The 72,089-nt window shown below is 36.7% G+C and overlaps 1 non-coding gene and 1 pseudogene across 1 annotated transcript; both read left to right on the top strand.

Moving 5' to 3' along the window:
• The first annotated feature begins 16,825 nt into the window (after positions 1–16,825).
• On the top strand, positions 16,826–27,703 carry LOC110341853 (annotated as a pseudogene).
• LOC121139178 lies at positions 18,928–19,091 on the top strand. The gene has a single exon (XR_005876023.1). It is a non-coding gene; the product is annotated as a U1 spliceosomal RNA (small nuclear RNA).
• Positions 27,704–72,089: the final 44,386 nt, after the last annotated feature.

Genomic DNA, 72,089 nt, shown 5'->3' with positions numbered 1-72,089 from the left:
GAGTTTATATCATTATACCAAGATTTGAATGTAGAATAGAATGTAGTTGAATAGTATCTTTTAAGCCTGGCATATAATTTCACATGTGCTAACCAATAAATTATTGTAACATAATTTGTATAGGCTAATTAAATATATGTATCTAGGTTATCAAGTTAGAGTGTTCACACATATTAACAACAGTATGGAACAGAATTGTTATAATTATGCACCTTGTAAAAATGCATTGCTTAGATTTTTCATTTCAGTTTTTAGTTAGTATTTAATAGTAATAATAATAATAGTAGCAGTCATGTGATTAAAATACCATGATAATGAAAACAAATCCTTTGGCAAAAGAAGTTAAATTATCATAATTAAATAAGGAGTGAATTGTAGTTGGAGGTTTCTTGTCCAGCTGCCAGTACCCAAATAACCACTAAGGCTTAATAATAATAATAATTGCTTAGCAAATGGTTCATACATATTACTAACTCACTCTCACAATTAAATTAACCCATTTCTATTATTGTATATTTTACAACAAGGCTCATAGCTTATTGCTCTGTATCTTGCTTCCCTTCCACCCACATCTCTCTGACACTGCCTTCTTTCTTTCCACATCCTTGTTTGGATTTCCCCCTGCCTGTCTTTTTTCTCTCTGGCCATTGGTAAAAACAGCTTTCTTCATCAACCAACAAATGCAACACCTACTCACAGTATACAGAAGGACATCACTCATCTATGAAAGAAAAATGTAAAACAGCCTAATAAACATAGATGGGACTCAGATTTTAAAGCATATATAAAAATTATAGACTTCCAAAGTTCAATGAGTTAAAAATCACTCATGCATAATTCTATAATAAGTCATAACCATATGGAGTACTAAAATTATTAAAACCTAAGGGGAAATTTTTACTTTATTTTTGAGTCGAATTTTGAGTATATATCATATAATTGTTTTAAGAGGAAGGTTTTTTGTTTATATATATACATTTAATTTTTTTATTTTTAATTGTAAATTTAAATAAAAAACAATGTTGCTTCACATGTCAGTTCCAGGGCCCTCTCCTTTTCCCTCCTCTCCTCCTGTGCCCTCCCACCAATTCTCTCAATATCCTCTCATTTCCCCAGGGAGGGTGAGGGCCTCCATGAAGGTGTCCATAGTCTTTCATTTTATCCAGGGCAGGGCCTAGACCCTCCCCCAGGAGTCCAGGGTGAGAGTGTATCTATCATTGTTGCATGGAAGCCCACAGCCCATTTGTTTATCTGGGATAAATACTGATCTACTACCCAAGCCTCAATAGATTACCTAGGCCTCCTTACTGACACCCACATTCAGGGGGTCTTGATCAGTCCCATGCTGGATTCTCAGCCATCAATCTGGGATTCAAGAGCTAAATCTTGTCAGGTCAGCTGTTTCTGGGAGTTAAACTAGCCAAGTCTTAACCCCTTTGGTCATCAGTCCTCCTTCTCTATCACTGGAATTCTTGAGTTCTGCTTAGTGCTTAGCCATGGGGGTCTGCCTCTACTTCCATCAGCCACTGAATGAAGGTTCTGTTTCTCAGACTCTCTGGCCATGGGATTGTAGGCTGGCACTCCCCAGATCTATGTCTAAAATCCATATGTGAGAGAGTACATGCCATGTTTCTCTTTTTGTGACGGGGTTACCACATTCAAGATGGTTTCTTTTAGTGCCATCCATTTGCCTGCAAATTTCAGGATTCCATTGTTTTTTTCTGCTGAATAGTACTCTATCTACTCTTCGGTTGAGGGGCATCTAGGTGGCTTCCAAGTTCTGGCTATTACAAATAATGCTGCTATGAACATAGTGGAACAGACATCCTTGTATGAATGCGCATCCTTTGGATATATGCCTAAGAGTAGAGTTGCTGGGTCTTGTGGTAAGCTTCGGTTGAGGGGCATCTAGGTGGCTTCCAAGTTCTGGCTATTACAAATAATGCTGTTATGAACAGTGGAACAGACATCCTTGTATGAATGCGCATCCTTTGGATATATGCCTAAGAGTGGAGTTGCTGGGTCTTGTGGTAAGTTTATTCCCATGTTTCAGAGGAATCTCCATACTGATTTCCAAAGTGGCTGTACAAGTTGGCACTCTCACTATTAGTGGAGGAGTGTTCCTCTTTCACCACAACCTCTCCAGCATAAATTTTCATGGGTGTTTTTGATTTTATCCATTCTGACAGGACTGAGATGGTATCTCAGAGTTGTTTTGATTTGCATTTCTTGGATGGCTAAGGATGTTGAGCACTTTCTCAAGTGCCTCTCAGCCATTTTACACTTCTCTATTGAGAATTCTCTCTTTTTTAATCGGATCCTTTGGTGTTTTGGAGACTTACTTCTTGAGTTCTTTGTAAATTTTGGAGATCAGCCCACTGTCAGACATAGGGTTAGTGAATATCTTTTTCCATTCTTTGGGCTGCCTTTTTGTCTTGCTGTGTCCTTTGCCTTACAGAAGCTTCTCAGTTTCAGGAGGTCCCATTTGTACTTGTTGATCTCACTGTCTGTGCTGGTGGTGTTAATTTCAGGAATCTGTCTCCTGTACCAATTCGTTCAAGGGTACCACCCACATTCTCTTCTAAGAGGTTCAGTGTAGCTGGATTTATGTTGAGGTCTTTGATCTATTTGGACTTAAGTGTTGTGCATGGCAATAGACATGGATCTATTCGCATTCTTCTACATGCCAGGATATAGTTATGTCAGAACCATTTGTAAAGATCCTTTCTGTTTTCCATTGTATATTTTAGCTTCTTTGTCAGAGATCAGATGTTCATACATGTATGGGTTAATATCAGGGTGTTCAATTCAATTCCATTGGTCTATCTGTCTATTTTTGTGCCAATACCAAACAGTTTTGAGGACTACCGCTCTATAATAGAGCTTGAGGTCAGGGATGGTGACGCTTCCAGATATTGCTTTGTTGAGGAACGTTGTTTTGCCTATCCTGTGTCTTTTGTTTTTCCATACAAAATTGATTATTGTTCTTTCAAGGTCTGTGAAGAATTGTGCTGGTATTTTAATGGGGATTGCTTTGAATCTGTAGATTGCTTTTGGCAGGATTGCCATTTTTACTACATTGATCCTACCTATCCAAGAGCATGAGAGATCTTTCCATTTTCTGAGGGCTTCTTTAATTTCTTTCTTTAAAGACTCAAAGTTCTTGTGATACAGGTCTTTCACTTGTTTGGTTAGCATTACCCCAAAGTATTTTATATTGTTTGTGGCAAATGTAAAGGGTGATATTTCTCTGATTTCTTTCTCAGCCCTTTTATCATCTGTATATAGTAGTTTCTTGAGTTGATTTTGTAGCCTGCCACTTTGCTGAAGGTGTTAATCATCTGTAATAGTTCCCTGGTAGAGTTCTTTGGGTCATATCATCTGCAAATCATGAAAGTTTGACCTCTTCCTTTCCAATTTGTACCCCCTTGATCTCCTTTTGTTGTCATATGGCTCTGGCTAGAACTTCAATTACAATATTGAAAAGTTATGGAGACAGTGGACAGCCTTGTCTTGTTGCTGATTTTAGGGGAATTGCATTGAGTTTCTGTCCATTTAGTTTGATGTTGGCTGTTGGTTTGGTCTATATAGCTTTTATTATGTTTAGGTAGGAAGAGGAAGTTTTTAAATGGCATGTTTTTCACATTTCTCAACCTCTTATGTTGTAAAACGTCAACTTACAACTTATTTTATGGAAAATTATCATGGGGTTCCTGTGACTAACAGTGCAGTCAGCCAATGGTCTATATGTATTTTTTAACTTCAGTTAACTGGACAGTGTGGGAGAAGCCAGATCTCTCAACAGAAGAGACTCAACAGCACAGAGAACCTTTCAGAGAAACATGAAAGAAAAATAGTTCCTTTCATATGAAAAGATTTTTTCAGAACCTTAAGAATATGAACGTAATGAAGCTAATTTAAATTCATCTTGACTGGATGTCCAAGAGAGCTATTTGACTCTCACGGTGTTTAAATTTACAGTACGGCAATAGTATGTATCTGAAAATTAAAGGAACAATCTTTCCAAAATAGAGTAGTATGTTTACCATTTATTATATTAAAGACCTACCATAACACCATGCTTTTAGGATATAAACTACTTGAAGAAGAATGAAAACAGTGTTTTGTCAAAAATCCTTGTTTATATATTCTGATGAGGCTCAGAATATATTTACAACAAAATTTGCAAATATGATGCAAATACTGAAAGGAAAGATGCCTCAAAATTTTGAAATTTCTCTTCTGAATTCCATAGACATCACAACATGACTACTGTTGTCATTTGAAACATTCCAGAGTCTTCTGTCATGTATAGCTAATACTGTCATATGAAACGTAAAAATACCGACTATTTCAGAAACTGAAAGTATGTAGTTGTAAATTATTTTATCTATATTAAATTTTATGCATTTAACATGCCTCCTAAGAGATTCTTAAACAAATATAAAATCTTGTAGAATTTGCATATTCTATATTTAGATTTTATGTATCTTCTCTCTTTTGTTATGTTTTCAGTAATATCTCTTTAATAATGAATGTTAATAACGTTCAAACTCAAAAAACGATTAGTTTGATGATGCTAATTTGACCAGAAATATTAGAGTTCTTTGCACTGTGACTTCAGAATCTGATATTTTAGCATCTTAATTTTATTGTTCTTTGAATATATGAAACATAGTATGCTTTCCCATGCAGAATTGAAGACATATAAAACCAGTGCTTAGAAAAGGACTACTCCAATCCTTAGTCTTTTTACCTCATGATTGTATTCTAAATATACTCTAAGAACTTTGGATTATGGGTGAGAGGTATTTTAATCAGAAATGATTAATTTGCCTTCATTTTATATTTACATAATTTTAACATTTATTTTATTTTTGAAATTATAATTACACCATTTCCCCCTACTTTTTCTTTTCTTGCAACCTCCCTTTGTTCTCCTTAAATTTTATAGCCTCTCAGTAGACATGCCATGGTGGGCAAGGGAAAGACTATAAGGTTTTAACCCTATACAAAGAACTATAGGCAACTAAGGGATACTAAGGGCAAGAGAAATTGTGCTTCTAGGAGAACAGCACACCACCTGGTTATCCAATACCAAATGGTCAACCTGAAATAATACAGACAACCAACATTTTACATAATAAACAGGTTACATTTAGGCATGTATATATCTATATAAATATGTATATATGCATGTAACAATAACTAATGACTTAATTTTTAAAGGACACACAAAGATAAAGCCTTTATAGGGACAGTGATTGTGAGCCAAGAGAGTGTTCTAGTTACTATGAGAAGTACCCAGAAACGTCTTATCTTCCAGGGATTACCTAGTTACACGGCATAGTAGGTGGTAAATGAGCTAATAAAGTAAGTAATATAATTCTATGCTGGAGTCCAAGTGTCAAGTGTTAAAATAATATTTAACATCAAGATTGTGGTGATTTATATAAATAGTTGGCAGGAAGAAAATACATTATGTTATAATAGAAAATAATAGCAAAATAATCACAATATTTATATCATCTAGGTATTACGAAATTTTACATATGTTATTTGGAAAATAGAAGATTCATATATGAGACATGTTGGAAAGCAAAACTAGTGAAAAATGAGCTTGGTTTTCTGTTGCCTGAGCTTTAGAAGATGACAATTTTCATGAATATAATTAAACTCTAAAATTAACCTGTTCTCTAAGCTTAATTTCTAGTTGAATAGTGACTGATTTCCTCAGGGGGGGATGTAATAATGTTTGCTTTTTATGCCACGATTTTGTCCTTCTTTCTTCAGTCTGGCCACAGAACAACATGCCTGTGTTTTCCAGAACATTTTACATCTGTGCCCACCAGCACTGTCCTCTTCTTCTCCTACTCCCTTGTCTCACCTCCCCATCCCCCCACATCTACTCTCTCCTCCTCCTGTTTTGTTTTTCATAAAAAGGCAGGCCTCCCATAAAATATCATCCAGCCATGGTATATTAAGTTTCAGTGAGACTTGACAGCCAGGACTCCAAGGAAGGATAGCCAAGAGTCCGAGGATAGAATCAAATATGACTTGCAATTAAAAAAAAGGCAAATTATAATCATAGATTGGTACCTAGACCAACTGTCCTCAGAGAGACCTCAGCCAGCAACATATGGAAACACATACAAAGACCCACAGTCAAACATTAGGGCTGACCTCAGGTAATCTTCTGAAGTAGGGGAATAAATATTATATGTCCAAGGCAGGTCAAAGATACCATAACAAAACCACATTGTCAACTAACCTGGGATCACAGGGGCTCACAGAGACAGACCTGACAACCAGGGAGACTGCACAGGACTGACCTAGGCTGTGCATATATGTTACCTTTGTGTAACTTGGTCTTCTTGTGGAACTCCTAACAGTGGGAGCAGGGGCTATCTCTGACTCTTTTGCCTGTTTTGAAACCCTTTCCTCTTGGCAGATTGCCTTGGCCAGTCATAATAGAAGAAAAGGTGCCCAGTCTCCCTGCAACTTGATATAGAAAAAAGGATGTTTCTTCATTGTCTTGATAGTGATTTCCCCATGCCCTTAGGTCAAGGTATGTGGCATCTTCAGTCAGAGTGTATTACTATGTAGTTGTGCTGGATTACCAATAGCAATGGTACAAGCTTGTGTTCTTTTGAAGACTTCGAGGGACTCACTGACCAATACTTGTAGAGAGGTATCCCATCCTTGAAAATGCAATTTTTTTGTCTATTATTCTGTGTTATCCACTCATGCATTTAAAGAGATTGTTGAAAATATTCTACTAACTAGTGGGCTTGTTTGATGTTCTTTCATGATCTTTACCTACTTAACTTATTCCTTATCCCTTCTCTCCCACATCCACACCTCCATCCCAATATAAATCTTTGACCCCCCAGTAACTCTGACCTCCTTTTTTTCATTTTATATTTTACAATTATTATTTACACCATGTCAAAATCATTTATGATCTCTGGCATATTTAAACTCAAATTAAAGTTTTAAAATCCTTTCAAAAGTTAGCACAGAGAAAAAATATGACTCGTTTATACACTGGTGAACTGCAAAAAAAATGAATATTTTAGAGATGTTATTTTCAGAGGTTCCTTAATCATCATCTACTATAAAATAAAAGTTCCATATGAAAGCCAGCATTTCCTCCTCAGTGGAAGAGTTCATAAGTGTTAATGGCGTCATTTTAGTAAATTTCTTCAGTGATGATTAAGTGGAACGCAAAGCTGGAACTTTCTACACATATCATGAAATGTCTTTCAGTCACAAAAGGCCTTGTTAAAAGACTGAGACTTCTAATTTAAAAAAAGTCATTTCTAGTCATTCTTAATAAAGCATCAAAATCCAAGTAAATCTTATGGCTCCCTCCCATTGTTTGAAAACATATATACTTATAAGGAATGCGTAATTTCACTAGTAGATGTTTGTTTGATTAATATTAATTATGCTGAAGCAAAACTAATCATTGTCTACTATAGATCTACAACTTGAGTCTCCCTGCTTGGTTATTGGAAGATTTTTGCTTTTATTTTATATTGTGTCACATCTGTCATTTATTGACTGGATCTCTGATGAAGCTCTTTAGCCGCCATCATCAAGTGCTCCAATTTATTGGAGCAGCAGTGAGGACCCTGAAGTCACATGTTGATTACTCATCCTTGTTCATTTGCAACACATTTTCATGGGCCTCAGTTCTATACTAATCTGAAGCAGTAAAAATGACTATAAACACTTTAGCAGACCCACTAATAAAATTCTAGGACTGCACTCCATTAATTATTCTCAATGATGATAATAATCGTTGTGCTTAATCAGTTTTATGCTTTCTAACCACTTTATTATGCAAGGTTTTCACGTTCATGAAATGAACATTGGAAAACAGTTCAAAGATAAGGGAGCATGCTACTGAAAAACTATTATTTTCATGACATAATTTAAGTACTTTAGTTTTCATTCATGCCTGTCATGTTCTCATCTCTGGTGGAGAAAGAATGAGTAAAGTTTATCAAAGATCGCCATGTGTTATTGCACACCTACACAGACGCACACCTCCTATTTCATCTCTGCTTAACTCGGCTTTGTTATTACACCATCTTCTTTATTACTATTTCCAACTTTCCTCTGAAATAATTTCCTGCTACCTAGAAAGTATCCTTTTAATTTCCTTTCAGAAGTGCCTCCTGATGGGGGATATTATTTTACCTCCCTGCCAGTGCCATTTTCATCTGTACTTGTCAGACACCATCACTGCTAACAAACTCTCGGCAACAGAAACCTTTTCAGCTGATGAAAAGTGCCATGTCATCGTATCCACCAACTGTCTGTCACAGGGAAGAGAGGCTCCAACATGTGATCTCAGCCACATTTGCTTAACTGACTGTTCGCTTGTCATGGCTTTGATCGGTTTTATTAATTCTCTCTGCCTGTTTGGTCTTAAAATTTAATTTTATGTCATATTAATATTTTTACTAGAAAAGCAGCTCACTGGGCTTTTAAAACACATTTTGTGTTTCGTGTTTTTTTTCAAAAGTCCTGTTGTGACTTTTGAGAGGAGTTTAAAGACAGTCAGCTTCATGCTTCTGTAAGAAAAAAGTCTTTTCCTTTCTTATTACTACAAGGATCGGGGTTGGAGAGATCCCTGGTATTTAGTTTGTCTCACACTGCTAGGAATGTGAGAGAAGCTTTGAGTTTCTATACAGCATGGGAAAATATTGGAGTTAACATGAGAATACCGTGATTAATTTTCTCGTACAGTTTAATTTCAACATGTGTGACTATTTTTGTAGGGTAGTTTGAATGTCTTCCACCCTTCTGAATTTTATTTTCCTTTAAAATCGCAAAATGCAACTCAACCTCATAGCAGCACCTAAGCAGAAAAACATCCGATGAGCAGCCCTTTGGGAAGGACAGAGAAGGGACCTCTGGGTGTTAACAATCAGGAATTTCAGAAAGAAGTCACATGTAGTTTTATCTTTCTCAATCTACATGGTCCATTTAATTTATACTATAAAGTAAGAGATATATGATTTACCTTTTATTAGGAGACAGCATGGTTACTGATACATTTTATTTATGAACATTTAACATATAGCACTGTTAGAAAGTGAACATACAACTTTTCAACATTATCCATATGCTTAAATCAATAAAGATTATTTTGAAATTATAATGTAATGATCTATATATGCCTCTACTCATGATAAAAATATTGATGGATTTATACATGGAATTTAAAAGAGACACTCTCACTGGGTCTGGTAGACCAGGACTGAAGTCACACCCTGAAGAGTCTACAGGAGGAAATGAAGTTTGAGCCCTACTGGGCTATGTAGCAAAGTCTAAGCCGTCATGAACTGCAGAATGAAATAGTGAAGTAAAGGGAGTTTGGAGAAAGAAGGCAGAGTGAACAGAGGGTCAAGAAGGACTATGAAATGTCCTGTGAATAATGAATGAGTACGGATGTATGTATGTTTGTGTGTGCTGGCACTGTTAGAACAACCCTGCAATTTCAGACACTCAACAGGCATTTATAGAAGGATGAAAACTTCAAGGCCAGTCCAGACAATATAGGGAGACTTTCCCTCAAAAATAAATACATGAAAAGAGAACTTGGGCTACGTTGCATGGGGAAGGTTCTTCCATGCATGTCCCAGTCACTAGATCCAACCCACAGCACTGAAAACAAACGGCTATTAATCCAAACTTTTGTTTGAACAAAGTTTGCTGTCTCACCAGCGAAGGGCACTTGTTCTTGCAAAGGACCCGAGTTCAATTCCCAGCATCCAAATCATGGGAATAATGCTTCACAATCATTTCTAATTCCAGTTCCAGGGTATCAAATGCTCTCTTCTGACTTCCTCAAGCACTAGGCACTAATATGGGCATATGTATATATGCAGACAAAACACTCATACACACAAAATATAAATATAGAATATTTAATATAAATCATTCAGTCATTCAAAACATTTTAATAACCCTCATATCTATTATGAAATTCTTTCATTTTTTTAAAAGAAAATCAGGGGCTATATTTGTCTGATTACCAAGACCTGTAACATAATTACTAGTAAGTCCCATGCTACCATTCAAGGGACTTTGATAGTTAAACATTCTGTCCATCATCATCTTCTATTTCTATAACCACATATTAATTTTCATATACCCAGAATATAGATCACTGTAATTTGTTTCAGAACACTATAAGTGAAACAATAAGCTGTATTTTTAAATTTCCAAAGAAAATGACATATGGTGGAAGGCATCATTTGCTCATCAAGAATTGCTGAGATTCGTGTTTTGGATGGCTTTGGAGCTCCCTGCTTGCTGTTAAAAGAAGTTGCAAAATTTTCAGTGATTTTTGCAACCAGTGGAAGTGGGAAAAGGCCTTAGTACATGTGGTGAGCTTTTCGTATATTAAAACATACCTGATCATATGCATTCTTCTACGACTTAGATGAAGAAGACTCATTAGGTGAAGGCTCTTGCAGCTAAGCCTGATGCATAATAACTAAAGCTACCAGGTAACCTAAGCCAGGAACTTCACCCAACTGCTCTCTTCTTTTACTATATAGAAAAGGGGGAGATGTTGGGGACTGCTAGAACCTTGAACAAAATGGAGTCTGTCAACCGTTTCTTGGCCTTCTGACTACGTGACTACTAGCACACATGCCCTTGAGACAAAGGAAAAGGCTAACCATAAAAGTTAAATTTACACAGGGCAGCCCACCCGCCTAGCCAGGGGGAAATACCCTTACAGAGCAATTGTCTTTGTTAACAAAATTATAGTGTTCTGCTGTACACTTCCTATCCTTCCCTAATTCTTGCACCTGACTTACACTGACAAGCATTTGTGGAATGTAACTAATGACTGATGGAAAATTACAGCTTTGTCTTTACCGTATTTGGTGTATATTTGAATTGAGACTTGATTGACATGCTTGTACCACCCCCTGAGGTCCTTCCTCTATAAATTCCAGCACGCCCCCAAAAATAAAGGCTCTTGATCAGCAAAAAAAAAAAAAAAAAAAAAAAAACTAAAGCTACATGCTGGAAGGAAAGAATTATTTCTACAAGTTGTTTTCTGACCATTCATACGCCATTGTTACACACACACACACACACACACACTAATACTAATTTAAAAATAATATAATCCTGTCTGCTTTCTGAAAAACTTCATGTTTTCTTAGAGATTAACCATTTAAGCAGCTTCTTGGATGCAGCAGGATTAGAAAATATCTTGCTGCTCTTTATGGGATTCGTCTCACTGTTATATAGCCAAAGAATTTCAGTAACTAAGTCTACATATACTTTGGTGTTAAAACAAAAGCTCTGAATGAGTTAGCTTTAGGAGAAACTGAATCAGGAGTGTGGCTCCGGAATTAGTGAAAAACCAGAACCCAGAAAGCCCCATCGAGGCAGTGTGAGCAGAGGGTTCTTATAGGACAAACACAAAGGAAAGAAACCTGATATGCCTTCATTAGGCATCTGCCTTATCGGAGCATGGTATGCGCTCTTGCTGCTTGTCATTGGCTGAAACCTGAGGTGTGTGATTTCTGACATTTTCTATTTGTTGCCAAGATTATAATCTCAAATTTAGTTGAGGTTTATTTAATGTTAAGGTACACTTCTGTTACATATGGGAACTCAGTTCAATTCTCTAGCTTATTATACTTTCACATTAGGAAACCTAGAATGAATTAAGATGGTTTTAGCAGGTAGAAATTGATAGAAGAGGATATAATAAAATGCTCCTTACATCATTTTTTCTTTTGTTTTGCTTTTCTTGTTTGTTGGTGTTTTGTTTGTTTTGTTTTGTTTTTTAATGTATGAAAACATAGACATCACTGTGTCTATATAGTACTCTGGCAACATATACTTCCTATCTGCCAAGGATCAAAGACTCCAAGTAAATGTTTTCCAAGTCACTTTCTTAAAACTCTTTTCAAGCCAGGTGGTGGTGCTGCATGCTTTTAATCCCAGCACTTGGGAGGCAGAGGTAGGCAGATCTCTGTGAATTTGAGGCCAACCTGGTCTACAACGCTACATAGAAAAACCCTGTCTTGAAAAAAAAAACAAAACAAACCCCAAAACTCTTGAGCAAAAGCACCAGTGATTTTCCTTCAGTTTTCCAAGAGCCACTTCTAAAAAATAATTGACTCTTAAATTTAATTTTGTTTATATAGACATTATCAATTTTATATGTAACAATATTTTCAACATCACTACCCAATAAATCCAAGAAAATCAACAATTGCTATCATTGGTAATATTTCATACACTGTCACTAAAATGTATATGAAGCAAAATAAAGAAGCCTCCATAAGAACATACAATATGATTACCTGTGCTGGCAGATACTAGAGTAAATGGAAATGTGAGAATTGGGCTTTAGAAGGCGGATTAAAGGGAAAAATCTGTATGTAGCCCTTAGAATTTATTGGGCCAGGTCTACAGTATATAAAATAATAAGAATCTTTATCCAATAGTGGAATAAAGGATAGATGCTTTTGCAATTTTATAACAATATACCATGAGTGTTCTGCTAAGTCATTGGATTTTTGTCTGAGAAAGTGCAAAATAGTGCCTTCAGGGGAAAATGTTTTAAAATTTATCTCTATAAAACCAGAGTCTAAAAGCCACATAGCCATCTTTCAGAACTGTATCCATCCAGTAAAAAACAGATAAGGCAGCATCATAGCTGAGAAGGCTGCAAAAGAAAGCACCGAGTTACATTTGTGCAAAAAGAAACTTAATTTCCAAATCCATTTTCCCAAAAGATGCTATGGGCAACCAGCAGTGACATCAATAGGAAACAGTCCGTCTCGTGCACCAGCTATGTACAGCTCAGGAAGATTGACATCTTAGGTGCCCTCTGCCATAAAATTTAGATGCTAAATTGATACTTTCAGAGAAATTTGAGAGAAATGCCCTGGGGGGAAAAGCTCACATTTCTAATGCATATTAGAATGAAGCCATTTGTTAGTTAAATGCAATTAAATCCATATTAGAAAGAATATCTCCTTTTTCATTTAAATAAAAATACCTTAGAACAAAGGTAGTCTTTATTTTCTATTCTTCTGTATTAAATGTCTTATATGTAGAAAGCATGAATTCAATACTTTGTGATTTCTATAGGTACACAGGAGGTACCACTCTGCCTCAGGCTTTTCCAGCTACAGCACAGCTGTCAATCATGTCAGATCATCTGGTTCTTAGCGGGTTTTCAGTTAGTCTTGATTCAACATTTCCCATTTCTTTTCTAAAAGGTTTGGTACTGTGGTGGCTTTAATAAAAATATACCACAATGACTCATGTTTAAATGCTTAGTCACAAGGGAGTGACACTATTTGAAAGGATCAGTAGATTTGGCCTCGTTGGAAGAATTGTGTCTCTGGGAGATTGGCTTTGAAGTTTCAAATCACAAGCCTGGTTCATTGTCCCTCATTTTCTCTTCCTGCTGCCTGTAGATCTGAATGCCATCAGGGTCCCCAACATGAGGATAAAGGACTAAACCCCTGAAACTATAAACAACCCCCAATTAAATGCTTTATTTTTATACAAGTTTCCATGGTCATGGTGTTTCTTCACAGGAAAAGAACACACTCATAAGACAGTTATCATTTTGGGGTTTTTTAATATTTATTTTATTTTTGGAGATGAGAATATACTATCATCATTTTCCCTCTACATCCCCTCCATATATGCTACCTACTCTCATCAAATCCATCACCTCTTTCTTCATTCATTGATGTTTCATCCATTTCTTGTGGAAACATAACCCAGATTGTAGATGATACCTTTACCAATTCAATACCCAAAGCATGATCTAAATTTTTGATTGAGATGTTGCATTATGGTGCATCAAAGAATCACCATACTGGGTAGACAGAGGCAGGAAGATAATTTCCAGGCCAGTTTGGTTACACAACATGTCCTTGTCTCAAAATAAATTAACTAAATTAAATGGTAGCTTTAATCAAGCTTCTGTTCAAATAGTAACTCTCAATTAGAGACTTCTCTTCTTTGAAGTATATACTGGCATATTTTGATGCCCCTCCTTAATTTTGGAGGAAAATTTGGAGGACACTTTGTACTAAAAAGGTAGTTTTAATAGAGTTTGACTTCTATTTAAACCTATGTGTGGTTAATATCTGTATGTGCTCACTTGATTCATTAATGTGTTGAGAATTTTTGCATTTATGCTGAAAGATGACAGACTTTATAACTCTTGTTCTTGTAATGTCTGACTTTGGAATTAGAGTGCTAACCTCATATTTCAGTTTAGAAGCCTTCATTCTTTGTCTGTTTGTGAGTCATATTTGTTATATTTCTTTCAAAAACAAACTTTGTGTACAGCACCGTGACACAGGTCTGTAGGAATCAGCATCTGGGTGGCTAAAGCTCTGGGCTGAGCTCACGAGAGACATCTCAATATTGAGATAAATAAACGAAATTTAGAAACAAAGTCATCTGCATTTTTGTGCATTTAATAAAGAATTATAACACAGACATATATTTGATAGCTATGTGACTACTCAGAGTATCTGTTTCTTCCTGAATGCAACATAATAATTTTTGTCCCTCATGATATTTATTTACTTGATTTTTATAAATTATGGGTACAGATATTTTCAGTATTCAACTTTTAATCATTTAATTGTTGTAGACTCAGTTAGGGCTACCTCCAATTAGTGTCTAATATAATAATTCACTTTATTTTTATGGTAGGGTCTCAGTGCTATAATAGTTTCATTAATTTCACAAGTCAGCTTTGGTTTCTTTCATTCGATACTTTGTGCATAGTTTAAAAACTAAACAATATATCAATGATTTCATGCAGTTAGCTCCTTTCTGTTATGTCACTGAATAACAATTTTGCATCTAATTTGAAATTATTTGTTCCATAAATATTGCCATCTGTATTATTTGCCAAATGCTGATGTTCTCATTTAAAGAACGTGAGATAAACCTAACATTACCCCTAAAAGGGATATTTAAAATAAGTTTGCATCATTGGTTGAATAGTCTGGCAACATGATGGCCTTGAGATATTCCAGTTCCCAAGATATAACTGAGGGCATTTTTATTCCCTGGAGACTTTATTATTTCCAATAACCAGACTCTTGAGTGGTATTACCATCTCAGAGCACTGTTTATATGTGACATACATTTCACTCTCAGAGCAAAGCCTTACAAAGGTTTGTTGGATGCTCCCTAGTGGATTTGGAAGTATAATGAGCAAATCAGAATATTTCTTTCAAATTTATCTTCAATTTGTTAAATTAGCCTCAAAAAGAAAAGCAAGGATAAAGGCCCAAATAGAGATGTGAAAGTGTAAATATGGGTTCATTTCTGTTAAATTAGCTTCACAAAGAAAAGCAAGTAATAAGGACCAAATAGAGATGCAAAAGTGTAAAACTACTTCAACTGCAGTATTTAGAAGCTTAGTGGTACTTTGGGACACTTTAAGAGTAATCCAAAATTATGTGCTCTAGAAACTATTTTACACTCTGAGTATGAGATTATAGAATTTTCTCTCTTCTAAAATATTCAGAATAACTTTCAATAACTGAAAAATATTTTCACTTTCAATTATTAACAAACTATGAAGTCATATCATCTTAAACTTATTCTTCTAGAGATTGGCCTCCAGCTCCATGACGTGCAAATTAATTACTTTGATCAAGGCTGTCCTAATTACCATGAAAGGCCATGCCAATTGTGAGTAAATAATTGAAAGGGACAAAGTCTTTGATTTGCAAAAAGTTATACTCTAAAAGTATCAAGGCCAAATATGAAACATTTCTACAGACGCTATTGGTCAAGGGAGGCCCCTAAGCCCCCAAAAGAGTACAAGTTCTTTCCATTTCTCTTGACTGCCCAACAGAATTAGATGAAAACCCCGCATTACTGAAGATGTCATACAGCTTTGTTGTAAGAAAGAAACCTAGAACTGAGATGGAAACTTCTTCTCACATGTCTACTTTCACAGTGTCAGAAGATGCTGTATAGGCTGTTAGTGAAGAAAAGGCACTGGTGGTTTGACCTAGAAACAAACACTGGAACTATAATACCAACCTACCATGCATGGCGTGCCCACTGCTGTAACAGTGACACATTGTTAATGGGCCAACAGCCTCTCTGTGATTGTTTTCCAGGTCAGCTCTTCAGCAGGAATTTTGACATTAGTACTACAACTAATCAAGAACCCATGCCTGAGGAGGTTATAAGCCCTAGCATGGAGCTTAATATTTTCATTTAACTAAATTGACACAGTGTTAAACTGTCTTTCAGAAACCTGGTTTAAGCCCATAGACATACTACTATAGGATTTAATTAGTGAAGCTTGTCTATAATGAATAATAGTGTTCCAAAGAGTCTTAGCTACTCAAAGTATAAGGAAAATGGATTATTGACCATTCAGCTCTAAACATAAAATGTATAACACACATTCTAAGACTCAGGCAATTAAATGAAATAAAAGGCAGAAAGAATATAGGAACTAGACTATAGGCAGAAAAGCAGCAGAATGCTATCTTATGAGTATGACACAGCTATCACAGTTGTGAATTCACAAACACTTCAGGTGGTTACACTAGGCTTATATAAGACTGGAATTAACAGACATAGATAGAGCATGACTCATGGAACCCTATCCATATTTGCTGAACTATCGGTAATAAAAGATTTTACAGAAGGTTGAGTCAGTATCTGAAGAATCTACCAGCCTCCATTGGATAATTCCATGTCCGTGGCCACATAGAAAGTTCTGGTAAACTGCAGTGTATCCCAAAACAAAGCAAATGGCACAGACATGGGCAAGAGTTTTTCACAAAGAGAAAGGCTGACAGAATTCCGGGATATACAAATGAGTGGAGGGTGAGAGATTAGAATGCATTACATACACTTGCATTTAGTTATTTTTAATCTTTTTTCCTTTTAACATATACTTTACATAATAAGTGGGTCAGCATTCTTGGGGTTTAATGCTGCGTTCACACCCCTGGGTTCTTCTGTTGCATAGCATCATTACAAGCATTCAAGACATGCAAAACTGCCACCCTTTCTACATACTTTTGGCCTTCCATCCTCATGTATTATTCAACCCTATATTAGAATCCGCTAACATTTTTCTCATAAATAAAGTTGGCTACTCTTTTTGAACTTCCAGTACATATAATTACCCTACGTAGACAATTGACTTCTAAATCTTTGGTCTTTCACCCAATTTCACGTAGTGCTCTACTTTCATGTTATACCATAGATGTTATCACCAGTATCTACATTTCCTTCAGCAAGTTTTCTATATGAAAATCCTTCAGAAGGAACCCTGTCCCATTTACTGTATTAATCATATTTATACATTTGAGATCCTTGATTTCTTTTGAAAGTCACAAATTATGAAATCTATTTCTCATCTATTATATATTTACCTATCATCTATCTCTATCTATAATATATATCTATCATGCCCCTCCACATCTAATCCACAAGAAATAATAGATATTTTATCTCATAAATATATTCCAAGCCTTTAAAATTTAGACAATGAAAAAAGGAAAATCTATGATTGTCATCTAATTAAAAAAACATAGCTGAATCAATAAGTTAAAACATTTCTACCAATTTCTTTACATTTCTGTTGCTTATACTTTCTCCCAGGGTTAATACTCTTTAATATTCTTCCTACTTACAAGAATATCCTAAAATTTTTGTCCTTTCATAAAATACATGCATATAACTGCATATTTTATTTTCATATTATTCATTACCTTACTTAAAATGTAACCTTCTAAATAGAACCTTTTACTGTAACCTTATAAATGGAATTAACACAGAGATTTCTTTTTAATTTGTAGCTGGAATTAGTTTGTGGATTGGATTTGATGTATACTTAAAGCATAGTACAACTGTTGAGAAATCAAAATAATTGAATGAAATTTACAAATATCACATATTACACAAGGATTTTACAGAGACAAGAAAAATCAAAGGTTTCAAATATTTTTAAAATATTCATGACTTTCAAATGATTTCTTAGTGATTAGTAGGATGAATATAATTGCATCACATATTTAAGCTAAAATTTTTTTCAGCTTAGAGTTATATACCTGGTGTCTTTGTCTTTCAAATAGTAAATAAAAATAAGTATACATCTGTAAAATATTATTGGAAAGGTCAGTATAGAAACATGAACTAAAACCACTAAAAAAATCACAAAAATAATGACAATTGTTCCAGAAAAATCATAAAATTACAAGATAAAATGAAAATGGTTAGAAGTATAAATAAATGCATACTCACTGAATAAAACAGTGATAATAGAATTGCATGGAATAAAAATTTGCTATGTGTTAGTTTCCTAGGGCAACATAATAAATTAACATAAGGAAATTTTTATTATTTCTTGCCCTAAATTAATTAAAACAATGATGCACCATATACGAGGGTTACCAAATTTAAATATTCAAAAATTTATAATAATTGGATAGGAAATAAAACTAATATAATTGTACTAAGATAGCACAAGGAAATTATTATAATCTCTATAGTAAACGATGCAAATGAAAAGATAATTAGTCAGTTAACAAAGGGAAAATGAAATAATAAAAAGGCTTTTGTAGTGAATTAAAGTGTTTATTAAAAATCTTGGCTATAGTTCAGATGGTAGAATGCTTTCCTAGCATGTATGAATCTCCGAGTTTGATCTGTAACAGAGCATAAACCTGGAGAGGTGGATCAATTCTATGATCCCTGTATTGGGGAAGCAGAGATAGGAATTATGGAAACTCAAGGCCGTATCAGCTATATCTAGAGTTAGTGGATAACCTGGGATGCATGAAAATTTACCTCAAACAGGCAAGCGAATAAAAATAACACAAAGAAGCTTATGAAGGAACCAAAAAATGCATTGGGATACTTAACTGGCCAGGGAGGTACCATGATCACAAAGGTAGTTTTCCCAGGACAAGGCCTATTCATTGCACTCTGGATATAATGCCCCCTGTTATTTCCCCAAATATGGGAAACTCGATTATATAATTTGTGGCAGTGGAGAAGTGCTATGAAACTACCTTTGAATATTAAAATGAAAAACTTTTGAAAAGACTGGAGTAAAATTTAAAACTAGCTAAAAGAAGAGAAATGAGTCTTTCAGTCTTGAATGTTTAATTAAACATCAATTCACGTGTCTGTATGTATGCATTTGTGGTCACATGTTATGGTCGTTTGAATAGGAATGGCCCCTATAGACCCATGTGCTTAGATGCTTGGGCCTTCTGGAGTGGCACTATTAGGAGGTATGGCCTTGTGGGAGTAGGGAAGGCCTCGGAGGATGTGTGGTCTTATGTGCTCAAGCTATGCTTAGTGTGGCACACAGCCACATTTTGCTGGATGCTGATCAAAATGTAGAACTCTCAGTTCCTTCTCTAGCACTACGTCTGCCTGCATGCCACCATGCTTTTCACCATGACCATAACGGACTGCACCTCTGAAACTGTAAGCCAGTCCCAACTAAATGTTTTTCTCTATAAGAGTTACTGTGAAGGTGCAGTGAAACCGTGGAGCTCTAGAGGCTGGATCTTGCAGAACTAAAGTAAGAGTGCCTTAAATAAAACAAGATATTGTTAATAGGCTTGAGGCCTGTCTTGAAGAACATGCTGAAGAGGACGAAAATGAAGACGATGTATACTGAGGAAACTACCTGTTAAAGAGAAGAAACTACTGAAAAAGCTGTTGATGTGGGATAGAAAGGGAGGAGGTGGGAAAAATTTTGTCTGGAATACCTCACACCAAGAGAACGCATGAGAAACCTGAACAAGTCAATGTGCCTATAAGCTTGAAGAGTAGGAAGTCAGCTTGGGCAACTAGGACTGGAATTTCTTTAGTTTCAACCAAAGGTTTATCATCTGACCCCAAGTCTATCGTTAACCTTGATAAACTAAAGAAAAGAGCACAGAGATTTGGTTTGAATGTCTTTTCCATCTCTAGAAAGTCTGAGGATAATGAGAAGCTGAAGACACGGAAGGAGAGACTTAGCGTTCTGACAAGTTTAACTTCAACAGGAGCTACAGAGGATGCAGAGGCAAAAAGGGGGAAAAGAGTCAGAGCACTTGGGGACTGCATAATGAAAAGTTCATTCCTTCAACCCCACAGTGCTTTGCATTTCTCAAAGTCCTCTTGGTTTTTACACACACACACACACACACACACACACACACACACACACCTCTACACATCCAGACAAACAAACAATAGACACACAGACACAGAGATACAGACACACACACACATATACACACTCCTCTACACACCCAGACATACACACAATACACACACACACACACACACACACACACACACACACACACACACACACACAGTCATGTGTCTCACAGTGAGGAGGCATGTACTTTATGTACATACTTGAATTCCAGCAGAAGTTTAATTTAACTGCTTCTCGGCATTTAAGCTTGTTATATTTTTGTTTTTAACTATTTTGTTTATTAGGAAGAAAAGAAAAAAGAGGAGTTGCCATAGTCATGGTGCCTCTTCATAGGAATAAAACCATAAGTAAGACACATGTGTGGTACAGAGCACATGTGAAGGTCACATGACACTCACAGGAAAGACTTTTCATTATAATGTGGATTTTGAGGACAGAGTTCATGTCGTCAGGCCTGTCTTCTTAACCCTCTGAGCCATCTTACTAGTCCAGTGTAACAATTTTAATACCTGGGTTTGGCAGAAGCTACCAGAGAATAAACATCAATTAGTAGGAAGAGAAATACTTCATAAGAATAAAAGTTAACCTTTCCAAATCTTTTAGTCCTATATCTGTGTATGTTTGTGTGCACCATACTCTTCTTTAAAATGAAGTCTAAATTCCAATTGAGTTACTACTACATAATAGCTAACCTACAGAAATATTTTCCTAGATATTATTTATGTATCTATAGTATATGCCCATGAAAATAAAAAGAGCAGGTAAGCAAATTATTTATTGTATTTCCTTTTAAATCATTTATGTTTATTTGTGTGTATATGTATGTGGTGCCCATATGTGATGTGTGATTATGTTTATTTGTAGTGTGTGTGTGTGTGGGATATATGTTTGTATGTGTATGTATGTGTGTGTGTACATGTGTGGTGTGTATGCATGTGTGATATGTGTATGTATGTATGTGGTGTGTGTGGTATATGTTTGTATGTGTATGTATGTGTGTGTACATGTGTGGTGTGTATGCCTGTGTGATATGTGTTGGTGTGTGTGTATGTATGAATGTGGTGTGTGTGTGTGTGTGTGCATTTACCTGTATGTGTGTGTACCCCATGTGTAGTGCTTACAGAAGTCAGAGGAGAGCATAGGAAGCCCTGGGACTGTAATTCAGTTAGTTGAGACTTAATGCTGGGAACCAAACCTTGGTCTTCTGCAAGAGCAGCAAGTGTTCTTAACCACGAAGCACTCTCTGCATTCCCTTTACTTGTTATATTTAATCTGCCTGCCTCTCTATCTAGTCAATAATCCTTAAAGCAATATTGATCCTAATGAATGTTAGCAATTTTTGTGTATCACTAAGCCAATGTTATTATTTCATAATTCCTTTGGCCATGCTTATTTAACATTTGTTAACTGTAGTCCTTTGGATGATGCATTTTATGGGTACACAAGTATGTGGAGAAACATTACCCAAATGTATAATCTCACAATTTTGTACAAGCAATACATTTGTCTCATTTTAAACTGGAACCCATTATTCTTTTTCATCTCCTGTATTAACAACAATTCCTCAGCTTCATCGAGTAAAATGATTTCTATGATGTATCGGTTCTCAGTTTCTAGGGCTATAATAGATTATCACAAACTCAGTGTTTAACAGAAATTCAGTGTCTTTTCATTATACGGGTCAGACTTTGGAGGTGAATTTATCAGCAGGATCACCCTCTACACATTATAGGGGGAGGCTACCCAGTGTCTTGCCACGTCCAGGGGCTCTATCTTTCTGTAGCTTACAACAGCATCGTGCCAATCCCCAATGTCCTGCTTTTCAATCCTAAGAAAAAAATTTCTTATCTACCCGTTACTTTAACAAACACAACAGAATTTGATTCAGCGCCTGGGATAATTAAAGCCAGAATGGATACTGAAAGATTTAATCTTGAGATTCTCCCAGAAATATATCTTTAAGCCTCCAAGTAAGTTCACAGACTGAGGTTCTTGGTAAACCTGAGTTGGGCAGAGTCACTGTTCGGTATTCTCTCTGTCTCTCTTTCTCTCTTTCTGTCTCTCTGTCTCTGTGTGTGTGTGTGTGTGTCTCTCTCTCTCTGTCTGTCTGCCTCTCTCTCTCATCAATTTCTTTTCTGTCTCACATTTTATAATCTGTACATTGTGATAATTTCTTAAAGTTAAGATAACATAAATAGTCAGATTCTATACCACAGAGAAATCTTAGGTTAAATAGTATTTAGAGCACTCCAGTTCCTCAATTTAACTCTGACTCTGTTTTCATTGAAAAAAAGTTATTACCATCAACAAATCCTATCATAGAGGAGTTAAGAATAAAATAGTATGTCAGTATGCAAACCACATGCCTCATAAGTGTATATCACCTTGATGTTGCCCTCTGGGGAGCGAGAATTTTATTGTAAGATTGTGAAATCAGTAATAAGATAGTAAGCCTACTAATATTGTCCTGATATACTACCCATTTGTTGTCCAATACAATGTAACTCATTCAATATGCATTGTACTGATTCGTACCCCCGTATTATCAAGTGTGTGATTTGCTCTTTGAATTCAGTTAGGCAAACAATTTATGTCTAGCCATCCTGCAGTATGTGGATATTAAGCTTCGATGATTCATTCTGATAATGCAGATATAGACTATAAAACCTGTCTCACAATGGCATTGTCAACTCTCCTTTACTGTTTTACTTTATATTATTGAATTATGATAAATTATATTATGATAAACTTAATTATGATAAATTTAATTGATCATGATAAATGAAAGTATAAATTTTATGAATTCTTCATGACCTGAAAAAATTATATATTATCTGCTGTATTACAAAAGACAGTAGCATGTTAGTCTAGAAAAATCACAAACTGTGCCTTGTTTCAAACGACTATGTTACTGATTAATCCTACAACTGTTCCAGTCCAGAACAGCTAATTGCAGTTTTTGCCTTATGAGGAAGAAATCAGGGTGTAGTTTTCCTTACTTTCAGAATTTCACATTTATAGAATAAAAACATATGAACTCTACAGTACTATCAAAATTCTCTGTCTCTCACCTATAGAGAACAAAGTGTTCTCACACTTTAGAGCATTGTCGAATACCTGGATACAATTTCTAAAAGCTTGGCAACGTGGGCCCTTCAGATAGCTAAGCTAAGTTAGTGTCCATAAGATAGGAAACACATCTCTCCACATTCAGAGCAGTGACATTATGATGAATCTCATTTCCTGATTCCTTAACACAACAGACAGCGAGAAATGCACGCAAATTTCTGACTCTGGGAATGTCATTGCCCAGCACCTTGACTGTCTCCTTTCAATCTCTGACAGGTTTATGCTTTTATTTGCAACCAAGACTTTTCTAAGAAACGTGCTCCACAGCCTTAATATAACTGTTTTCAAACACTTTCTCAACACCAAGAAAAAAATATGATAAGTTTTTCAAGAAATAGTAAGAATTCCTTCCATCAACAATTCTCTTTTAATTGATTAGATGTATTACTTCACAATTCCGTACATGTGTACCAAAGTCTGCTTATCCTTACTACCCCCTTTTAATCTCCCACATCTCTGATAGCCCTGCATCCTTCCTGCTGGTCCCTTTCTCACATTCACACCTTTTTGTTTTCTTTTGTGACCCTTTGATTCTAACCAAGGTCACCTATGTGGTCATCTGTTTGCACTCTCCTCTGTATACCTTAAACCTATCCTTTGGTATATACCTGGAGTGAATGACTAATCTTACCTCAGAATCTATCAACTGCTGATAGTTCAGCAAGGAGGTATGGGTGCACATGAACTTCTCCCCAGTCCATGAGTGTGTGTGGACTTTTCCAGATTTCAGCATGGTAAGTACAGCTAATCACTAATGGGATTGTGTTTGCTGTGGCTGTGTCATGCCCTGAAGCTCACATTTCTCATTACTGCTCCCTATCTGCTGGCTCTTGCATTCTTTCTGCTATCTCTACTGAAGCATTTCCTGAACCTTAAAGGGAGTGTTATCAATGTCCTTTTCAGGAAGAGTGCTAAGTCACCATTATAAACATCCCCAGTGGCCACTAGTCTCTATAGTCAGGGCTAATCATAGGAGAAATTCCTCTAAGGACAAGAGTAGCATTTGTCTATGGCACAAAGACAAATATTTGTATTGCAGTTTGGTTCCATGTGATTGTAGCTAAACCACAGTAGTGAGATACCCTCTAGGGACTATGATCTACTAGCCATGTGTTCTCCTATCGTTATTAACTTGTGTGTGTGTGTGTGTGTGTGTGTGTGTGTGTGTGTGTGTGTGTAGTATCCATAGAGGTCAGAAGAGGGTGCTGGATTACCTGGAGCTACAGTTACAGGAGTTGGTGGGCTAACCAGTATGGGTACTGAGCACCACTTTGGGTCCTCTAAAACCACAGCAAGTCTTTGTAACTGCTGAGCAGTCCCTTACGCCACCAAACGTATGTAGTTTAAAAATAGAACTAAAGACCTAACTACCACAGTCTTGTGCTGAATAATCAAACTTTTACCCATTATTCTTACTCATAATGCTCTCAAGAATTCAGTCTACAGGGTTATATTTCTAACAGTTATCCAGCTCTTAAGAGCTACTTCCCTACTAACACTAGAATATGATTAGAACCACTTTAATTTGTATGTTGAATTTGTAAAATGGGATGGGAAATTTCTTATTCCCTATTTTTATAAGAATCAAAAACGCACAAAGTATTAAATTGATATATTATCAGGATTTTTGAAATATTTTTCTAATTTCATTTACATTCCAACCACAGGTCTCCCTCCCACCCCTCCTCCCACCCCTCCTCCCACCCCTCTTTTTCTTCCCCCTAGTCCACACCTCATCCACTCCTCCAAAATGATAAGGCCTCCCATGGAGATTCAACAAATCCTGGCATGTCAAGTTGAGTCAGGACCAAGTCCCTCCCCCCTGCATTAAGGCTGATCACTGCATCTCACCATCGGGAATAGACTCCTGCAAGCTAGCTCATGCACCAGAGACAGACCCTAGTCCTACTGCCAAGGGTCCCTCAGATAGAGCAAGTTATACAATTGTCTCCCACACGCAGAAGGCCTCGTTTAGTTTCATGGAGGCTCTACAGCTGTTGGTGAAGAGTTCATGACTTTCCATGAGCTTGGTTCATTTGTTTCTATAGATTTCCCCATTTTGAGAATAATTTACTTTCCTTTTGACTGACATTTATGGGGATTTTTTAGGTCAACTTTATCCAAGAAATTTCTAAGTTCATTATTATGTTTCTCTCTTTGTTTATCTTGCTATTATTTTGAAACTATAGTGTGTGAGTGAGTTCTTGCCTGATATTTTTTATTTCAATTTCCTATATCCCCATTAGTTCTAAAAATTAAATTCCTGTCCTGGAATGCACAAAAACTGGGTATAAATTTTGCTTCTCTCAGATGTATAATCTTGCTGACCTGGGGTCTTTAAGAAAGACTTAGGATGAACAAACTTGATAAACATTATATTTTGGTTATTTTGTGGTTGTCCTCAATTATGTGGATGGTGGCTAGGTAAGAGGGTGAGAGGGTGGTGGAGTGTATACGTACATGTAGAAGACAGAGAACAACTTGCAGAAGCAGATTCTCTCATTCTACCACATGGGACTAAGAGATTAAATTTAGCCTGGCAGGCTGCATAATAAGCATATTTACTTGCTGAGTCAGCTCTCTGGCCCAATGAGAACACATTTTAGTGATGTTAAAACCCGTGTTTCCCTTGCTTTTGCCACATCTATATAGCTAATAATAGTAGTCAGGATCTTTATGGATAACAGCAGTAGACATTTAATATATGTTGATTAGGAATGGATCCTTTAAATGCATACATACATACATACATACATACATACATACATATCCACATATTTCCTAACCTTCCACTATGTTTGATAGAGGGTGTCTTCTCTTTCATCAGGCTAGTTTTCCAATGACTTTCAAAGGACTCTCCTCTGCCTGCCTCCTTTCATGCTATAAGAACTTTAGGTGCAGACTTAAGCTACTGCATGAGGTTTTATGTGGGTTCTGTCAATCCAAACCAGGTCCTCACAAATCCAAAGCAAGCATTTTGCCAACTAAGCCACTTCCCCTGCATTTACTTATTTATATTCACTAAATGTTACTTCAAAATTATGCTATTTTTAAATAGTTTACAAATTCACCCTAGCTCATGCAGTTTTATTACAGATGAAGACATAAATTCTGAACGACTGTGTTTGGATCAAGGAATTGTGACTACAGACCAATTATAGTTTAACATATTTTTACTATGTAATTAAAATAATATTAGAGAACACAGTGTTTCTACCACTCAGCTGTGCCTTAATAGTAATATGAAATTGTCTACGGTTCCTTTCACATACAGGATTAGGGAGCAGAGGTTTGGAGAACTGAGATCCAAAGACGCAAAAGACTACATGTTTAACAGAGGTGACACCTTCTGTACTAGTTATTTGAAGAGAAACTATCTAAGATTTTTGAAGAAAAACATTTGCCTGTGTTTGGGGTGGGTGTGAGTAGGTGTGCAAATGCATGAGTACAGGTGACTTCAGATGCCAGAGGTGTCAGACATCCACAGAGCAAGAATTCCAGGCGGTTGTGAACTGCCTGATATGGATGCTGGTTTTCAGATTTGGGTCCTTTGCAAGGAAAATATGAGCCCTTTACTGCTGAGCTCTCTATCCGATCATTAAGGGATTATTTTAGAAACATTACACCCCCAAAGAATACTGATAAAATAAAATGAAAAAGTTTATGGCATTTAGTTAGGTTGAAATATATTAGCATTTTTCTCAGATAAACATTTGTTTCTTTAGCTACCTGTTTTGAGCTGTATAAGAAGTTTCAGAATTTGCTGGCTAACTAACACAAGAGAATATTTAACTTTTTCAGTGTTTCAGAGACTCACTATTTTAATTTAATTTCAATGATTATAATTACTGGTGAAAATGACTTATTTCTGTGTAAATAGAAACTCCAGGTGAAAATCTGGCAGCACTGTGCAGAAAATATGCTATAAAATTATTTGAACTGTAAAGACATTACTGCAACATTTAAAATGTTAAAATAAGTTACAATTATACTGAAAACACAAGAAAGGCAAAATAACTGTGTGAAACATAGTAAGGGCAAATGTAAATAAACTACAAAGAAAATAGCATTTATTTTTGTTAACTTTCGTTTTGGTTTTCATGATAAAATCAATCAGTTTTTTACTTCTACTAATTAATTAGTTAATTTATTAATTTATTGCCAGCCTGATCAGTTTCTCCTCCAAACCTCCTCCCCTCCCAGTGCCTCTCCTCAGCTTCCCCTCTTCCATTCCTCCTTTTTCTTCAGAAAGTGCAGGCTTCCCATTTATATCAGTCAGCCATGATGTGTCAAGTTGCAGTGAAACAAGGCACCTCATCTCCTATTAAGGCTGGATAAGGCAAGCCAATAGGAGGAAGGGTCCCAAAAGAAGATAGCAGATTCAAAGACATCCCCTGCTCCTAATGTTAGGAGTCCCTTAAGAAGAAAAGCTACACATCTTGCAGAGAGCCTAGGTAAGTCCCATGCAAGCTCTCTGGTTGAGAATTTAGTCTCTGTGAGTCGCACAATTTAGTTGATTCTGTGGGATTTTTTGTGAGGTGCTTGGCCTCTCTAGGACCCCACAGTTCTTCCTCTGTCTCTTCCACAGGATTCCCTTAGCTCTGGCTAATGTTTGGCTGTGGGTCTCTATCTGTTTCCATCACTAGCTGGATGAAGTTTCTCTGATGACAATTTGGCTAGACAGCAATCTATGAAAAGAGCAAAATGTCATTAGGAATCATTGCATTGACTCGTTTTGTTTTGTCAGTCATGTTTGGCTCGATCCTGGGTCTTAAGGATGCCCAGTATCTAGGTCCTGGCTCTCCAGGCTGTGTTGGGGTGGGCTCCCTTCTCCCATTGTGTGGGTCTCAAGCTGGACCAATCATTGATTGACCACTCTCATAATTTCTGTGCCACCTTTATCCCAGCATATCTTGTAGGAAGAGAAAGTTCCAGGTCAAAGGTTATGTGACTGAACTGGGTTTCCAATCCCTTCAATGGAAGTCTTTCCTGGTTATGAGAGATGCCCGGTTCAGGCTTCATATCTCCCATTGCTAGGAGCCTTAGTAGGGTCACCCTTACAGATTCATAGGAGTGTCCATTGAGCTAGGTTTATAGTTCACAAGGATCTGCTTAGTTCTTTGGGAATGAGAACAGAGAGTGAGGATTGACCACAGCACTTTGTCTACTACAGAGCTAGGGATGGGACTGGAGATTGAATATGGAGGAGAGGAGGAAGTGAAGATCTGAACCTCACCTTCCTGACTTGCTCACCATCTTGGTTCTCTGGAAGTCTTGACTGGAGTGGGAGACTGTGATAAAATGGAGTGTATAACGTTTAGAATAATTTCTATTATTCATATACTAAAAGTTTCAGAGTGAAAGCAGATATGTTATTCAAGTATAAGCCAACAGATGTCCAATTAAACAACTTACTTTTATTTCAGGGAAAGCTGAAAAGTTTTTTCAGGAAGGTTTATTTTGCTGTTCCTATGGAATAATTGCATTATGTTTTTATCATTTCCTACTGGTTACTATTGAATAAAAATAGCATATATTATTAGAGGTTACCAAGTTATATATATTGATGAAAAGTTTATAACTTTATTAATAACATGGAATCTTCAAAGACATATTTAGATAATTTCATATAAGTTTTTTGAGACATTCATCATTCGTATTTCATATATTTAATTTGAATTTATTAACAATACACCAAAGTGATGGTACATAATTTTTAGTAAATTAGTTCTTGGAGAGGTATTTAGAATCTAATACATACATTTTTTTTTAGAGACAGAGTTTCTCTGTATTGTTTTGGAGGCTATCCTACAATCACTCTGTAGACCAGGATGGCCTCAAACTCACAGAGATCTGCCTGCCTCTGCCTCCCGAGCGCTGGGATTAAAGGCATATGCCACCAATGCCCGGCTAGTACATATATCTTATATTCAACATTTAATCTAATTTTTCCAATACTTACTATGCCAGAAATAGAAAATGACTCTTCAATTGTTCCCTTCTCCAAACTGACCCATGGGTACTCCATTTGTTCTATGAGTTACAATACAACAACATAATTGTTTATATCAATTCAAATCCATAAAATACTTTATTCAGAAAGTTATGCATTTAGTTACTTCTTATAATTACTAATTTGGGTAGGAAACTTTCCATGTTTGTTTGCAATATCCTTTTAGCTGGCCATTTTTTACATTTGTCATGGTCTAATACCCATTTAGCACTTCTTTTTGTTATTTAGCTGTAGCATTATAATTACTGTTTTTAGTCTAGCAAACATTATATGCTTGTCTTGTAATGTGCTTGCCACAACCATGAAACCAGGTGTCTCCTAAAGTCTTGATTCCTTTACTTGAAGTACAATCTTTAACACCAATATCTTGATTGAAGGCATGGTTATGGCTTAGTAGCTGAACATCTGTCTGGCATGTAGAAAGACCTAGTCAATACCCACCATACAAGCTCACGCACACACATACACACACACACACACACACACACACACACACAAAGAGCTAGTACCTGTGTTAAGTGTACATCAATACTGTTATGTCCCTGTTCTTTTAAGAAAGACAAAACTTCCTAACAGTTAGAATTTCCTTTCTTCTAAGCTATAGATTTCTATTTATTCATATAAGCAGTTCATGCCCAAAACATGAATGCAAACTATACCCTTCAGGATGACAAAAGCTAAAAGAATATTTTATGAGAAAAATACTCCTAACCAGTATATCACAATGGTTCATGGTGGCTATATTTCAGTTGGTGGATTAATGGGTCAGCATGTTAAAGAGCAAATAATTAGTAAAGCAAAATCATGAGTTTGCTATACTTTAAGTTACCTGTGTAGATACCATGTCAGTTGAAAGTGAACACAAGTGTGCACATCCCATAATACATTGTATCCTTTCCCTATATCCTCACACTAGATTGCTGCTCTCCCTCTGAAAGTAAGTCAAGGGTGAAAATGCACCATGTTATTTTCCTGCTTCCCATCAGTGGGCTAGCATAACAAATGCTCTCAATTTCCAATTTTCAGTATTTTGCTTTCCCCAAATAATTAAACACATATACTAAATTGAATATCTAGCAAGAGAATACAAAGTATTCCATGATCTATACTAAGTTTGCTATTCTAGGGGGCAGGTATTTATTTTATTGCAAATATTTCATACATTGAAGTGAACTGAGATTATTTTTGTGAAAGATGGCTGGTGTTAACTCCCAACAAGCATGTAACAGGGTGGTTCTTTCATCTCTTGTAAGTATAGAGTAGTTTCAGAATCTGATTTTGAATGTGAAAAAAACATGGAAAAGAAAGTAACTAAACACAGTCTTATTTCCTACATTGTTTTCTTATACTCTTTCTTTTATAAATTCCTCTCTTTCTTTTGTACTTTTCTTGGTGTGAAATTTTTTTGAAACCTGGGAAAAACTTGTTTTCCTTGCTATCTTTACAGTAATCCTGCAGCAATTGGCCTCAGTGACATGAGACTGGTACATTGGTGACAAATTCCATGCTGTATCTTCAAAGTGAACCAATTGCTAAGAGTTGATGATACCAATTTTTATGAGAGATATTTCTCATAATTTAGTGAAAATCTCTCAACTTGAGAATTTTTCTGCTGCTTATTATGATAAATTTCTCATTTTCAAAATGTATATAAAAGATGGGGTTCCCCAATGGTTTCTGTGAAGCTATCTTGGAAGTCTAAAACCAAGTAGAATCTTTAGAAAAAAAGAATCCTCTAATCAATTAGTACTTTATAACTGGGGACATGCTCTTATCATACACCATATGCATAACTGTTATGCATTTTCTCATGTTTGTTTAGTTGATAATTTTTAATGAAGTATTTTGATCCTATTCAGTCCCACCCCCCTCTCTCTCTCTCTCTTTCTCTCTCTCTCTCTCTCACACACACACACACACACACACACAGCCAACTTCAACCAAGTCAACATCCAACCCTGTGACTTTTAAAAACTGGAAATAGGTACAGTTTGTGCTTGTAGCTTGGATGTGTGGCTTTCCTCCAGAGCATGGAGTGTGTGTGTGTGTGTGTCTGTCTGTCTGTCTGTCTGTCTGTCTGTCTGTCTGTGTGTTTATGTGTGTGTGTGTGTGTGTCTGTGTTTCTTATTTTTCAAAGTGTATATTTGCAGGAGTCTGGTTGGTAAAGAGAAAAGGTAGAAACTCAAACTTTCACCCATGTTTCCTCTCAGGGGTTAAGTTGAGAGCAGGAGCCATGGAAGGAAGAGGAAGATGAGGCAGCATCACAACACAGGTAGCCCCAGCCCTGATGAGAGATTTCAAAAAAAGAGAGGGTTGAGGAATTGTTTGTCATCAGCAGGAAACTTTCTGACTTGGCTGAGATGGGGAGAGCAACATAACATATACCTATGTGAGGTCATACGCATGCCTACTCTGAAACTGTCAGTAAAGTCTAAGGAGGAAAAGTTGTTACTCTTTGCTGACTAATGTATTGAATATGCCTTCTACGACAGCTGGAAAACTTGGGTTCCAACCGCACATGCAGGTGTGTGTGTGTGTGTGTGTGTGTGTGTGTGTGTGTGTGTGTGTGCCTGTGCATGGGTGCATGGGTGCACAAGCATCTTTACACATGTGTCTATGTGACATTTTCAATTAGATTTCATTTAGGTTGACACCCACTTTCTGTTCTCATCTCTCAGATCCTTTTTTTACCATGCTATATTGTTCCAACCTATTTTCTCCCTTCTGCTTTACTTTTTTTTTGTGTTTCTTATCACCTTGCCTTAAACTTGTTTTTTCTAGTCTGATTGCCTCTTTCTAGTTTCTTTACCCGCATGTATCCCCATGTAAATATTGAAGTTTAATGATTTACAAGTTATGAGAGAGAGCATGAAATATTTGTCTTTGTGAGCCATTCCTAAAGTATTCATAGTCTCACTCTTTTTTTTACACTTTTTTATTATATATTTAAAATAGAAACAAGCTTGCTTCCCATGTCAGTCCCAGTTCCCTCTCTCTCCCCTCCACGCCCCCTCCTCCCACCAGCCCCCCCCCCAGTTCCCTACCCAATCCCCACTCCATTCCCCAGGGAGGGGGAAGCCCCTTCATGGGGGATCTCTAGACTCCTCCATTCCAGGGAGGGCCCGGCCCTTTACAGAGTGTCGAGACTGAGAGAGCATCCCTCATTGTGGGACGGGTACCCAAAGCCCATTTGTGTGCTAGGGATTAATACTGATCTACTACCCAAAGCTCCATAGATTGCCTGGGTCTTATGTTGAATAAAATTCTATTCATGTATATGTTTCACATTGTCATTATCCATTCTTGTATCATCCATGCTGATCCCATTTAATGGCTATTGTTACTAGAGAAGAAATGGATGTGAATGAGCAAGGATCTCTATGTCAGGATGTTGAGTCCTTTGCTATGTTCGATAATGCCAAACGTTGGACCATATGATAGTTATTACTTTTAGTTTTCTTGAGAAGCCTATGCACTGATTTATATAGTGGCTGCACTATTTTTACCTCTGATAAATAGGATCAGTATCTGTTCCCATATTCTAGCCAGCATTTGTTCTCATTTGCATAAAACCTTTGTTTTGTGTTTTGGTTTTCGAGCAATCTATGCTATAAATTTTTCTAGGAAATGGAAAGATAGTGATTTTATCAGTGGATTTTTTTAGGGATCTCAAACTAAAATTTCCTATTAACAGGAACATTTCATCATTTGACACATATGTTTTTCATCCTGTATGGTTTGGTCTTTGTTGTTGTTATTGTTATTTCCTTATAAAGTGAGTTAGTGTGTAGTCACTGTAGAAAATGTAATGGATCAAATTTGAGTGCTATCCCTCCCTAGCTGGAGGATATCAATCAAAATGTTAATCTATTTAAGCCTGCACTATACATGAACTCTAAGTAGGCTGGCAAAATTGAATATCAAGTAAGGCAGAACAGGCCTGAAGTCCTGCATAGACACATACATAAATAACTAGGACAGATTTGGAGTTGAGATTTGATCTTATAACAAACGCATCACTCCAGCCTCCATTACAAAACTACACATTTCCAATAAAATATCTGCCCAAAGAATTTTTACAGCGTAATGATTAAATGATATTTGTAGAGTATATATTATACAGTAAGGGATTTTACTGTTCTTTGTCTCTACTTGGTCTTAGTAGATAGATTCTATGCCTTTGGTTGCAGTGTCTTCTTTTATTCATGGTGGTCCTTTCAACCATGAATGATTCTATGTTAATGATGTAATACAGCTAGAAACAGAAAACCTTAAAACACCATCAAGGAGAGTAGTGTTACGACATCAGAGCTATGTGGTATCAGCTAAGTGACTCCTTGAAGACAGAGGAAGGAAGAAGAGTATGGGCCCAGTAGTATGAACAGAATCACCATCAATCATGCATATATAATTAACCATCAGTAGCAATTCTATATAGTGGAGCTTCCAAGTTAGTGAAGTTCTCAATGTGTGAGAGGGCTTTGGGAGTATGATTCATACTGATCCAAGTACAAACTGAAAAGTAGACCTATGTTTGCTGAGTGTATTAACCATTCATGTGGGTGTCTTCCCTAGACTTGCCCTGATTCCTCTAAGTCTTTCAGATTAAAACCACCTTCATCAGCATAGTAATTCAACGAGTTCTTTGGATCAAACTTGAGGGAATTATGGAGATTCCCTATTTTGAGCCAGAAGTACCAAAGACCTGAGGACTTTTAAATTCAGGGATCACCTCTAAAGAAATGGTAGTCTTGTTTGGGACTATAAACCCTTGTAAAGTTTGTGCTGACATTTTCTGAGTAGTGTTGCAATGAAGTGTGGTGTTTTATGACATTCATATATAGAGTGAGCAAATATGCAAGCAGGCAGCTTTCTAGCAGCTTCTAATGTGACTATAATTTTCATTATTTTTTACAAGTTAAACAATGGAATTTAAGTATGGTTTGTAAAGCCTAATATAATTTGTAACTCATAGACTAAAATTATAATATTAATAGTTAAAAGTACATATAAATTTAAATTTCCAGTATAGAAAGGTATTTTAAAACCAAATTCACATTTCAAAATCAACATATTTAATTATACTTTTCCAAGAGGATTTTAAATGATAAATTCATGAGTGCTATTTTAAGTTCCATACTAATTAAATATTACAGTTTTTGGTTGTGAACCTAGCCTTTAACAGCTGAGCCATCTTTCCAGCCCTGAATGTTATAATTTTAAAAATAGATTGCTTGATTAAATTAAACACTACATATGGTGGTACACATAGCTAAGCAGAACAAAATGACTAAGTGGTCCAGTCCAGTATGTCATACAAAGGAACCCATCACTTCTTCATGAGTGGCACATGGAGGACAAAGTAGAACTTAGTCTCTACTTGATATTTCTTTAAATACCAAGAATATCAAGTCCCCTAGTGTTGGATTAAAAAAAAAGCATGACTTCAAACTGTTCTTTTCTATTCTCAAATCATCAGCAGAATTTTGTAAAAGAACACTAATTAAGTAATAATGACTTCACCTCTGGTCACTTATCTCAAATAAATAACCTTAAAGAATGGGAATGCCAAGGGCCATTAAACCACTCTTCTATTGCTACCCAGGAAATGACCCAAACCACAGACATTATAGACATTTCACATCAATTTTCAGTAATCATTTGAATTAACATAGTAACATAATCCCAGAATACATGACCTGTCAGCAGTATGGGACCTAAATACATTTAAAATAATAGGCTTTCATGAAACTATGATCAATTTTGAATCATACTTTTTTATGTATAAATATTTTTAGGCATTTAATTCTAATTTGCAGAGTCTTTTTTGAAGGTCAGTTCTTGTTCTTAATTGGGTTTACCAAAGTTGCCTTTCCCTGAACATATGAGGCCTAAGTAAGCTACAAATGCCTTAGCAACACAAATCACTAACATCTGGGACAAGGCCAAATTTCAGTTCCAAGAAGTTGATAACAAATCCTGCTGTGACCTGAGAGTCAATCATTATGTCTTTCATTATGGACCCCCAATGAGAGTTGACAAAGTCTGGCAAATTAAGCGTCCCCACCCTCCATTAAGGCTGAGCATGGCATCTCCTCACAGGGAATGGGCTCCAAAAGTTTGCTCATACAACAGAGATAGATCCTGTTGGGAGAATTGCAGTATTGAGTGGTGTTTGGGCAGGGGTTGGAGGGGACTGGTGGAGGGCAGGGGAGGAGGGGAGGGAGAGGTAGCTGGGATTGACATGTGAAGCAAGCTTGTTTCTAATGGAAATAAAAAATGTCTTTCACGCTACACGAAGGCTAAAGTGATGAACAAAGAATGCTTTGCCTAACTTTGCGGTATTGTCAAGTTCTGAAGATCCCAAATCCTAATGTTCTCTTATAGACTAGGATTTTAACAAATGAATTTTGGGAACCATACCAAGACATAAGTAAATTTAATCAGTATAAAATATTATTTTGTAATTCAGGGTAGATCCTTTTGAGCAAATTGTTCAGGAAAATAATCTCTTTAAGTATTTTTCCCTTGCCCTTTTAGCTAGAAGTGAGGCTATGTCACCTGGAGTTCTATGAGGCACAATAGCAATGTTTCGCAGAAAAAAAAGAAGTTATGGAGGTTTGGGAGATAGCTCAGTTGGTAAAAATGAAGAACAGAGTTTGTGTTGTAGCATCTATACAGAGAAGTCATCCATAACAGCACTTATATTCCCCGTGCAGAGGAAGCAGACAGGTAGATCTTAGACACTATGCTGGCCATGAATTTAGAAACATCATCTATAATTGAGATTAAATTATGGTTTGAGATAATTGATTTGATGCTCTTTCCTTGTTTTTAAATTAATTACTCAATGATAAATAGCAGATACAGCTCTTTTTTCTTGTTCCCAGATTACTACTCTACTTTCTTATATTTCAGTTACTTTTAAAAACAACATTCATGTCATTATAAGTTGGAAGAGAGATCTGGCACTAGTGATATCTTCACAGATTTGCAAGAATGACACCAACTGGCATTAAGGCTACCTTAAATGCCCTCCACTGATAATGAGATTGATGACTACCTTATATGCCATCCTAGAACCCTCATCCAGTGGCTGACAGAAGCAGAGGCAGACACCCACAGCTAAAAACCAAACTGAAATCCTGGAACCCAGTTGCAAAGAGGAGTGATGAGCAAAGGAATTAAGACCAGGCTGGTGAAACCCACAGAGGCAGCTGATCTAAACAAGCGGGAACACATTGACCACAGACTGATGACTAAGAGGTCAGCATGGGACTGATCCAGACACCCCCCCACCCTGAACCTGGGTGTCAGAGAAGGGGCCTCAGTAATCTATGGGACTTGGAGAGTAGATCAGTATTTATTCCTGGCATACAAATAGAGTTTGGGAATCCATTCCACATGAAGTGATGGTGTCTCAGCCTGGACATGTGGGAGAGGACCTAGGCCCTGCCCAGGATGATATGACAGACTCTGGAAAACCTTCATGGAAACCCTTATCCTCCCTGGGGTGTGGAGGGGGAATGGAGTGGGGTTGGAGGGTTGGAAGGATTTAGGGGTCTTGGGAGGAGGGCAGGGAGAGGGAACTGAGAGTAGCATGTACAAAAAGTTAAATAAAAAGAACCTGCCAAGAAAAACAGGGAAATGATGGAGACATGGGAGGGGAAGGGGGCTGCTTGCTCTGAAGCTGGGTTTAAAATAAGGATCCCACAGGGATGATCCCAACTAAGAATCTAAGCAATAGTGGAGAGGCTACCATAAATGCCCTTCCCCTATGTACCATGAGATTGATGACTACCTTATATACCATCCTAGAGCCTTCATCTAGCAGCTGATGGAAACAGAAGCAGACACCCACAGCTAAACACTGAGCCAAACTCCTAGAATCCAGTTTAGAGAGGGAGGATTGATGAACAAAGGGATCAAGACCATGCTGGGGAAACCCACAGAAACAGCTGACCTGAGCAAGTAGGAGCACATGGAGCCCAGTCTGACAACTGGGAAATCAATATAGGACCAAACCAGGCCCTCTGAATGTGTCAGCTAGAAGGACTGGGCAGTCTATAGGGCCTCTGGCAGTGGAATCAGTATTTATCCCTAGTGCATGGATAGACTTTGGGAGCCCATTCCCTAAGCAGGAATACTCTCTTAGCCTAAATACATGGGGGAGAGCCTAGGCCCTGCACCAAATGACTTGACAAATTTTGATGATCCCTCATGGAAGGCCTCACTCTCCCTGGGGAGTGGGTCAGGGATGTGATTGGGGAGGTCAGTGAGGGCAGGGGAGAATGAAAGGGAGAGGGAACTGAGATTGATATGTAAAATAAGATTGTTTCTAATTTAAATGAAATTTATTTAAAAAATTAAAAAAACATTATCCATATATGTTTATATGAGTTCATATGTGTGTGTATGTGAGTGTGTGTGCGTGTGTATGTGTGTAATATTTTGCCATATGTATCTCTGTATACCACATGCATGCATAAACCAGAGAGTATCAGTTATCTTAGACTTGAGATACAGATGATAAAAGCAGCCAAAGAGTTCTTGGAATTCAATTGGTTTCAGGGTAACTTAATAGTCAAGAAACATGTCATATTTTCATTCTTTCTTAAAAATGAATATCTCAGAATTTGCTTTCACAATTAGCTGCAATAATCCATAATTCCTTCCCAATGATAAAGGTTATATCCTTACCTACTTAAGTCGTCTTTGAGCTAGTAAAACCAGGAGCATGTGAGGGAGCATAGAAACAATTCATAATTGTGGTTGCCTTGAAAATATAAAGTCCTGGACCATGGAGCTCTCCAGAGGTCACTGAATGGTGCCATCAGTGTGGAGCACAGGAACACATGATGTATCTTGAGCAACATAACTACAGCCATCATGTCTTTTTCATACACGTAAGTGAGGGGAACTGGCTTCCTGTACCATACATGGCTTATCTGCCATTGTCTGCAAGCTAGTATTAATCAATAGTATTAGAAGAAGAGAGGAAATCCCAGTGATTTTTTTTAAAACCTGACATAGTTTCATGAGTACATGAACTATACAGGGCAAAATTGCCTCAATTAAGACAAAAAATCAATATATCCCACAGAAGGTAAAATACTAAATATTTTTCAAGATAACATACATGTTCAACTTTTATAGAAGGAAAATATGCTGTGATAATTCAAGTAAAAGTGCTCTTTTACTGAATTTTTGTAGATAATAGTAGGTACGAGACATTGAAATCAGGTCTTGCATATAAGTGATAATTCTGGGCACCCATCCCAACCCTAATGTAAAATTATCCAACTTTATGGTCTCTTCACTCTTCCCTCACTTGCCACTAATAAGTAAATTGGCTCTTGGGCTTGGCCATAATACAAAAATGTCATAGAGATCCCAGAATGGTGGCAATTTTCAGACTAATAACTAAAATGAGGAAAATAACAGGACCCTTTTGGATAATTCAAAAAATATGCTTTCGCACATAAGACCTCAGAGAAGTCTAACATCTGAGGAAATTAAAGTAGTGGATCTCCCCCAGCAATAAAAGGAAGGATTTTATTTCACTTAATGCCTCTCCCAGATGATCAATTTTCTACCACAATGAAAGATGTAAGAAGTTCCAAAATTTTGACTCCTCTTAAAAATGCCCACATTCCTGAAATCTTTCATTCTGTGATGTCTACGTGAGACTTTTGCTGAGCCAATGGCCAGACATGGTCTCCGTGTTACTTTCTTTGGAAAATAACCATCAAATCTTTATTTAAAATGTAAATAGTCACTTGTTGGATAAGTAGGTATCTTCTTCATGTAACTGCATAACCAATCAAAATTTGCCAATTACATGCTTCTGTGCCTGTCCACACATACATAGCAAGGTTTGTCACAAAGCTCAATGACCTGCACGTGTGTTCTCTTCCTGAAAGGACACATTGTCCTTGCATGTATCTATTAACTGGCTGAAAGTAAGGGCCACTATGGAGGAAGTGGAGGGGCAGGGCTCTAGTGTTTTATGAAGAAAATGATAATAAATCATTCATTGCCATTATAGGTGACATGGCAAGGAAATCCTATTCATTTCATTTTACCTTGCAGCTTGTCTGGAGCATTTTTTCAAATATTAAAGCACAAATAATAAATTCTGCTCATATTCGACCCAAAACTTTCACAGAGTTGTAAACGTGACATTAGATCTCAGTTACTCATATAAAACTTTTTCAAGTTCTCTATGGAAAGTCTGGGTCACTCCCTTACAACACATCAAAAGCACCCTGTGAAGCCATGAAGGTTTTCCACGTTACTGAAGCTGGGTTACTTCTAGACTTCTTGATGTTTTACTGGACTGATATGTTCTACTTGTGAATATCTTATAATTGGGATCTTAAAAGTAATGTTTATATTTTTAATAAAAAGAAACAAGAACCAACTATATTTTATTTTCATTTTTGTATCCAAATTATATATAAGCAAGGCAATAAGCATGACATCTAAGTATATATTCCATAATATTATGAGGATTTTAGGCCCAGACAGTGGGTATCAACAAGATAGTGGGGCACTGATGATATACAAGAGTAAGAAAAATAGCTAGCAAAGAGGTAAGAGAAGGAAATGTGATTAAAAAACATCAAAAAAGAACAATAAGAAAACTCTCACTCACTCACACACACACACACACACACAAATACACACATACAGGGAACTTCAAAAGAAGTATCTTGGATTTAGAAGAGATAAAACTGGGTTTGAGAATCACCAGCCTGAGGGAGACACGTACAACAGTCACTTTCATGAGTAAACATAAAATAATAAGTGCAACATAGACCAGAAATAATAAGAACCCAGGGAACGATCACTGAAAACCGGTTGTGTTGAGCTCTCAACTGATCTGGGATATAGCAAAACAGGGAGGTAAAATAGTGATAGCAAATGAGAAGGGACCCATTCAACAAATAAACAGAAAATATATACTTTAAGGGGTAATGAATAAATCATCAATACATGCGATGCCATCCTCATAGTTTATGATCTTCCAACACTAGCTTGGAAGATTGAAGATGGTGAAATCTCACTTAAAGATTTCATCGTTTGTTTTTTAACTCTTAATATTACTACCAAGGTACAGTAGCTGGGTAACCAATATCATGACAGTAAACATAGAATCATAAACAAGAAACAGAACAAATCACTTAGGTACCTGTCCCGCTGACCACTCCCATTTGGGCGTGGTCACAGGTATGTAGTAGGCATGGGAGATAAAGAACGTGCGCAGGGGAAGGGGGGTATATGTACTCTCTCTTGGGGTTCCAGTCGAGTCTTGAAGACCAGTGGAGCTCAGGTTCTCGGCTTCTCGTGTAACTACTTCCTAAATAAATATCATATGACAAGTATGAATCGCACACTGAATGAGGATAACGTTGACTATTTATTGTGGGAAGGCATTTACAAGAGAAACCGGCAACCCAGGTTGGTCTCAGCGGCTTCAGAGACCTGACCAGAACCCCGAAAAGAGAGCAAGCATCTCCTCCGCACAGCCCTTTATTTCCCATGTCCATATGCACCTGTAGTCATGCCCAAAGTGGGCATGGTCAGTTGCACAGGTATCTAAGATCTCTCCCTACAGTGTTGGAAAGAAATTGAGTGGGAAGTGAAATTTAAGGCTAGGTAATCCAAAATGTCTCTAAGACTCAGGGCACATGAGAAGCAAGGGGACATGTAAGGAAACCATATTTATTTGGTGTTGGGCACCAGGCTGGTATGTAGGCAAGGAAGACTCTCCTAAGATTTAGAGACCAGACACCACAGCATCAACAAGACAGTATTTGTTGAGCTGCAAGGTATTAATAAAACTGTACTAGAGTCATGGAGAAAAGAGTGAGTAGTGCACATAGTTATTCCTCTAAAATTGTTTCAAAAAGAAGAAACATCTAAGCAAAAGTAAAAGCAGAAGTATACATAAAGATATGTACTTCCCTGTTATTGAAAGTTTTTGCTTTCCTTAAGTAATTTAACAAAGAAAGCATATTGTGTTTAAACACATTAAAGAGACAGCCCTATTCAAGCCTCATCTCTTGGATGGAGGTATAGACAGGGGGAAAGATTGGGTAAAGACAAAGGAGCAAAGATTTACGTGCATAGAGTTAAACCACTTGTGTACAGAGCACGACTTCAGCTTCAGTAAACATGGCATGCCGGGGAAGTTATATGACTTTTCTGATTCCCAAAGAATTAAATGTTATGCTGATCTTCAGTTTTTCCCCAGGTTGACAAGGACACGGGATGTGCTGCATCATCATCACTTCAGACTGTTGACACCATAGCGTTGCCCGTGATCCATAAAAAGCCATCACTGTAGTATATCAAAGCATAACAGTTTGTGTTCAACAGCAGACAGTTTAAACACTCTCAAAGTGTCTCTTAAATAAGCTAGATCATGGGATAGTTAAAGCTCTGTCTACACACAAATGCACACTACTGAAAAGGTGAGCAATAGGAATACTCAGATTTCATTGTTTAGAGGTTAAAACTCCTTGAGGATACTAGGTCAGGGTTTTGTTTCTCTAAACATATACAACACATATCAAACTTAAGAATGATACTGACAAGTAAGATATTTTGGTGGGAGTAATTTGGCATCTGCATGAACTGGAACATGCTTAACTAGATTGTAGCTATGATCCTAGATCCTTTTCCAGGACTCAGCTGTCCATGCTGAGCGATTATAGTGAAACCTCACCAAGAACATCAAATCTTCCCCCAAACTGATCAATTGAAATGCCTGCATCTTCTTTGAAATGACATTCACCTCTATGATATTAAACATGTTCTCAAAGTAGACTGTTTCAACACGCTGAGTTACATCTCCCCGATTTTGCTTTCCAGTCCAGGAATAAACATTCATTACTATACTGCATTGATTCATTAATACATAAAGCTCATTACTCATATTGCAAATCATTTGTTGTTTGCCTAATCTATTCTTTCTCTACTATTGTCTCAGTTTATTGCAAATGTATTAAACCTAGCCTGATTAATTTTAAGTAAGTATAGCATAGTCTTATCAAAACTTTATAGATAGTAAAGTCATGTTTTCTAAAGCTGCATATTTTTTAGGATTTGGTTATTTTTATTTTATGTGTATGGGTATTTTGCCTGTGTGTATGTTTGTGTACCACATTCATGCAGTGCCTGTGAAAACCAGAGGAGATCACTGGATCTCCTAGAATTGAATTTCCAGATGGTTATCAATCACCATGTGGGTACTGGACATCCAACCCAGTTTCTCTGCAAGAGCAATAGTGCTCATCACTGCTGAGTCTTATCTCTCACCCCAATGTTGCTTTCTTTTAATGTAGAATGTAATCTTTTACCTTTAGTATTTGTTGCCAGTTACATGCATTTTAATAAATTTCAGAATATGTATAAATGCATGTATATGTTATATATTTATATTTATGTATAAACATATACATACTTATATATATATAAACTAGTTAGAAAAAGGCAACTAATAATAACTTAAAACGTAAAGTGTGTTAGTTTTTGTTTTCAATTTCAAAACAATATAAAGCAGGAAGGGTCTTCTGGTGTCACAGGCTATGCACACTGTGCCTATTGCTTCTGGGCACCTGGTGAAGCAGGAGAAAACAGCAGGCAGAATGTGGCAGAATGAAGTGCCTCACTTTGTGAAGAAGAATGGTTACAGAGTAAGAATTAAGTAGTGAGAATAAGGAGAGCATGGAACAAGGCAAACACCCAGGTGAATGCGCACGGAGACTCACTCCTTTCTATTCTGTCCTATGTCCTGTAAGTTTCACCACTCCCCAGTGATGCCCTCAGCTGTCATACAAGCCTGTATAGTGTTATTTCATATCCAAACCACACAAATTGATAACATTCAAGTCAAAAGTAAGGCTTTATAATGTGGTATCATATTTTAGACAAAGAGTAATACGTAGAATTACTTATGCTCTTGTTAAAACAGAATTTGAAAATAAGAAAATCTTTGAATCCTTCAAGAAAGAAAATGCCTGGTGTTATCGACACAAGAAAAATATTTTAATTTTATGTTAGTGTGTATTTTCTGAGTAAAGATAACGGCATTTTTTGTTGTTATAGGTTGTGACTTGAGCACATTCACTCTTTATTACCCACTGCTACCACAACTGCCCTACCCTGCCTGCATATTTCCATTAGTCTCATTTTATCTTTGTGTCAAAATCTGGTACACAAATACTTTTCACAGATGACATTATCTTAGAACTCTAGCTTGTATATAAATAAGTTCTACAGATTCTTCTAATTTTATTTATCATGTGTGTGTGTCTGTGTGTGTGTGTGTGTGTCTGTGTGAGTCTGTGTGTGTCTATGTGTGTCTGTATGGACGTGTATGCTGTATTCACAGGAGAACAACTTTTGACAGTGACCTCTGTCCCAGGATGGATTATCAGGTTTGTGTATCCACACTTACCCATTGATCCGTCTCAACAGACTGAGATTTTAAACTATTTGTGTGGTTTGCCATAACACAAGTTTCATTGGCTTTTACAAATATGTAATAATCAATCTGTCCTGCCCCCCAGATATTGTCAAGTGTTTATATATTTATTGATTGATTGATAGAGGGTTTTTTGCTTTGTAGCTCAGTCTGTCTTAAAATGAGGTTCTAGTTTTTTTAAACAGAGAAATAAATGATTCTTACTATGTAAAAGGAGAGTATTGAACTCCTTTGACTATTCCATCCGCAAACTAGCTTTGAACTTAATTACTGGTAAAATGAAACTATCTCCCTAAAATATCATATATTAAATTTTAAGGATGATACATAAATCAGTCTGGAAAGACATAACATAATCTTCGTGGATGGCATAATTTATGCCAAAGTTTATAAGACTCAAATGAAGGGAATATAGATTCCTGAAGCCTGAGTCAGCTTCTACAACAGGATTTTTCTAGTGCTTAGGTATGTAATGAAATTCAGACAAACAAAACACACAAATTATCAGATCCCTACCTTTCATTGCCTCATTGTATATCTAAAAATGCTATTTTTGTTTATTAAACTTTTACATGTCATTCTATCTAGTTAGTGGGACTCATGATTTCTTTTTTCTTTTTTTTTTTTTTTTTTGGTTTTTACAAGACAGGGTTTCAGCCCGGCCTTGAACTCACAGAGATCCTCCTGCCTCTGCCTCCCGAGTGCTGGGATTAAAGGCGTGCGCCACCACCGCCGGGCGACTCATGACTTCTTTAACACACATAAATTTCATTATTGAATGTTATCTGTGGGGTTTTAGCTATGAAACATCAAAGGAATTTTGATTCTATTAAAATTGAAACCTAAATAGATCATTAAAATTAGGAAATAAAGATAGAAAAATGAACCTTTATGGTGACTGTGAAAGCATTGTGTTCACAGGGTAGCTTATGAATAGTAATGGTTAAGTGTTCTAATGAGTCTGTCAATAATCATAATAAACATTGACAATAGAATGCATCAACAATGAATAATGAATTCTGACTATGTTCTCATTCATTGAGACTTTGAGGGCATTGCACAGCTTTTGGCCATTATATGAATACATACATTTGCTATTACCCAAATTTGTATAATGCTTACAAGGAAAAACAAAAGTAAAAATAAATAAATAAGTAACAGTGATGCTTGAGTGTAAATTTTTCCTCTTTGGCATCATGTTATCAAATATTCAAAAGGCAAATTGCATATTGCATTCTCACAAAACTGCTCATATGATTATGCAGAAAGAGGGCTCTCAATTGAATGAAATTCACAAAAATATGTTCTAAAGTTAAAAATAACTTAAGAAATCAAAGATTGTACCTGTCACCAAGCAAGCCGTGACTCATTTTTACAAAGACTATATCTCACACACTTTCTCAGCTTTACAGGTGTCTTGGTGCTGTCAGAAGAGCTCAGCAGGTATTAACTTCCTGCTGGAGATTTGATCATTTCTCCACCCATATGTATCTTTTTATAGCAAGGGGAGAAAAGCTTCACGGGATGCAAAAGCTCTTAAGGAAAATATCTATTCACATATTGAACATTTTTCAAAGGTTTGCACATGTAAATCTATAAAGCAATTCTATATATGTGGAGCTGATGAGTGCCAGAAAATAACTAAAATGGATTCAGAAATAAGAGGAAACTGCACTTTGTATATCTGACCTTGAATGCCAGCGTTTCTAGAAGAACACAAAACAGCTCTCACACAAGGAAGATAATTTTTCAGTCTTCCAAATAACCAGTCTTATTTAGTTCAGATCAACAGAAGGTTGAAGTTTTAATATGCAATGCCAGTATTTTATACTCTTTTCTAAAATCAAATAAGCACAATTCTTATGCTCTTATTAGGAGCTTCAGGGAGATAATATAAAGTTCTATAAACATGAAATAATGAATTTCTCCATTGTATTAAGTCCATGAATAGCAACAAAGTCCTCCTTCAATCCAGTTCCCATAGATTCCATGTAATCTCAGGAGCAGACAGCAGAGCCAAGCAGTCTGTGCAGCAGTGGCCATGCCTGAACTGACAACTCTTCCTCCTGACTCTTCACAAAGCAATTTGTGAATAACAAAAATCCTTTTACGAAACAAACTCTTTCCTTTCCTGACACAACTTTATACTTCCTAAAATCAATCTACATCTGGTTAAAGAGCCAGTGTACAAATGAAAGCTGAGTTCTAGGCTAAAGAGAATGACATTCTGGAATAGAGGAGGAACCGGTCTCCCTTGAGCTATATGCATAGCTGTGTACCCTGGTAGACTCTCTAAACAAGCTCTCAAGCAATGAACAAGCACTATGTTTTTTCTTAGTCAGTGAAGACGCAGAAGCCTCACTTCTTTCCTAACATTCAAGACACATATTTTGTCATGGAGCATCAAAATCCATACTTTCCAAATTTTTCCACAAAAAGGACAATACATACTCTCAAATTTAGTAAACTGTGCAAACTCTATTGCAGCTTCTCTGCTCCTTCAGCATTAAGGTTTTCATGAACAAAACTTGGACACATTAAGTCTGACTGAGTTCCAATTTAATGTTACTGATATTGAATCTTTAAAAGCATGTATTTTTCACATGCCACAAAATAATATTTATTTCTCAGGAGTTTATGAAAGATGGAAAGCACCATACAAAGCTCTCATACATATGACCCTGATACAGATGATGAAAACATCAAACTAACATGCTTTAACAGGGACTCTTGACTCTCCTGTGTTTCCAAAAAGAAGTAAAAAAATCAATTGACACTTCAATACCCAAGACTATGTTTATTGTGGTACTCTAACTTTTCTTAATCTGTTTTTCTTTTCCTTGTGTGCCTTAAACCTAATCCTTTCAAGATGGACCTTTTGGGTCCTCCCATTTTAGTCAGGTGACCTTCCCCCCTTGGCTGACTCTGCTTCCAATCTTGGTACAGTCACTCTGTTTTCGCACAACCTAAAACAGTCTTCTCATAGCAGAATTAAGATTGTCTCCTGATTATTTGTTGAAATGTGCTCATGACTCCTCATCTCACAGAAGAAAAGAACCCTGAAGTCTATACCAGATCTTAAGTCTTCGTCTTAGTTTTCTGCTACATCACTGTTCACCATTTCTACCACGCCAGGCAAATCTAGCTCCTGTTGTTTGCGGAACACTTAAGAATCATTCTCACCCTGGCAGCAGTTGAATTTACTCTTCACTTAGAACAATTGTCTCCCAAGACAATTGCTGAATTCTTAATTTCCTTATCTTGACCTTTTCTTCTAATATACACACTCAAGTACTACAGGTGTGTGTGTATGTGTGTGTGTGTGTGTGTGTGTGTCCTTTTGTACCTCCTTTTGTTAAACCATAACCTAAATGAATAAGCAAATGAATTATGAAGTGGATGAAAGTCCATACTAACTGCCAAAATGAATTAGGAAATAATGAAATTGATATCTGACCAACAGTGCATATTGTTTTGAGAAAAATTCCTTCCCTGCTCTATTGTGACATCCAATAAAAAATGATTAAATAATTTTTAAACACACAGGTTGTAGGTAAGTCACACTTTTCTTTGAATAGCCACTTTTGCTCCAGGTACCTAGTCATTTTTGTGAGTCACTTAAGGATCTGAGAACTGAAGGTTACAATTATGAAACAGAGGTGCTTAATCACTTGAGAAATTATAGAGGACTGAATACAAACTCTCACGCATAATGTCTGACAATTTGGTCAGAATAAAAGGTAAGTATTAATGTCTTAGAAATTCTACTTAGTTTATCTATTTTACATTCACCTGAATGTGGACCAAACATAAAAAAATAGGAAATTTCAAAAATCCAACCTAAAGAAAACTGATTAGTTTAAATAAACGATAAGCAAGGAAATTATAGGATTATAGAATTCAACCAAAGGGATGAATACTAGTGACTATAATAATGCATAAATATTCATTATATATAATATTAAGTACCAATATTCAGATATTTATTCTGTAATACATATTGATACCAATGTTCAGGCATTTGTTTCACAGTTACATATTTCTCCCAATATTCCAAGAGTATGCTAAGTATTTTGTGTCACCAGTGGAAACACCAAAAAATTGACTTTTTAAATTTTTATTGGTGTATTATGGATGAAACAAAATAAAAACTGAGAAAATCATCATAATTTTATGGAGGTCCATGTCTTTGATCTTAGCATTGGGAAGGCTGCAACAGAAGCCTCATGAGTTTAAAACTCCAGAGCAGAATACTGACTCAAAAAGCAAGTCCATTATAAAATTATAGTCAAATTAGTTGACACATAAGATGAAATGATAGTATTAATGTGGTAAACTTCAGGCCTTGATACCTGTGCACACGTCAAGCATTTCTCAATTGGTTATGATGAAATAATTGAAATTTTTCATTATAGCTTATTGTAATATACAATGAATATTTATATCTGGTCACTCTTTTTTATAGTAGCACATCAGAACTTTCTTTTCTATGTAATTTTTACTTTGAGACTGTAAATAAGTTTCCTTTTTGCTTCCTTCCCATCAGAGTCCCCCATGCCTGTCATGACCACCATGCTCTCAGGTTCTACAAGAATAATATTTTTGCATCCATAAATGGGTGAGATCATTGTCATATTCCTCTCTGTGCCTTGTTTATTTTACTTAGTATGATAATTTATAGTTCCATCCACAAAGTCATGAACTGTATAATTTTCCTCTTGTACTGAATAATATCCACATTTAGTTACCACATTTTATCTCATCAGCCATTGATGGACACTTAGAGGTTTTTTATTCCCATTTATTGATTTCTGCGATTAGAGCCATGATCCAGATTCCCACCTGTCAGATCCATCTTTTTATTTATTTTTAGTGCTATTACAAGGAAGTGAGGGAGGGTATTATGGGAAGAACAGAAATTTACCTCACATTTCTGGAGTGTAGGAGAATTGTTTTCTGGTGAGAGTGTATTTTCTGATTTCTATATGGCACCTTCTCTCTGTAGGCTCTATATAGTTAATTAACACATTGTACAAGGGTTGGAGAAACTCTCTGGAGTTTCTTTATGAGGGCACTAATAGTAACCAAAGACTCTCATTCCACTAATGTTATCCCCTTTGGGATAAGGAAATTGACATGAGAAATAGGGAGGGTGAGTCACAATGTTCAGATCACAAAAATCCATTCTTTATAATCCCAGCATACACTCTTCCTTAAAAATAAGATGTGTTATAATTGAAATGATATTACACTGCTGTCTCCCTCCCCTTTCTCTTTCCCGACCTTCCCAAGTAATTGTCCTTCAAACCCCACTGTACCTCCTCACCCACAAGTTGATACCCTCTTTAAATATACATAGGTAAAGTGTGAAGCCATTTTTCTTCCATTTATAAACCTTACATTTTAACAGGAATACAAATTGATTCAGCATGCTTGTTTTCCTTTAAGCTATTAAAGCTACTTCTGACTGGTGCATAATCAATAGTTTCCAAACTTTAGTGTACATTAGTAGCACAGTGAGAGGCAGAAGCATAAGTTTGATCAAGAATGCGAATGCCTGAATTCCCTGTGAGTTCACAGCTTCGCATTCCAAATATTTGACTCAAGAAAGTCCATTTTAACATCAGTTCCTGCAATTGTCTTGCCAACCAACTACTTCAAGAAATATTGACCTTACAATAGAAAGTATGTGTTATAAAGGAAGTTAGAAAATTTCGCCATGCTATTCCTATGCAAATTGTTTTAGAAACAGAATTTCTTTGACATTTCACTTTCATGATTAGCTCTTGTGTGCCAACAAAATAAAACATGTCTGCCTTATAATGAAAATGAAGGCACAATACAAAGAAATGTAAACTTTTCTAACTTTTAATATATTTTTCTTTAATAGGTATTATGTAAATCCAGCACTGGAGATTTTTGTATCCTGTGGTTATGCTTTAAGACACACTTCAACCAGTGGAGCTTTGGAGGGCAATAATATATCACAATTACCTTTTTATAAGACAATGTTTTATTTTATTTTATTTTATTTATTCATTCTACATACCAACCAGAGTACCCCCTCTCACCCCTCCTCCTCCTTTGCCCAACTCACCCCAATTCACCTACATAACACCTCAGAAAGGGTAAGGTCTCCCATGGGGATTCAACAAAGCCTGGCATACTCAGTACCTGGAAGGGGTCATACCATGCTCACGATTGCCTTAAACAAAATCAGAAAGCCTAAGTTGTGTTTTAGTCCCACTTAACAACAGTTCTATGGAAGAAACAAAATAGCATACAGAGAAACTTAGTCATACTTATCTGACTTACGTTTTTTCCAACCAACTGGGACTACAGAGACTATCATGGAATTTGGGATGCAGGTATAGCACCAAGTGTCCAGATTATGTGTATTGGTAATTTGAGATTTCCTTTCTTTTGATTGGTGAGTAAATGAAGAAAGATAAAAGAATCCTGAAAGTTTTATGAAGCTTGGAAAGGCTGCTGATTGGGAATGAGTGTCATACTTCACCTTTGCTATTTGAGAAATAATTACTTCAGTGTAATGGTTGAAAGGTTTGAATCAAATTTTACAGTCTAGATGTCTGGGAGGAAGAGTTGAGAATGACAACTAACAATGCCTGTTAGCAGTGGGTCACTAAAATTTGAAGAAGTGTAGGGGTGTCTTGTTGGTATGATAAATGCATGCTGGTCTTCATAAGTAGCCTGCCTCAAAGGCAATTTTCTTGTGCTAAATTATGTGAATGCCTCGGTTAATTTTTCAAATTATTTAAAAACCTATTTTGGGGTGAGAATGCAAGGTACAAGAAAGTCATGTACCATCCTGATTTCTCCCATGGGATTTTTCCATGAAGTTAATCTAACTGGGGAATAATCTAATGCAGACATAGGAATAGAAATTATATTTTGACTCTTCATTTAATAATAGGTAAAATTTTTTTCTATATAAAGGTAAAGTTTCATTTACCATTATAAAAACATCTTAAACTATTTAAATGTTTTGATAATAAGTGAGATCAGCCATCTTTCCAGACAGTGCTCTCTTTTTCACTCTAAGTGTGCATTATTACTTGATACACAATTAAAATTCATGTTATACATATGTCTATACCGCTCTGATTTAAGCTTATAAATAAATATGCAAACATGAATAGTATAGTGATGTTTGCTCAGTGGAAAACCACATATAGCACATGCACTAGATATAATCATTATATCTCAGTTGCAGGCTTACTCTGTTAACATCCGTCCTCATAATGATGCAATCACTTGGTGTTACATTTCTCAGAACATACCTGTCATTGGGCAATATGTGACTGCATGTGTTTTGAATTATCCCATTACAATGTGTTCCGTAAAATAAGATTAAAGATGTAAGGAGTGGGACTGTAGAGATGGCTCAGTGGTAAGAGCTGTGTAAGCATGAGGAACTGTGTAAGCACGAGGAAGTGAATTCAAATCCCCAGCGTCAGTGGGAAAATCTCAGTTTGCCCATGTTCACACCTACAATCTCTGTCTTGTGGGAAATGGAGCCAAGTAGATCGATGGGGCTTGCTGTCCACCAACCTAACTCCAGGTACAGTAAGAGATCTTGTCTCAAGGAAATGTGGCAGAGAGAGATATAGTAGGACATCTAATGTCCTTTTCTGGCCACTAATGCCCACACAACCACACATATTCACCTCTCTCTCTCTTTCACTTTATTTCTCTCCTCCCACACACATATTTAATTTATATATTTATATATTAGAAATTATTTTTTCATAAATAGGAGCATACAATCAATTATTCAACAATTTCAAAACAATCCACAATATGTCATGAGCTTTAGTTTATGGTACTTGATCTTATAACAAATGAGGGCATACTTTGAAAGTAAAGGGACTCAATTCCTTCTACAGAATGCTTTAAAATACATGCTAATGAAGGAGATGCTGTTGTTTTCTAATAAAGCTTTCCTATTGGGTTGTTATATACAGAATTTATCCAAAAATAGAAATATGTTTTATCTAAATAAAATTCCTAAATCTCAGTTGAATAAACCTTTTTACTCTACTTGTAAAATGTAAGCGAAGTTCCTTAGATTACAAACGCTTTCCTGGAACTGAGAGTGCAGTTTGATTGTAGGCTCTTTGCCTGCACGTGGGGAATCAGGAGATTTTCCCTTGGAATTACAATTCACACAGTAAAAATAAGCAGAATATAAAGCACTTCACTTTGCATTGTAAAAAAAACTGAACAATAAGACACAGAGTGGCATAGCAAAGTACTAGTAATATCATTTCTGAAGTTTCAAAAGCCTGGCTCAGGAAATTGACAATGAATCAGAACATGTTTCATAGGACCTTATCTCAGGCAAGTAACAGCTGATTCACTTGAAACCTCACATTCAAAGAGGAAAGCAGAGGTCATGAGTCACATGCAGCATTAAAAAAAAATAACACAACCAACTCTCTCCACAGTGATGATGCTCCCGGCAGCAAACATGGATGTCATTCCTCCTGAACCTGACTCTGATAGGGGCCATCTAGCAAATATTTTCAAATACCTATTCTGGGTAACAAGCAACAGCCAATCTTCAAGCATTATGCAACCCCACATCCACAACACATTGAAATACACACTATTTTTTAACAATAATGTTTTTATGTTTTCTTATTTCAAAGTTTTTGTTTTTCTGTGTTTTGACATTTGAGAAAGATTTTCATATAGCTAAATCAGGTCTCAAAGTCTTTAAACAAATACAGTTAAGCTTGAGCTCCTAACATTCCTGCCTCCACTTCTCAAATGCTGGAATTACAGGAATATTCAGTCACTCATTTTCAGTTTCCCAGTCCTAATGTTGTTTTTAGAAATGTGTTTCTCAATGATGCCTTACCCCTAAGAACTAATTATTACATAATTAAAATGGCTAATCCCTATTAGCTCAAGAATTTCATCTTTATCAATAGTAAACTTTAATAAAAACTTGTAAGAATGCAATTTTCTTGTTTATATTGCACAATGGAAATAATAGCTACTTTAAAAAGTGACCAATCTTACAGAATTAAACCCTTAGATATAGAAGAGGAGAGGATATAATTTTTGATGTTTCAGATGGAGAACCCTAAGCTCTCACCATTCAACTAAAGAACACATTCTTTATTATGATTTCATCATTTTGGTATTAAATGTGTGCATGGAAAAATGATGAGATATATAACAACTGGAAACAAGTGGTCATGTGTTTTAAAATTCTCTATACTTGGATAAATGTAATCCTTTCTCTTCCTATTGACCATTTCACTCTTGGAATAGATGACCAGTCCTCTTTGGAACTAATAATAAGTCGTGCTTTATCCACTTTAGCAGCTGCTGGGGAGAAGGGACATTCTTCAGAAGTTTAGTTGTAAGGCAGTGACGTAATTAGGTCACCATGCATTCACTTTCAGTAGCACAGTCAACTTACCATTTTTGTATGGATGATGAGGGACTAAGAATTAGGAGAGATAACTCATGAGTGTATGTGCATTCTCACTGCTTCCACACCTTATATGAAGAGAGAATATAGAAAAAAACAGGCTCCCTGTTCTGAGAATTGTGTACTTCCTCAAAGTCACGTACTTTAACGTTGGAAATACATTACCGTTTTCAGAACATCAAATGTAAATGTGGGCTGAGTAAGGAGAAGGTTCAGTTCAGACATCGTTTTGCCACGTGAGTGAGTGAGGAATTGAGTTCAATCTCCCAGAACCCATAGTAAAAATGAGTGTAGTGGGTTATGTTTACAGTCCCACAACCTGGTAGGTGGAGAAAGAACAATTCCTAAGGCTATGTGACTGTCTAGCCAGTCCAGCCAAATTGTCAAGTTCTAGCTGAAAACATACTGCAAAATAAAATAAAGTTTAGAATGACTGAAGTAGGCCCTGACATCAAATACATGTCAATGCCATTCATATGCACTCACGAGCACACACTCCTATACACACGAATATGCATATCAACACATGCACACAACACAATTATGAACAAAATGAAAAGGAATATATTTTGGTCATATTATCAAGTTATTTCTGACTGTGAAGAAGCTCAATTGTGATCTTGTTATTGTCTTCTTTATATGCAATATCAAGAACTCACTAATGATGACATATAAAAGTCACTCCATATTTTCAGTAGAATTGGTATGCTCCACCTTGGTATTTCAATAATTTATTCACACATTATACATGTATATACTCAACATATCTGAAGCAGGAAAGAGTATTTTTGTAGAACAACCAATGTGTGTATTTTCTTTTCAAGCAGTCCCTATAGCATTCTTTTTGTTGTTCTCTCATGAAAGTGTTGACACATCAGAAAGAAGATAAAATAGAAGCATCAGTTGTTGACTTCTGAAATCCAAAGGCCTAGAACTCAGGGGGGTAAAAATATCATAGGGTGTGAATGACAGATTTGCATCAGGACAAGGAGAATAGCTTCCTACTCAAAAGTTTCAACATCCAGGCAAAGACCAAATTTTACTACCCTAGGAAGAAAGAAGAGCAGAGAATCAAGACAGAGCAAAGACAACACACAGCCTAGGCCACTGACAGAGGGGAGTCTTCCATCTGCAGCATATTTCAGAGGAAATTAATACAGAAGTATTAAGATACACAAAATAAGGATGTCCTATGATATTTTATTGAGGAAGAAATCCCTTATGTGAGAAGCCAAGAAATCCGAGAACCAAAGGTCTGTATGCTGCTCTCTTGGTCAAAACCGGAACCCATAGTGCGAGAGTCTCCTCCCCCTTGCTCTTTTTATCTCCTGTACTTTCTACATACCTGTGAACACACCAAACAGGTGTGGTCAGCACTATAGGTACATAGACCTCTTTCTACAGGAAGTAAAGGAGACAAAGGCATCAGATATTCCAAGAGGACAAGGGAAGAAATAGGGAGAGCCTGGGCTGGCATATGCCTGTGCCTTCTTTCCAAACAGTCCAAGATGCAGCCAGATAAACAATGGGATGTTGTTTCATTCTCAAGAATAGGGGGAAAGTAGTAAATAGTCAGGCTCTTGGGAGTCCTTGTAGTTATAGAGCAGCAAGTGAAGGAGGGAGGACCCTTATGTGCACAAAGAGGAATCAAGTTAACTGAATGACAGGCAGTCTAAAGAAGCATACAGTACTGAAACAAAGTTGTCAATAGACATGAGCTTAGATGCGGTCATTTCTGAGTTTACCATCAAATGAGAATGTAGAAATGAACTAAAAAAGCTAAAAACATCAATGGAGAATAAGGACATTGATCCAATCTAGAGTATCCTAGGCACTATGAAAATATGAAGACTTTCCCAGAAATCCCAGGGAAAAAAATCAGACCCTAAAACATTAAAGGAACTCTAGGGAAAATGATGTAGAGTTCTAGACAAACACAATACTTATTATCTTTGAAAACATATACAACTAGATTTTATCTTAATTATAAGACATAACATTGCATTTTCTGTACATTTACTAATTTATTTATGAAATACCAAATATTCTAGAGATGAGAATTATGTCTAGGGTTTATAAAATTGCAGTGTAAAATAATTATCTGAATCCCAGACTAATTGAAATTCTAAATATACTTGAGACTTCACTTATCTTGAGATTGTCACTATAAAGTTACACAGAATTTAATGCCCTATAATAACATAGAGTTTGATTTCTAAACATTAACTTCAAAAATAATCCAGTGTATTGTGATTACATAGCATGAGAGTACCTTAAATGCCTTAGATGCGAGGCAGTGAAGGCCTCTGTGTTTATTTTTAAAAGTGCTTATAGAAGGAGAGCACAGAAACAGCTTTTATTTTATTTTATTTATTTATTTTATTTTTTGTGTGTGGAGGTCAGAAGACAATTCATGGCAGTTCTTTTCCAATACCATATGGGATCCAGATATTGAACTACAGTTGTCAGACTTGGTGACAAGCCCCAAGACCATTTGCTGGTCAAGGTAGAAATCTTTAATGCTTGTGCCGGATTGTTCCATGTGACAACTTGACACAAGCCATAGAATTATAAGAGAAAAGAGCTGAAGTTGAGGAAATGCCTCCTTGAGATCCAGGTGTAGGGCTTTTTATCATTTAATAATTGATGGGAGAGGGCCCAGCCTATGGTGGGTGGTGCCATGCCTGGACTGCTGGTCCTGGATTCTATAAGAAGGCAGGTTGAGCAAGCCAGTAAGCAGTTCCCCTCCATGGCAAGCCAGTAAGCTAAGCTCCTGCCTCTGGGATCCAACCCTATTTGAGTTCCTATCCTGCCTTCCTTCAGCAATGAAGATCAATGCTGAAAGTGTAAGCCTAATGCACCCTTTCCTACTCAACAGCAGTTGAAACTCTAATTATGACAAAGCCCTTATGTTAAATTCCAAATTTCTAACAACACAATACATTTCAAATTTATCCTAGAAGTACAGGGTCCAGAGTGCTAGCATTTATCATTGAAACTAATTCATCTTTTTATTGGTCCAAAAATGGAGGTTGGGAGCTAACAGACTGGAAGAAAAGATGCCGACTATGCTATGAAGGCAAAGTGGCAAGGTCACTGAGGGGTTCAAAAATAGTTTTAAAACAGTTGCCACTGTAAGCACAAACATAATCATTTTTAATTTAACCTAGGAAAACTTAAGCCTGTCCTCATAATTTAAGTGCATGAAGGGAGCCCACCATGGGTGTAATGCAATAACAAAGATGGGTTCAGAGGTGGCTTCCAATTCAGACTCTTGATTCTTGGGGTGACAAATCCAGCTTGGCGACCCCTCCTCAATTCTGGGTACCCCAACAATCACACCTTCCTTTCTCACTTTTCTCAACCAAATAAAAAGCCTTCACAGCAATAGAAAGTAAATGCTATAGTTTTAATGGGATAAATTAATTTATAGCATCTGCTGTTTTAACCAATGATGGGGAAGTCCTGTGTATATGTCAATAGAGCACTATTGGCCAATAGGGAAGCAAGATAGGTGGGACTAGGAGTTGAGGAGGACTTTGGGAAGGAGAAACACAGGGAGTCATCATGTAGCTGCCATAGGGGTAAGAAGTCCGGACCCTTTTCTCTGGTAAGAGAAATACTTAGATTAACAATTATGGAGTAAATACTTCTAGCCAGTAAGAAACAGGCCAGGCCAACAGCTTCATAATTAATATAGTGTCCTGTGTGTTCATTTGGGACTGATGTGGTTCTGAAACCAGGCTGGCAGGAAGGTTTTACTCAACAAACCAAGAATTGATATTTTTGTTTTTCCTGTTCTCAGCTTCCATAGTTAAATAATCAACAACAGAATAATGTATATACTGAAACAAATTTAGACAGGTAGCTGGATAAATTTGATCTAACAAAAGGACATTTTTATATTACTCTGAAAGAAATGTTTAGAAAAGAGAAACCTGAATTTGTCAGGACCTGTATATAGACATCCATTCAACTGGCTCCTATTGTCCTTAAGATTTTAGCTTAACAGCTACAGATTGCCCTGGCCTCAGTGGTGAATCATCCCTATCTAAATAACAATAAACTTGTGCCCAGGAGGGTTTACTCTCACCCTGAAGGCCAAGTAGTAGTGCATCCTGCCTTTAGGATTAAGGGAAGTAATCACTACTTCCCCTTTATACATAATAATAGAAGTCTTCTGCAATTGTGCCACCTTTGGTTGATCACTTAAGATGGTGTATGAGTAAACTGAGGTGCATTTGGTACAGACTGAAGCTGCCCTCCTGACATTAGCCTATGTGTCCATCTTTCCTTAAACATTTATAGCTAGCCTTCCCTCATCCACACCCTATAGCTAGCCTTCCCTCCCCCATTCAGGAATGGACCTGGGGTTGCTCAGCTGGTCCAGACTGCAGGCCCACAAACACCAGTCATTCATGGTAAAATGAACCTGACAAAAAAAGTTTCGTTGTGTCTAAGTTCAGCAAGTCAAATGTACTGTGTAGTCATTGTAAAGGCTAATGTGGTTTTACAATGCAATGATACAAATGTGTGCTCAATAAGAACAAAAAACGACAATTTTGGTCTTCAGCTCCTCAATAGAATATTATGTTTTGGACATTGGGCCAACTTTTAAGAAGGAAAACTGTCAAACTGAAACACCTATGTGAGTGAAACTGAGCCAAGGAACTTGGTGCAGCGCCCTGAAGCATTACTGAATCATCCTGTTCATATAAACATGGGAGTACCAGAACTGAGTACAACAAACAGGGTTTGTTGTGTGAGTGTTTATCATAGGAGAAAACAGAGTGTGTTTCCCTGGGATTATATAGAAAAGGTAGGATGAAAATGTTTCTGTAGGAGCTTCAGTAACACATGGCAGACTCATGAAAAATAATGCAGACTATGAGAACAGCTCCTATCTATAAGCCAAAGCAATCAATTTTAAGCCGAATGTAAGTGGATAAGTGAAAAAGGGAAATGCGTCAATTCCCTATCTGATTGCATTGAGAATAAGCTATACTAATGTTGACTGTATATTAACTCTCAGATATCTTATCAACACATTTTATAATATGGTTTCAGTCAGCTTCACAACTAGCATAGCATTCACATTTGAAGATTAAGAACAGTAAGTAGAAAACTGGGCCCATCACTGCTTGCCGAAGATAATCAGCCCTCCATCTCAAATTGTTGCAGTTGATTTAAGAGTGAGTTGTCGAGTGTTCTCAAAGTCACAGCAAGCATGAAGGATCATCAATGTAACTGATCCTCCATGGGTGAAATGGTTGAATATAAAAGGATTTCTAGCTAGAAAAAAAATGTGTAACAATAGTTTTTCTAGATTGGCTTTAGAAAGCAATCCGGTAAAATTTTGAAAGGTTTTTATTCTGCTTTGTGCTTATATAAACTTCACACAAGATTTAAAAGCTATACCAATTGGGTATTTTTTTGTTTTTGTTTTTTGGTTTTTTGTTTATCCAGACAGGTTTTCTCTGTTTAACACAACTGACTGTCTGGAATTCGCTCTGTAGACTAGGCTAGCCTCAAAATCACAGAGATGCATCAGCCTCTACCTCCCAAGTGAGTGTTGAGATTAAAGGCATGTGCCACCACTGCCCAGTTCCAACTGGGTATCTTAGGAGCAAATTCTAATTTTTTAGTCTGTAGGCAAGATTTTGCAATAGGAGTTCATTAGGAAGTTTAAAACCAGAATTTATAGTTAACACCTACTTGAGAATAGTGTCTATAGTAAGCCAAAAGGATTGAATCCATGGGATGCACCTACAGTCCTCCAATATCAACATCTTCAAATACAGCACTGAAGGAACTTGTCATGTTCTTCAAATGTATACGTTAAGTATACTTTAAAACAGATTCCATTGAATGGGAAGCTGAAAGAGCTAGGAGCAGATGGCAGCCCATATTCTTACACTAAGGTATATGAATAGAGATATATGACCTTTCATAAAGGAGATTAAGTTCATTAAATAAAAAATACATAAAATAAAATATATTTCTTTGAACAAAATGATATGGAATTAGAAAAATAATTTCAAAAGTAGTAAATAATTCTGTGTTGGTAGGATTAAATGGTCCTTGGGGGCAATTATAATATCACATATCTCTTCTAAATCCAAGATACTTCTTTTGAAGTTCCCTATATGTGTTCACCTAATTACCTGTTCCTTTGGCTTTCTGGCAGATTAGCCAGGAAGCAACTATTTTCGCTATTGATTAAAGGAACACTTACTAGTGTTTAGAAGGACACTTGCTTAGCATGTCTAAAAACTAAATTTCTTTGAAATAAGTACATAAATGTCCTCTAAACATTCAGATATATTATCCCAAAGAGAAAGATGTGTATACAGCTCTATAGTTGTTTATTTTTATCTTTCCATTTCAATCAGATGTAGGAAAGTAGGAAGATGTTGTAAGTGAAAATGATGCTTGTTCTCTGGGAACAAACTGCTATAGCACTAATCAACTGAATTAAAAACTGTAAGAAAAGATTTAAGTGGTAATAAATATGATTTATATGTGTTCAATCTGATGTCTATGTAAACAAATCTAGTAAATGTATTGATATATATGACACAAAATGGGTGAAGAAAACATCTTTTTAGTAATAATATTTCTTATTTACTTGCTTTATATTTTTGTGTATGTAACCATTCTGCCTATATGCATGTGTGTTTCATGTGTTTGCCTGATGTCTGCAGAGGTCAGAAGAAGGTGTTGGATCCTTTGAGACTGGAGTTACAGATGGTTGTAAGCTACCATGTAGAGTGTGAAAGGATGAGTAACGGCTCAGAATACCCCCAGACCAAGGTTTCAGCACAAAGGAGATTTATATGCCCTAGAAAGACAAAGGGCAGGGAATAAGAGACAAATACAGGAGGTACAGCACAAGGGAGAAGGGGAAATGAACAAGAGAAGGAAGGGGTATTCATCCTTGGGGAAATGATAGCAAAAGACTACCTCTGGATATCGAGTAGATAGGCACGTCCCATAGGTAAATGGTGGTTTATAACAGTAAGAGGGACACCCTGTGTTAGGATGAGGTGTTTAATTTTAATTGGGCATGTTAACTAGGTGAGCCAAAGGTTTATTAGGTTGCTGGACATCAATACTTATACAGCTGGACTTTGGTGGCCAGCCTCAGTGATAGAGAAAGGATAAATAAGGGAACAGACCTTGGTGGCTAGCTTTAAGAATGTAATCTGATGGTTTTTTTAGAATGGCAGAAGGAATGGGGAAGAAGGGCAAAGTCTGCCAGAGCCATGTTTGCCATGCTTTAAGTGACTCCCTTCAGTGTAGGTGGTGGGAACCAAACCCGGGTCCTCTGCAAAAGCAGCACGCATTCTTTTTTATTATTATTATTATTACTTTAATTTTTAAGTAGCTTGCTTCACATGTCAATCCCAGTTCCCTCTCCCTCCTCTCCTCCTGCACTTCCCACCACCCCCCCCCAGCCTCCCAGTTCCTTCCACATAGGGGATATCCAGAGTCTGTCATTTAGCTCAGGGCAGGGTCCAGGCACTCCCTCCCCTAAGAGTCCAGGCTGAGAGAGCATCCCTCTTTATGTTATGGACACACGAAGTCCGTTTGCATGCCAGGGATAAATACTGACCTACTGCTGCCCAGGGCCCCATAGGTTGCCCAGGCCTCCTCATTGACTCTCACACTCAGGGGTTCTAGATCAGTCCCATGCTGGCCTCCCAGCTGTCGGTCTGGGGTCCCAGAGCTCCCCCCTTTTACAAATCAGCTGTAGCAGCATGCATTCTTAACCACTGAGTCAACTCTCCAATCCCTCTTTAGTAATACTACAGTTTTCAAAGAATCTTTGGGAAAGGTTTCCCTAGAAGTTTGGGGTACATTAATATACAGATTTTAAAAGTAGTTTCAATACATGCTGAATTGATTTTTCTTTCTTTTTTTAAATTTAAGTATCATTGAGAGCTTCATGCGTGTGTAATATATTTCTATCATTATATTCATCTCTTCTTTTCTAACTCCTCCCAGGTCTCCCCAACTCCCTCTCAAATTCAGGGAATCTTCCTTAACTTTTATTATCACATATGTACTTTAAAAAATCAGATTTGTTTTTATCTACTCTATGAAGAAATCAAAGTGCACATAAATATGTGAAATATAGGAGTATAATTGAATAATGAGTAACTTCTTTCTGACAAATAATTTTAAGATGAAACAAAAAAGAAATAGAAAACAACTTTAAATATATAAATACTCTTTCTGTGTTTTCTTAGAGGGTGCTTCCTGAGAGTGACTCAGTAAAAAACTCATAGATGAAACTTTGAAATGTAGAAGCTGTTACTTTACCTATTGAGCCTTGGGTAGTAGATTAGTATTTATCCAGAGTATAAAAATGGACTTTGTGCTCCCATCCAACAATGAGAGATGCACTCTCACCCTGGACTCTTGGGGGAGGGTCTAGGCCCTGACCTGGATGAAATGACAGACTATGGACACCCCCATGGAGGGCCTCACACTGCCTGGAGAAATGAGGGGATATTGGGGGGATTGGTGGGAGGGCACGGGAGGAGGGGAGCGAAAGAGTACCTGGAATTGGCATGAGAAGCAACCTTATTTCTAATTTAAATTTAAATTTAAAAATAAAAAAATAAAATAAATCTGTTACTTTATATATTAAAGTTGTCTTTATTTTCATAAATACACATTAATACATTTTCATATATATTTATGAATATAAAGACAACTTTACTATATAATATATGTATATATTAAATTCTCAACTTTAATCATAGCAAGATTTTTAATAGGTGAAAAGAGAAAGTCAGAACAATTCATTCTATATTTATATTTATGAGAGCAATCAAATTTTTTCCAAGGTGGGTTATTTGGGTTGTCTTAGCAGATGATTATGAACTATTATACAGTCACAGACAGTACTCTTTCAAAGACTTTTTAAGGTATCATTTACTTCAATAATAAGAATAAGTTCATTTTATTTTGCATACTGTCCATAGTTGCTTTTCACACAGCATATGAATCCTGTGCACTGAATGATACTGATTAAGCAGATATTCAACAAAGACATAGGATACCTCTTGAGTTACTATTAGCTGTTTCACCATGTGTAGACAAAGAGAAGTGGATAAAATTACAGACTTAGAAAGAATTTGCAACACCTAGGCAGTGACTTTCTATACTGATAATGTCATCCTTAGATCTTCCTATTTACAAGTATCTTTTCACTTTCTTCACATCAGCTTTGTCACATTCTACCTTCCTGCCTAGAGACACTGAGGAAGACTGATGACATGAGTTTTACTGTATGATCCTGTTTATCTTACCATTACCTATTATCTGCCTTAAATTTGGCTAACTTTAGCCTTCTTTAAAAGTTTTATAGCAACATCATATATAACAATTTTTATGAAGATAGGTAAGCAGTTACTACGTGTGTGTTTGTCCAAACAACTTCCTCCTAGCAAAACCCAGACAGTAGTCAGAAATGGGATCAACTTCTGTCCCCTCCACCCTCCATAAGAGATATGAGAGCGTAGAGCTCTTCCAGCCCACGTTTATCTCTTCAGTCCCCTGACCTGCAGACACCAGATCCTTGCTGCCACCATATACCCAGAGGGACCTGGAGGCAGAACAAAGCATCCAGCATTGGCCACCATACCTGTCTTGCTCCTGAATGCTCTGGGAGAGAAGGAGAGGAGAGAGCCTTGAACCCATACCCAACAAGAGAGGGAAAGACCACTCCTGTACCCACTGGAAGAAGAGATGGGAAGATGACAGTATAAGAACACATTCAACAACAGAATGACTTACATGAAAGCACCAAAGTATAGGGATTCTACACAAGCAACACCTGAACATCCCAACACAGATAAAGCAGAAGAGAATGACCTTAAATACAATTTTATGAAAATGATAGAGGCCCTCAAGAGGAAATGAGGAAATCCCTTAAAGAAATGGAACAAAAAACAAACAAAAATTGGAAGAAATAGAGGTAAAAGAAAATCAACAAATGCAAGAAATCAATAAATCTCTTACAGAAAGCAAGGAAAGTCAAGAAAAAATAATAAAACAGATGAAGGAAATGATTCAAACAGTTCAAGAACTGAAAACTGAAATAGAGACAATAAAGAAAACACAAACTGAGGGAATGCTGGAAATAGAAAAGTGGGTTAAATGATCAGGAATGACACATGCAAGCATGACCAACAGAATACAAGATATGGAAGAGAGAATTTCAGGTGAAGAAGATATATTAGAGGAAATAGATTAATCAACCAAAGAAAATCTTAAGTGGAACAAATACTTAGCACAAACTATCCAGGAAATATGGGAAACCATGAAAAGACCACACCTAAGAATAATAGGTATAGAAGAAGGTGAAGAAGCCTACCTCGAAAGTTCAGAAAACACATTCAACAAATCATAGAAGAAAATTTTCCAAACCTGAAGAAGGACATGTCTATGAATGTACAAGAAATTTACTGAACACCGCATAGACTGGACAAAAAAAAATGGTACCCTCACCATATACTAATCAAAACAACAAACATAAACAATAAAGAAAGAATATTAAATGCAGCAAAGGAAAATGCCAACTAACATATAAACGCAGACCTATCAGAATTACATCTGACCTCTCAATGGAAATGAAAGCCAGGATGTCCTAGACAGATCTTCTACAAGCACTAAGACCACATATGTCATCCAAGACTACCATACCCAGCAAATCTCTCAATCACTATAGATGGAGAAAACAAGATATTCAATGACAAAACCAGATTTACACAATACACATCCACAAATCCAGTCCTACAGAAAGGACTGGATGGAAAACTCCAACTCAACGAAGTTAACTACACTCACAGAAACATAGGCAATAGATAATCCCACTTTATCAAAAGCCAGAAAAAGGGAAAAATTCACACACAATACCACCACCAAAAACAAATCCAAAACAAACAAGAATCAACAATCAATGGTCATTAATATCCCTCAATATCAATGGTCTTAACTCACCAATAAAAAGACACAGGCTAACAGAATGGATATGAAGACAGAATCTATCCTTGTGCTGCATACAAGAAACACACCAAAACTTCAAAAACAGACTTTACCCCAGAGTAAGGAGTTGGGAAAAGATTTTCGAAACAAATGGCCCCTAAGAAGCAAACTGGTGTAGCTATACTAATATCTAACATATTAGACTTCAAACTAAAATTAATCAAAAGAGATGAAGAAGGTCATTTCATATTCATCATAGGAAAATCTATCAAGATGAAGTCTCAATTCTGAACATCTATACCCCAAATACAAATGCACTCACTTTCATAAAAGAAACATTGCTAAAACTCAAATCATAATTTAAACCCCACACACTTATAGTAGGAGACTTCAGCACCCCACTCTCACGACTGGACAGGACTACCTGACTAAAATTTAACAAAGAAACTAAGGAACTAAGAGAAATTATGACCCATTTGGAGTTTAACATACATCTATAGAACATTCCTTCCAAACACACACAAAAAAATACCTTCTTATCAGTGCTATATGGAACCTTTTCTAAAATCGACCACATACCTGGCAATAAAGCAAACCTCAACAGGTACAAAAAAATCAATAGCCCTACTATATATAGAAAATAAAGCGGCTGAGAAAGAAATCAGAGAAATGTCATCCTTACAATATCCATAAAAACATAAAATATCTGGGTAACTCTGAAATACTTATATGACAAGAACTTTGAATCATTAAAAAAGAAATTAAAGAAGATACCAGAAAATGGAAAGCCCTCCCATGCTCTTAGATAGGTAGGATCAACATAGTAAACATTGGCAATCTTGCCAAAAGCAATCTACAGATTCAATGTGATACCCATCAAAATACCGACACAACTCTTCACAGACCTTTAAAGAACAATGCTCAACTTTATATGAAAAAACAAAAAACCCAGGAGAGCCAAAACAACCCTGGACAATAAAGGAGGCATCAGGATCCCTCACTTCAAGCTCTTCTCGAGTTATAATAATGAAAACAGACTGGTATTGGCACAAAAATAGACAGGTAGACCATTGGAATCAAATTGAAGACCCTGATATTAACCCACACACCTATGAACACCTGATTTTTGATAAAGAAGCTAAAACTATGCAATGGAAAAAAAGTATCTTCAACAAATGGTGCTGGAGTAGCTTGAAATATATTTTATCAAACAGTTTTTGCTTGCTTATGAGTCAAATGAACCATAACTAAAATTATCAATGACATTGTAGTAGCCTCATTGCCTTTTTTGTTTGTAGAACTAGTACTTCAACTCACCATATTGTCCCCAAACATGAATCATAGGAAGCATCGGTATTATACTTACTTAAGAGAAAATATGTACTTTTGAACATATATGAACATATACATATGAATCACTGCCTGTTGTAATTATGTCATCCATATAAATTAACATATATATGACCCAAATATGTTTAACTATATGTATGAATGATATGTCATATATGTATATATGTGTGAATGATATAATCACAAAAGACAGTGATTCAATGGGAAAATACAACACAGTGACTAACACTGGCTCTATGTGGTCTGATCACAGCAATAGAAATGCCATTGGATTTCAAAAGTAACAACAAACTCAGCACAATTATCAACAGTCGTGCCTTGCTATGAAAATAGTACCTTGACCTCTTGAATCCTTTATGCTTTTAAAGACCCACATATTTTTCTATATATTATATATATTATTTTGCTGTTCCCAATAAGCACACATTAATGTAATTAAATTATTAGTAGGTTTGTGCTCTTATAAGGACCAAAAGTTACCTTAACCTCTCTTTCAAATTATCTGTTTATAGAAGTCTATGTAACCATGGAAGAAGGGTTTCCCTGTAATTACTACATTTGGGAGGTATTATTTTTATATTTTATATACATATATGCATAGATGTAAAATACATGCATGTGGAAAGTTATACGAGTGTCTTTAGGAAGAAATAAATAATATTTTTGGTAAATTTTAGTTTATAAATAATATTGGAATACCTCTGAAAAGGAACCATGTTCTTATGACAGATTTCTGCATTATATCCATTGGATTTAATAGAGAATCCATTAAAATATTTCAGCTAATAATAAGGTACTTCAACAAAAAGCCTCAGTGGAGGAAATTGTCTCCTTTCTGTGATTATTCTCTGATAACATTGGTACTCAAAAACTGTTTTGAGGGCTGACGATGCTTTCCACTTTCGATTGAAAACATCCCTTAGATTAGGTTGTGTCATCTATCTAATCACATTTACCAGGTGATACCTAAGAGAATTCTTTTTGAAACCAGTAACAAAATCAGCTGTGATCTCATTTCTTCATGGGAATATTATGTGAACTAATAATACAATTCTGGTAAATCATTTTAGTTCCTAGGAGATAAGTAAATCAATAAAGCAAGATTATAATTCTTTTATCTAGAGACCACATTGTTCTTTGCCTCTGCAGCCCCTGGTTAGGGAGGTAACAGTTACACATCAACATCTGCTATTGGGGATTGGTGTGTACTTCAAGAAAGAAGTTCAAATTCTCATGAAGAATAGACTTCTATTGGTTGTATAAGTTGCTTCTCGTTTAGATTGTGCTTATCAGTATTCATTAAGGAGTATCTAGGCCCAGGGACATGTGGTATAATGCTACAATACAATGCAAAGTAATTAAGAATTTCATCTACATGAACTTTAAATTCAAAAGAAGCCTTATAACTGCTATGCGTGGCTTTGATGATAATGTTTTTTTTATTTAATTGCCCCAGATTTGATGAAACCTTTTTATTTTTAAGCTCTTTAAATTTTCTCTGTCCTGTGACATCACTCTACCAATTTCATTTTTCATTACAGGTAATAAAAGAGAAAGCATACTAATACACATGTTTGTGACAAAAATTCCTGCATGCACCCTACTTTGTAGTAAATAACAAAAAAATGAGGAATACTTGTGAATCATAATATGTTCCCCTCCCTGGCTAACCCAAATTAATCTTCCATATAGTTTGGTTTTTATAATCTAAAAACAACTATTGGAAAATAGGTATGACTTGCCAATTGTTTGCATGCCATTTGTTGTTATAGTCCCAACACATAACATGTATATGGTTAAGTCTAGATCATTAAATAAATCTCAATGAGGTTATAATGAAACCAGTTGCAGGGAGGGAGGAGTGATGAGTGAAGGGGTCATGACTGGGCAAATGAAACCCACAGAAACAGCTAACCTGAACAAGGGGGAACTCATGGACCCCAGACTGATGGCTAAGAGGCCAGCATGGGACTGATCCAGACTCCCTGAACATGGATGTCAGTGAGGAGGCCTAGACAATCTATGGGGCATCAGATACTAGATCAGCATTTATCCCTGTCATCCAAAGGGACTTTGGGAGCCCATTCCACATGGAGGGATGCTCTCTCAGCCTGTACACATTGGGGAGGGCTTAGGCCCTGCTCTGGAGGATATGACAGACTTTGGAGATGCCCCATGAAGGGTCTCACCCTCCCTGGAGAGTCAAGTGGGGATTGAGTGGGGAATTGGGGGGCTGGTAGGGGATGGAGTAGGAGGTGAGGGAGAGGGAACTGGAATTGACATGTGAAGCAAGCTTGTTTCTAATTTAAATAAATAAAAAAAGTTCTTGAAAAGCAGAATGAAATTTCAAGCTTTTAAAAACATTTAGAATGAACCTAAGTATTTGAAAATACTTTAAGTAATTCATTGATTAAAGAGGTAATGGGAACTTGAAAGCATTTTGAACTATAAGGAACTAATTCTCTGCAGCAAAATTTGTAATGTATGTACTTAGAATTAAATGTTCAAATGTTGAATAGACAAATCATGGTGCAATTTATGGAATTCAAATGAATAAAACACAATATCTACCTGAGGGGTATTTGAATACCATGAGTGATTCATTCGTTTGACCAAAGTATTTGGGTTTCTAGAAAATGGCATGTACTTCCATAGACTCTTGGAATAGATGCTCCGTTGCAGATATTGCACTTGGTGAATCATTTTGTCCTGTGATGGCGAAGCTTGCTTCTAATACATCAGTTTCAGATAGTTAAAATGAAATTCCATACCTTTGAAGCTGAACGTATTTGAAGATGAAGACTCCCTTCCCTTCCCTTGTCCTTGTCATGGGTGAGCTGCTTCAACACCGTCAGTAGGTATACAAAATTCTGGGTGAAAAATTTCTTGGGCTTGTTTTTAAAGTCCTTTTTTTCTTTCCTGGTCTATTTCTCAGTGTATCTTAAAGAAATATGTTTTATGCTGAGAAATGTTTACAAGAATGACAAACTGGACGAGAGTGACTAGACAAGGGTGACAAAGTCCATTTTAAAATGAAAAAGAAAAGCATGCCTCAACTCTAGCATCCTCTTATAAGTGGATATTAGACATAAAGCAAAGGATAACAGGACTACAATCTACAACCCCAGAGAAGCTGGGTAAAAAAAGGAGACAATAAGAAGGACAAATATGGGGGACCAGGATGGAAAAATAGTTATGATCTCCTGGGTAAACTTGGAGGGGGGAGAGGAGACAGGGGAAGTAGGAGTGGCTGGGGGAGGGGAACATGAGGCTTTGAGATGGCCATGTTGGGGGACGAATAGAGACTAATGAAAGAGTTATCTTGATAGAGAGAGCCATTATGTGGGCAGGCAGAAACCTGGTGCTAGCAAAATTCCTAGGAATTCATAAGGATGACGCCAGCCAAGACTCCTAGCAATAATGGAGGGGGTGCCTGAACTGGACTTCCCCTATAATCAGATAAGTTACTATCCTAATTGTTGTCATAGAACCTACATCCAGTAACTGATGGAAGCAGATGCAGTGATTACCAACCAGTCATTGGACTGAGATCCTGGAGTTCAGTTGAAGAGGGGGAGGAGGGATCATATGAGCAAGGAAAGGGCAGTCAAGATCATGATAGGGAAAATCACAGAGACAGCTGACCTGAGATAGTGGGAGCTCATGGACTCTGGACGGACAGCTGGGCAACCAAACCTAACTAGGACCTCTGAGTGTGGGTGACAGTTATGTGGCTTGATCTGTTGGGAGTATTGGCAGTGGGACCAGGACTTATCCTGGTTCATGAACTGGCTTTTTGGAGCCAACTCCCTGTGGTGGTATGCCTTATTAGCCTTGATATAGTGGGGAAGGGCTTGGTGCTTCCTCAACTTTCAGACTGTGTTAACTCCCCATGGGAGGCCTTAAGCCCTCTGAAAAGTGGGAAGGAATGGGATGGGGGAAGGATGGGGTTTGGAAAAAGGGAGGGAGAGGGAACTAGGGTTGGTATGTAAAATGGAAAAATTTTAAATAATAAATAATGTGAGGTGTGAAAAAGAATACTTTGAACCCAGAAGTTATGTATCTTGCTCCAATAATTCTCAAGAAAGTGTGCTCAATGAAAGAAATTTAAAGGTAGCACATTAGGAAACAATGTAACATATTTAGTTTTAAGTTTGACATGTGTAGCACTTTAAAAAGAACACCTTAATGAATTTTAAAAGCTTCCTGTCACATAAGATTTTGAAATGTGATATAAGGAATAAGTCACCTAGTTATAAAAGAATTATGGTAGATATCCTTATCATCATGACTTCATACCTGTTCAGTCCAGTGGATAACTACAAATAGAACCCTATGCATCATGAATCGATGTATCTTGAAATATAGAATTAAACCAACCCACTGTTTAAAATATGTTCTAGTTTCCCATGTTGACAAATAATTATGATAGATTTGAGTAAAGAATTCTCAGAACTCTCAAAATTTCAAGTAAGAATGTGGAGATACAGTGCTCCTGAGTCATAGCCTGCTCTTTTCCTCTGAAAGAGGAAGAGCTTTGTACATAAAGACCCACCCACTCATGAATTCAAGGTTCATCTAAGTCCTGAAAACTTACATTACATATAAATGCTAATGTTCAAGAATGTCCACATATACTGAGTGGAATATTCTCAGTAGGGTGGTGGTTATCCTGGAGTACCTTACCTTTGAAGCTGGTTGAATATCTCAAACCCATTCTACTGAGACTTCCAGATCCGGAGGGACTCAGAACCTTTGTCTAGAGAGCAGACTGGGTCTTAGAAGGCTCTCCTCCAGCCTTGGTGTGATAGATGCTGGCATGCTCAGTGGAGTAGTCCTGATAGACTATTGACAGGAAGAACAGACTCAGACTCTGGAGAAAGAGAAAAATAAAGAGAACAGAAACAGCAAAAGGAGAAGGCAGAGAGAGAGAGAGGGGAGAGCGCGAGAGCACACAAGTTGCAAGGGGAGGAGAATGTGAAGATCCAATTCTTGGGAATCTTAGACCTTTCCCACTTCATTTTTGTGACGTTATTTTCTGATTTATTTATGTGTAAACATAAGGATATGCATTATAAATAAGTACTATTTATAAGTTCTTCTAAATGACTTGAAGTACTGTCCATTCCTGTGATCACACAAAGTACGCTAGAGAAGTAATTGGCCTAGGAAGACGGCTCAGTGGGCAAAGCGCTGCTGTGAAAGAGTGATGACCTATGTTGGGATCCCTCACATTCTGTAAAAGTGGGGTGATGTGTCAGCCCACCCTTTATCCTCGTATGCTGGTAGTAGACACAAGGTATCTACACAGCATGATAGCTAACCATATAGAAGAAATATCAGCTGTGCGTCCAGAGAGAGACCCCGCTTCAATAATTATGGCAGAGAGATGGAAGGAGATACCTGGAAAAAACCCTGAACCTCTCCAGGAATCTGCACACACTCACACATCTGCTAGCCTTCATGAATGTAAGCACAATACTAACAAACCCACAAGTAAAAATATAGACAAATTGATAAGTAAAGCCATAAGAATGTTCAAGAAAGAAATAAGGAATTCAAAATGAACTATAACTTAAGCCTTTTATTGTACCAATTTGAAGAGAAAGATACTATTCATGAGAATGGACATGGCCCAAAAATAAAAATAAAAAAATAGGAAAAATTTTCTAACTTAACCAACCTTATTTAATTATTCCTATTCCTCTTTTTCTTTTTCTTTTTTTTGGGGGGGTATTTTTTTATTTTTATTTTCCAGTTTAAATTTAGATAAGAATCAAGGTTGCTTCACAAGTCAGTTCCAGGTCCCTCTCCCATTCCCTCCCTTCCTCCCGTGCCCTCCTCCCCCCCCATTATCCCCTCATTTCTCCAGGGAGGGTGAGGCCCTCCATGGGGGTGTCCATAGTGTGTCATTTCATATAGGGCAGGGCCTAGACCCTTTCCCAAGAGTTCAGGGTGAGAGTGCACCTCACATTGTTCTATTGGAGTCCAAGGTCCGTGTGTATACTTGGGATGGGTACTGATCTGCTGCCCAAGGCTCAATAGATTCCCTAGGCCTCTTCACTGACACCCAGATTCAGGGGGTCTTGATCAGTCCCATGCTGGCTTCCCAGGCTAATGCCTGGGATATTCCTCTTTTTCTTAATTCTAATTATTCTAATATAATCTACATGAACCAAATATTACTTGTTCTTGTTATAAAAACATTGTAATAAAATTACCACACATTTTCTCAATTATAACATTTAAAAATACTCCTATTTTCTTTTACTCTTAGAAAACATATTTCTTTGTTCACAGAGAAAACTTTCACATGAATTTACCCTAACGAGCATCTGGGATAGCCAAAGAAAAAAGGGCATAATTCAAGAAACAAATAAGCAAACAAACCAGTGTTTCTCAA

The sequence above is a fragment of the Mesocricetus auratus genome, unplaced genomic scaffold, assembly GCF_017639785.1.
Source record: "Mesocricetus auratus isolate SY011 unplaced genomic scaffold, BCM_Maur_2.0 Super-Scaffold_6731, whole genome shotgun sequence".
Lineage (NCBI taxonomy): Eukaryota > Metazoa > Chordata > Mammalia > Rodentia > Cricetidae > Mesocricetus > Mesocricetus auratus.
Note: the sequence above shows the minus strand (reverse complement) of the source record. Positions and strands in the feature narration are given on the sequence as shown.